The sequence below is a fragment of the Neltuma alba genome, unplaced genomic scaffold (assembly GCF_004799145.2).
Source record: "Neltuma alba isolate B1F8T4 unplaced genomic scaffold, ASM479914v2 tig00010248_pilon, whole genome shotgun sequence".
In the NCBI taxonomy this organism is placed as follows: Eukaryota; Viridiplantae; Streptophyta; class Magnoliopsida; order Fabales; family Fabaceae; genus Neltuma; species Neltuma alba.
In genome coordinates, this window is record NW_021635175.1 from 425980 (window position 1) to 484851 (window position 58872).

Consider the following 58872-nt stretch of genomic DNA (forward strand, 5'->3'; position numbering starts at 1 on the left):
GGATTGGTTCCTCAGCGGAAAGCAGGTTGAGGGGTCTAAAATCCTTTGACGGGTTAAAAATGCAAAGTCATCCGAATGAAATCATGAAATGCCTGAAAATGAAACATTTTTTTTTTTTGGTAAGAAATTTTGAGAGCTAGAGAAGTTATGGTGCAATAGACTTAAGTCCCCTTTACCTTTTTCTTTCATTTATTTTCTTGTTTTATGTTTCATTGTGATTGAACCTTCTTATTTTTACGAAAATATTTTCTTTTGGCTCAGAATAGGTATCTTTCAATTGGAGATAATCTTATTTGAGATATTGCCGCTTATAAAGACACTAAATATGAAAACATCTCTCAACAAGAATTCAAATCTTAGTTTACCATACTGCGACAAACTATCTCTTTTCATCAGATTCAAATCTCGGTTTCATGAAAATGTTCTATGGACAAATTGATGCCTTCAGTAAATATCTAATTTATCTGTATTGGGCCGGTCATCAGGCCCAATAGACCAACCCAGTCATTATCGTTGGATCGGCTTCGACTTTGAGCACAAGATGGGACGCTCTGCTTTGGAACGTCATAAAACGAACCACGATATCCACCACACCCCCCCCCCCCCCCAAAAAAAAAAAGGACACAATGACCTACAAGCACCAAACTGTAGCCCCAAAGAGGAAAAAAACCACAAGTACCAAACGAAATTTTGATTTACACTATAATTCGTCGTGTTCATTTCCTGTTATTCCTTATATCCATGCTTCCAAGACCAATGCCAGGTACGAAATCTCTAATGCGAAATAGCCTATGGACCCAAAATAATAACCAGGGAATGCAAAGAGTAATACTGTTATACAGAGTATTAACAAGCCAGGAGATAGGTGAAAAGTGACCATTGATCAAAATTTCAAAACAATTATAGTAATCAATACAGTAAGGCCAAGGAAACCAGATGGGCGCCCCTTTTGCAATTTTCATTCACACTTCCGAGTGCTCAGAAGTGTCAAGTATGCTGAACTCTTCGTGCCTTTCAAGAGGAAAACAGCCTAGAAAACAAGTAGACATGGCAGCCCTGCACAACATCTAACAGAGGAGCTGTCTGACATGCTTCCTCTGCCGCACGATTCAACCATTTTTCCAATATATTTTCAGCTATAGGTGCAATCTGGTGCTGCAACATCGCTGCCCCAAGAGGTCCCACCAGATTCAGCCTTGTTGCAGCAGAAATTACATCTCTCATTGTGATGAACAAGTAAGCTCTCTGGGAAACAGTAATATCAAATCCAAGTGCTCCACATACAAGTCCAAATATTGGAGCATGGTGAAAACATACAGACCCTGACCGAAGAGAAGTATCCCTCATGGTTTTAAGAGAGGGAGTCTCGGAGAACATGGCTGAAGCCACCCTCATCAGTGCAGATCCTTGCGAGATTGATGCCTTTCGACTGACTTCATTGGTTAAGGTAGCATCCAACATTCTGTCAAGCCTGTGCCAGGTTTCCAAATTCGGTGACAAGGCAGCTGAGTACACATAGGGAAGGAGTAAGCTTCCAGTATTCTCCAAAACATGGATAATAAAAGTCTTAAGTTCATCAGGACTAGACACCAGGTGGGACTGAACTGCTGCTTCAAGGCCAAAAGAATGAGCAAATCCACCAGTAGGGAGAAGTGAGTCAAGCAACTGCCACTGACTCCACTGTAGAGAAGAGTCTGCTAGGGGAGGTCTATTACTCTCTTCATTTGTTTGCATTTTAAATGGTAGTACTCCGGGGGTGGACTGAAAATTTTCAGATTAACGCCACTGCCTGAAGGATTAAACCAAGCCAATATATTCACTTGCTTAAAAAGCAACAAAGATTTCCATATTTGTAAGGAACATCTAATAGTGTTAAAGAATCACAATATAGCAGCTATCTTAAACTATACAGAGAAAATATCAAATTAAAACTATTATCTTTTCAGTGACCCGTAAGAGAGGAATGCTCCAAATCTGCTTATGAACAGTGACTCTAAAGAATCCTGACTAGAGTAGATGTTCACAGCCGAGTGCCTTCACAATCATGTAATATAAAGCACACATAAAGTAAGCCACAGTCACAAACTCTTTGTCCCCATTACTTCAGCATTAGCATGCAGGAACCTTCACTTCCATTACAATCAACCAGCCTAGAAGATCATGTCTATTATACTCTCCGATGAGAGACACAAATGGAATGACCATAGTTTTAAACAACAAAAAGAAACATAAAAATCAAAATTTTATAAGTGTCAAGTCCTTTAGTTTGTCTTTGAGTGGCAATCACAGACAAAAAGGGAAATAAGTAGCCATCTTGGCGGGTTGTCAATTGTTAAGATCTGCCTAGATGTTGAAAATTCATCATTATGCCATGGATGTTAGTCATTTAGATGAAAGATATGGACACTAACAACAGTAGCATGCCTGGGCCAAGCATGTACATCACAGAGTCTTACACCATCTTATTTGAGTGTTAGGAAAGCATAACAAGTGTACATCTCACAACAGATTAATGGCCGCAAAACTTACAGACTAGGACTTTGGGCTTTTCGTGTTAGCAACAACAAATTTAGTCCATTTATATGGCAGTTTTCTTAATTATATTATTTATTCAAATACCGAATACCAGCAAGCACGAAACAATCACATGGCTCTACAAAAGAAGTTTGAGGCAATAAATTAGTGGAGTTTCATAATAATTTACTGCACTGTAGCATTCTCTATAATCTAGAACTAATCAATAGCAAAATAATAAGAAAAAATATTGAACCTAAGACTTATTTTCTTCAGATTGAATTTCGTCCTTTTTCATGAAATGGAAGCCCATAATATATCTATATTCTCCAGTCCCAAGGCAGCGGGAGCAGTAATCAAGGCCACTTCCACCACAAGTCCTACACCATTTTGGCCATTCACCTTTTGGGAGCATTTCTGAATCAACATTGTTTGTCCTCCCTTTTCCATGGCACTGGTGACAATCAACCCTTCCACTCCCCTCACAGACTACACAAGGAGGATCTGGCTTCTTTCTTCTTTTCTTCCGAACATTTGACTCTGTCCTCACAACCCAAGATGGCTTCGTGAATGAGAGATGAGGCACTGAGTTGGAAGAGCGAGGAGGAGGTAGACCATTAAAATTTGCAGCCTCAGCTCGGATCATTGTTGGTAAACTCAGAGTTCTGAGTGCCATTTACGCCAGTAAAACTCCAGTGTCCACTTCAACTCCCCCAGCGAAATCTGAAACAAATGAGTCACCTACTTACTATGGTCTTCCAACAACCATTGCTAACATATTGATCAGCAATAAGCATAATTGTGGCTATGGGTACTTTTGGCCCATTCTTGCTTACATATAGGTCAGAACTTTCAATCAGTAAGCTACTGAAGATTTTTGGTGAGTTCACTGTTAGTTAGTACGGAATAACAATAAGGAAAAAAGGCACCTATCAGAAGCCTCATCGGTAATTAAACATGCCAAATCCAGAAGTCTTGCTAAAAGCACGATAAACATAAAAGTGAGGGAGACTGTTTCCCCACCCGTTTTTCCTTTCTGGTTCACTTCCATAATTTGGCTGAAAATGAGAACGGAGAAAAAAACAAAAACAAAAACAAAAACAAAAACAAAGAAAAGGAAAAGTACAATTCCTAAGGTGTCTGCATAAACTTTCTAATAAGAACTTAAGACAATCATGTTACTTAGTCGTCAAAAATATCCAATTGCTAGCATGCATACTAATCCGAAATTCATAATTACTTGCAGCAAAAAAAGTAAATCAATCAATTCATTATTAATTAATCAATGAAGGTTACAAGGAAAAACCAGAAAGCGAGATAAAGAATTACGCAAAGACATGAACCAAATCACATAAATCCGAAAGCTTTCCAACAGCAGTTTCGAGTTGATGGACTGAAATCACTCAACGAGCTAATAAAAGGTAGGCAAGTAAGAAAGATTAAGGATTGAAACTGTTTGACAGAAATGAAAGTAAATCTGAGGAAACCCAGAATTCGTATCAACCTTCGGCTCTGCACGTCGACGAGAGAGATGGAAGTGACCATAGGAACCAGCAGTGAGTTTTCTTCCTGCTAAATGCTCTGCCAGACTGCTCCAATCTCTCCGAGCCAAAGAAAAATCCGCACTGAAGCAAATACGCAAAAGCGTTCGCTTGTTTTTTTGTTTTTTTTGTGGGCCGAGATTGCAATAGCTTTACCGCATTTTGGGCTTCGAATTCGTTACAGCTTAAGGAAATGGGGGTTTTTTGTTTTTTTTGTTAACGAAAAAGGAAACCATTTCAACATGACCATGAATACTGTAATCCCACGTTGTACCCAAAAAAAAGTATAACTAAAGATTGGATATAACAGAAAGAGCTAGTCTTTAAACATAACAAATTAAAATTCGAATTCTCATTAAAAGATATACTCACATTTAATAACTAATAGTGTATTTTCTGTGGGTTATGGAGATAAACAAATTGATTAAGGAGATTATTTGTCATTATTATGTAGTACTCCTCCGGTCCTTAATATAGGACTCAATTGTTGAGTTAATTTTGATCCTAAATATAAGACTCATTTCTCATATTTATCGATTTTCTCTAAATTACCCTTATAGATACTCCCTCAATCATAATCAAGTAAAAGAATGAGAGGAGGTATTAAGAAAGATGATTATGGTGTTTTAGGAAAAATGTGTCACATTTCTCATAATTAACTAACTTACCTAACTTCTTTAATCTAATCAAATTAGTTAAATGGGTCTTATATTAAGAACCGGAGGAGTATTATATTTATAACCAAATTGCATATTCAACTAGCTGCACATCCAAAACAAGAAAGTATGTTCTACGGCCAGATGTTAATTGACAAAAAAGAAAGATGAACTTTAAATGTATCATTTTGTGTGGTTATTTTGTATGTCCTACACTTTTTCTTCTTTAAATATATGAATGAGGGTCAATGCGTCAAAGTAAAGAATATAAATTCAAATACATTAATAATATATAATACTACTCACAGTCTTTAATATAAGACTTTGTTTGACTTTTATTTTGGTTCTAAATATAAAATTTCAATCTATTTTGTCTCTCATATTCATATATTTTTTCCTCAGGTAGTCTTTTTAATAAGGGTAATTCTAGTCAATACATTTGATTATTAAGGATATTTTAAGAAAGACAACACCTATTTATTACAAATAACTAACTTAATTTATTTTTTTAATCTCTTCAAATTAGTCAACTAGCTTTTATAATTAGGACCGGAAGTAGTAATAGCTCGAGTGGTAGCAATATAGTAGAGTGTAAATAGAGATCTAAAAATGAAAATTTTCAGATTAAATTAACAAGCACTAATAATAGTTGTACGAAACATTTACAATAGGAAACATTGGCCAATGAAAAAAAAAACGAGAAGTAGTTTAGAACAAGAAATATTTGGCCTAAGAATTTTCACACAAAATCTAGACCAACAGCCCCAAAAACTGCACAACAAATTCATTTAAAACAACAACATCACAAGAAACAAAATAGACAGACTACTATCTAATCATCAATCATTTGGAAAAGCTTAAAAAGTATAAACACTAATCCCTCCCTAGAGAGAGAAAGAGAGAAGGGATTTTTTTTTTTTTTTGCCCGCGAACCAAATAACATCGAAGAGAATCCATGACCTACTATAAGACATTGTTCAGAGAAATCCATAACCTACAATATCCATATATATATATATATATAGATATATATCTACATCTTTGGCCCTGGTTGTGCTCCTTCTTCCATGACCATATCTGAAGAAGCAATCTTATTCTTCTCAAGCTCTTTGGCAGTGTCATAAGAAGCATGCAAGCCAAACAGGACGTAGTAAACCAAAAGAAATGCCGTCCATATCCCAAACCTTATGAACGATTTTTTGTCAATGGAGCCTAGCAGGAAGACGTTGATGGCAATTGATAAAGATGGAAGCCATGGCACCAGAGGCACCCCCCAGTGCTTCGGCTGCTTTGCCTGTGGAACAAACATGCACAGCCCCATCGTGCCCACCAGCCAGATCGGCACCGCCACCGCGTACCCGATCCAGCCGTCGCTACTCGCCCAGTAGCCGGAAATGGCGCCGGAGGATCCCAGAATTAGCACTAGGCACACTATGAGCTTTATCTGCAAAAAGCGTCCGCGTTTGTACATGTCAGAATTAACATGTATATGCAACAATAGATACAACTCAGATTCATGAACTTAGAACCTTTATAGAAATCATATATTCCCAAACAAAAAAATACTATAATGTATATATACCTTAACTCACTTTTTAACATATTTAACTTAACTATTACATATTGAGATTTTATGCCCCAAAAGAAACCTAGTTATAAACACGTTAAAGAGTTTTTAGAATTTTTTAAAAACTCACACTATTAAAGTGCTTGTTTGGCATCACTTAATTTATAAGCACATTTTATATTCCTTTAACAATAAGAGCAATGTGTAAGGTAAAACTTTGTATCTGAAAAAGATTTAAATAGATTTTATTATATTTTTAATATTTAAAGGTATATTTTATTCATTGATAGTTTTTTTAAAAAATTATTTTAATTACCAAAATTAAAAATAATTATATAGTTTTGGCAATCTAAATAAGATCTACATGATCTTCTTCTTCTTCTTTTTGGCCAGAACATGATCTTCTTCTTTGAAGATCCCATAACAATATGAAGGAAAATAAAAGTCCGTACTCAGTAGACTGTACACGAAAGGTGAGGAAAACACACATGCTAGTTGCTATACTGCTGTTATAAACATTGAAGGTAAAATTAAATCAAAATATTATAAAGATCCATATATATATATATATATATATATCTCTTAATTCACATCTAAAGAATTTTCGTAAAAGTAATGGCACATTACCTGGTTTGCTTTCGTCGTCACTCCAGTTGAGTAATATCGTCGAACAAGAAGGCCTATAGCGACGAGCATGAAGATGAACAGTGTAGAAATTGACAATAGATTCGACAGAATCTCCAGCTTCGTGAAGAAAGCAATCACCGCCGTCGCTACTATCATCGAGATCGTCGCATTCACCGGCGTTCCCAGCTTAGCGTCTACGTGAGCGAACCATGGCGGCATCATGTGGGTTCGAGCTATATGCGTCAAGTACCGAGCTTGGCCCACGGTGCCCACCAGCAGCACCGTCGTCATGCCCTTCAACGCCCCGGCGGCGACTATGTACTTCGCCCAGTCCATCCCCACCGCGCTGAAGGCAACGGAGAACGGTGCATCAGCATCAATTTCTTTGAACGGTTGCATGAGACAGAGGGTAATGGCTAGCAAACAGTAAGCTCCGGTGGTTATCACCATGGAGCCGACGAGTCCGATGGGGATATCTCTGGCGGGGTTCTTGGTCTCTTCCGCCATCGTGGAGACCGCGTCGAAGCCAACGTAGGCGAAGAAGAGGACGGCGGAGGCCACGAAGATACCACGTGGGCCGTAGGGGACGAAGGGGTGGTAGTTCTTAGTGTCAGCTTTCACGAGTCCGGCGACGATGATAAAGATGATAACGGCCATGTGGAAAACGGAGGCGATATAGTTGAAGCGAGAGGAGGCTTTGGTGCTGAAGACGGCGAGGATGCAGATGACGGCCAGAACAACGACGGCGATGGGATCGAGGTGGCCATAGTCCGAGCCCATGCTGTGAACAACAATCCGAAAGTCGTCGGAGCCTCTGTTGCATAGGGTGGCAAAGTAGGAGGTCCATGATCGGGCCACGGCAGCGCCGCCGATCACATACTCCAGAAGGATGTTCCCGGCGGCTATGAATGCCACAAAGTCGCCTAGCTCTACCCTTAAGTACGCAAACGATCCACCTGGGAGAGAAATATTATAAATATATATATTACTTTGAATTTAATCGAAAATTACCAGAACAAAGAATCTGGATCTGAACTATCAAACAATCCAACAAATAAAAAATACCAAGTTATTCAAACAAAATTGTAAAAATGGGACGAAAATTTAGTAGAAACCTAATAGAGTGAAGAATAAGTTAGAATATTAATATTATGTAGGCTAATTTAGACTATTTGAATTAACATTTTTTGGTAGTTACACTACTACGTAGAGGTTGTCCCAATAGAAGGGTTATTAATTTGACTAGATTAGTGTAAGTCAGCAACCTCATAAGTGGAATATTACTATAGTTAATTAGGGGATGCGAATTTTATAATTATAATATCACGTTTGAGAATTAAAAGAAAATTTAAAAAAATTCAGGAACATGACGAATAAAGACTTTGACGCATTGGTTTTGACATGGAACAGTGCGTTGATTTCAAAAACAAGAGGCGATGACGTGAATATAAAGAACAAGGACATCATTCTCATGTCACTCTCTTACAAAGTTGAATAAAAATTAATAAAGAATAATATAAATACGATCAAAAAGTCTACATCCACAGCATTTCGTTGAGGGAACGTTTGCTGTTATATTTAATATATTTAAATATATTTGTTATTAAAACATGTCATTCATTGAAAAACAGAACAGAAGAAGAAGAAGAGTCCTAGTTTTAAGTCAAGTGTGAACTTAAAGAACTAAATAAAATCGTAATTTCACCTCCATTTTGAAAAGGAGCAATATATATAATAAAGATAATTCACATCCCGTGAAGTCAGTAACTGGTCAAACATAGCAATCACTCAGCTCAGATATTTTCCCAAAACGTAGACATTTTGCATATATATTTTCCCAAAACAAAGACTTTTCAATTTTCATGTTCACACACATACTCGCATATAATATATATATATTTGGCCAAATAAAGACCCTTTTTTTTTGCCAGCCATATTCCTCCAAACTTAAATATAGATTTATATTTTAAGTTTGAATATAAAACTCTAGTCATTCATTTTATCAATCAGCTTGTATAAAAGAGTACCACTCTGATCCTAATTGTCACTTGTAGGAGGGAATTTCGCTCCTTTTTATTTACCACTTGTACTATTTTTAATGCATCATTTCCAATTCCGTTCCTATTAATTATTAATTAATGGAGACAAATATGAAGGTAAAGGCCGAAGAGAGGATGAACGAGAAAAAATATACTGACAATTTAATGAAGATAAAAATAAAAGATTTTATGTATTTAATGATCTTCTTCTTATGTGAGAAACTATTATAAATAATAATTAAAAAGGACTAGAGCGGTAGTTTACTATGTAAAAAATTAAGGAAAGTATTTTAAAAAAAATCAATACATGTTTCTTACCGATAACTTATTTAACTAATTTTATTAATATATGTAAATTAATTATCTAATAACAACAATGGTTGGAGGGAGTAAATAATAATAATAATAATAATGACGACGACGACGACGACTTCACGCCAGCACCAGCTGTAAAGCATCCATAAGTCAACACATCGGTTTCCGTTGACCAAAAAATAAATAAATAAAAAACCACATGCATAGACCCACAAGTTTTGCCGAGCTTGCTTCTAAAATTGTCTACAAAATCAACGTTTTAATTAGTGGAATAAATTGAATTTATCATTTTTGTGAAATTTCATTTTAATACTACACATACCATTTAAATACTGTAACAACCATATCATTTCGTCAATATAGAATCAACTTCTTTAAATAAAGGAAAAAAGGTCAAATTTTTAATCAACACAGCCACTTAATTAAATTGATTTTTTTGACAATCATTAATTTTAATGTGAAGCCACAATTAAAATAGTATCACAGTCTGTCCTGACCTAATAGTCCTTTACTCAAGTGTTATAAAATTTCAACATCTGCATAGTTAATTATTGGGGCATCTCTACAGTCTTATCCACTGTATTCGAATAATATATATACATATATTGCCATCAAAATAAAATAAAATATATATGTTCGTGTGTGTCTAAAATATTCTTTACTTACATCTCACTGGCAGATTGCACATGTTGTCTTGTAAGAATGATAATATTATTTCAGCAGAAAAATAAAATTTTTGCATCTATTTGGTGAATTGATAAAAGAAAACCATTAATTAAGAGTTTATAATGCATAACTCAAAAGCAATTAATAAGCACTACAAAGTTTGACAATTTTAATAGGGAAGCATGAACAATTCCAAGTACTAAGCATATTTCTCTGTGTAATAGTTCAGCACGTCAATCAATAATATATAATTTATAAGAAACTATTTTATTTATAAAGCATCAATAAAATAAACTCCATCCATTGCACAAGCAATAAAAATGTGAATTATATATGTAGGCACGCAACAAAAATTACTTTCTGCTGTTTCTACTCAATTAAAGATCTGAAAATTTTAAAGGGAAAATTATGTACGTACGATTAAAAAAAAATCCATACTTACTGAATTTTAATTCCCTTTTTTTTCTGGTAAAAAAATTCCTTTTTTGGTGTACGGCGGTAATAATTTCCAATTTTAAACGGAAGAGATTAAAATTAATTAATCAAAACTTTAATTTCTCATTGAAGATGTATTGAACGGATTATTACCTGCGACCGGAATTTCTACGGCGAATTCGGTGTAACAGAAGACGGAAAGCAGCGCCGAGACGCCGGAGACAACATAAGAGAGCACCACCGCCGGGCCGGCCTCCTCCTTGGCCTCAAGGCCCGTCAGCACGAATATTCCGGCGCCGATGACAGCTCCGACGCCGAACCACATAAGATCCCACCAAGTGAGAGTCTTCTTCATCTCGCCCTGGCTCTGAGACTTGACCTCAACGAGCTCCGTTTGGTCCATGGAACGGGTCATAACCCGATTCTTGAACCTAAACGGAGTATCCAAAAGCGCCCTCCCATAGTTGCCCCAGCTCCGAAACGACTCCTCAGGTAGGAAGTCGTTTTTGCGAAACGTACATCCCCTCCTCCGTAACCCGCCGTGGTCAACGACAAAGCTGTTGCCGTCCTTCACCATTGTGCCGCTGCACCTCACAGAAAACGACCGTCGTTCAGACTTCAGAGGAAACTATGGGATTTTGTTTTGTTGACCAAAAAACTATGGGATTTTGAAGTGATAGAAACGCGCTATTTATAGTAAGAATGAACCGCATAGCCGTGTCTACACTGTGACAGCGATTTTTTCTAACAAAATCAAAAAAAATATATTAAGAAGAATATTAATTACAATTATTCGCCGAAATTATTGATTTTTCAAATTATGTATAATTGCATCCGTGTCCCACTTCTGTTGCCCCTTCCCATTTCTATGGCTGTATTCCTATTTTATTTTTAATTTTTTTGACAACATATAGTGTACTATATACATGGATATAATTAAGGAAAACTAATTACACAATTTAAATGACTGTTTAATTCTTTTATTGTGATTAATATTGTAATCAATGTATTAAACTGCATTTTAGTATGTACTTTTATAAACTATAAACCTCAAAATTCATTCAGTCATTCAATATATGTATGAGTAAATGTACCTAGCCAGTATTTCTCACCTGCGAAATGTACTTAGCCAGTATTATAACAAGTATTAGAAATAGCAAAAGTAGCTATGTTATTGGAAACAACTTAATTAAAAATAGGAAAACGTGTTAACTTTATGAATTGAACAAATTTAAAGGATAGTTTATAATATGATTTTATTTTAAATTTAATATATAAAATGGGAAGAAACAATTAATTCTCCTTTTTTAAGAAAGGAATTAACTCTTTTTATATTTTTTTCCTGTGCCACCGACAATGACAAATTAGGCAGGAATGGGCATATTATTGAACAGAATCTGCTTGCACACTATTTGTTTATGGAATTACAAGAGTACTTTGTTATTCCTCCAATCTTAAATTTGTTCTGAATGAAAGACCATAATCTAACATGTCTATTAAATTTATAATTTATTCTCTTAATTATTTTTTTTACTAATCAGTTGTACTTAGTGAAGGGATTTTATTAGATGTAGTTTCTAATGGAAATTATTAAATGGACTATTTAAGAAATCAATACATATTTTTCTTGCAAATAATTAACTAAATTTGTTTTAATTTGTACAAACTAAGCTAGTTATATCTGTATTACCTCTTACATTTAATTTGTATGAGAAGAGTATCAGTTATATACTAACTTAATCAATTTTCTTAATCTACTCAAATTATTCAACTAATTTTTGTATCAAGGACTGAATGTGGTATATTGTATCTTTTCTTTATACATTGTAATTACCGGCCATTGGGTATTACTCCTCCGGTCCTTATTATAAGACCCAATTTGACTTTTTATTTGGTCCTAATTATAAGACCCAATCCATTTTGTTTCTTATATTTATGCATTTTTTTCCAAGATAATCCTTCTAATAATGATAGTTTTAACCAATATACTTAATTAGTAAGGATATTTTAAGAATGACAATACTTATTTATTATAAATAACCAACTTAACTTACTTCCTTAATCTCCTCAAATAAGTCAATTGGGTCTTATAATTAGGACCGGAGGAGTATATAAAGACGCTTAAAATGCATATAAGATTTATTACAAAAAGCATTGCTTATGGGCTATGGCCTTATTGCTATAAATAAATAACGTAGTTTAATTTATTACACATTCCATTCTCTGTATGGGTAATGCATCTCGTCAATATTATAATTAGAAGTACTCCTCCGATCTTTAATATAAGACCCAATTTTGAGTTAGTTTTGGTCCTAAATATAAGGCACATCTCTCATATTTATCAATTTTCTCTAAATTACCCCTATGGATACTCTCTCAATAATAATCAAGTAGATGAGGGAGAAGGGATATTAAGAAAGATGATTATGGTGTTTTAGAAAAAATGTGTCACTTTTTTTATAATTAACTAACTTACCTAACTTCCTTAATCTAATCAAATTAGTTAAATGGGTCTTATATTAAAGATTGGAGCAGTATTAAAAATGCCAAAAATGGTGCTGTTGGATGAAGCTTGTTTAAAATTATTTAACCACACGATTTTTACTGAAACAGTTTGGTGGATTTAGTTTTTATTCTGATTTTTGTCTGTTTGAAATTTAAATTATAACAAAAAAAAAAGAAACAACTAATTATACTTCTTCAGCGAAAAAGTAATTCTAAAAAAATGTTTATATTTTTCATGCAGCCATGAACAGGCGGAAAATAAAGTGGGGTCGTTGGCAAGGGTTCCGATAGTCGCCGAGCAGGTCTCCGACCACCGTCTGACAACAACAGCGGCAGCTCTCTGATGAGGGCATTTGTGGTAAACAGCAAATTTCCATTGCAATTAAATTGACTTTTACCACATCATTGTCTCAATTACCTCATTGAAACGGTTTTTTTATTTAAATTTCGTAAATTGCTTATTTTCTGGTTGTTTGCTTTGTATTGTTCTAGTACTGTTTCAGTTTAACTCTTAACGACTTGAACAAGTGGTGGTGTATTTCTTTCCGTTTTTTCGTGGATAAAATCTCGATCCTTTTGGTGAAAACAAATTACCTCATTAAAATATGGGCAAAATCAAACTTTTAATCTCTTCCTTCTCTTCCCGTTTACATTTTTTGTTATAATTAATAATTAGGAAAAATGGCAAAAAAGACCATTGAAATAGAAAAATTGCATACAGGGTTTGGTATGTAAAAATTGTTGTCAAAATCCATGTTAATGTTGTTATGGGTCCTTGTTTACAATTTTTCCATTTTAGTTTTTTTTTGGCTATTTTTCCTAATAATTAACGATTAATAATAGTTCCTGTCTTTGTTTTACCATTCAAGGAAAAAGATCAAGATAGTTGAAATTAATTAGAGGGAAGGAACGGATCTCTTCACTTTTCTTCCTTTCCATTTTCATGAACGTTTTATCTCAACCATTAAGATTAAAATTTGAATGGTCCAGATTTTATATTTTAAAAAAATTATGAATAAAATATTTATTATTATTGTTTTAAAATTATTATGACTAAAATTTATTAGTTTCAATTTTATGGTTGGGCCGGTTGGGATGAGAAGTAGACAAGAATGAAGGGAAATGGAAATGGAGAGGCCTGACCTCTTTTACGAGACGTAATCAGGATTTAATTATCAAGAAAGTTGAAAACTTGAAACTTGAAAAACATAGATAGTAATAGTAGAATAAAATTTGCATAAATTTGAAAAGGACGAAGACAAATATACTACTTAAGTATCTTTACCAAAAAAAAAATATTCATTCTGTTTTTAATATAGAATCTAGGGATAATTAATTCACAGCTCCTTATAGTTTTAACTAATTTTGAATCAGGTCCTTATAGTTTTTTTTCTTTTTATCAGGTTCTTATACTTTCACCTGTTTTTAATTAGGTCTTTGTATTTATTTTGCTTTTTATCAAGTCCTTATAAGTTCATCTTATTTTTAATTAAGTCCCTGAATTTTTTATTCTTTATTTTATGAATTCTAATAGTACTATTATATAAACATAAAATAGTATATATTATTTAATATTAGTTTATAAACAATAATATTCTAAAGATATTGAATTATTATAATGATTTTAATTTTTTCAGCAAAAAAAATTATTTGTTCTAAAAAATTTTCCTGAATTAATTAATTCTATTACTTTTTTTTACATAATTATTAATTTAATTTAATTATTAATATTTTATATTTCAGTATTAATCTATTTAATTAAGCTTATATTTAATTAATAAATAAAAATTAAAACTACATGGATCTATTAAAAATTTAGTGAAATGATAAGGACTTAATTAAAAGAAAAATAAATACAAGGACATAATTAAAAAAAGGTAAAAGTATAAGGACCTGATAAAAAGAAAAAAAACTATAGGGACCTGATTCAAAATTCGTTGAAACTATAAGGACTTGCGGATTAATTAACCCAAGAATCTAATCGTTAAGTTGATTTTAATTTTAAATATAAGATCTATTTATTATATTTATCAATTTTTTCTAAAGTACTTCTATTAATATTCCTTTAACTATAATCAAGTAGGAGAGGGAGCTAGGAAGGATATTAATAATGATTATAGTGTTTTAGGAAAAACATGTCATATTTTTTTATAATTAGCTAACTTACCTAATTTTTTAATTTAATTAAATTAATTACATAGGACATATTAAGCACAGGAGGAGTATTACTTAAGTATTTATACAATACTAAAAAAAGCTTTTGCAAGACCACTGCCAGCAGTCCCCTTCCAACCTACCAAAAAAGGAGTCAGCCTATGGTGTTCCATTTTCTATATGCCCCATGGTGGTGGGGCATGTATATATATATATATATATATATATATATATATATATCCCCATGTTCACTATATATAAATACTTTCTTATGCTAGAATTTTTTTAAAAATAGCTCCCGCATAATATATACGAGAGACAAGCCAATGTAACTTCACAATCTAATAAAATTCACAGATTACCCTAAAGAAAATATCAAAATAGTGTAATAGAAAAAAAGTGAAGCAAATGAAGAAAGAAAGTTTTTCAGAGGCGGTGAGAAGGGATAAATGATCACATGCACCTTGCGTAATGGGAGTGAAGCTTGGAGACTACGGAAAGTAAAAAAGAGAAGCACGGGAACAACAATAATGCCATCTTTCGTTTTTAATATAAGAGCTAATTGACTAATTTAAATAGATTAAGAAAATTTATGAAGTTATTTATTTGTAATAAATAAGTATTGTTTTTTTTAAATACACTTGCCAATAATATGCATTAGTTGAAACTGTCATTTAATAAAAATTTTAATATATGTAACTATTACAAGGACTATTTTAGAAAAAACGGATAAATATGAGAGTCAAAATGTGTTGGAGTCTTATATTTATAATCAAATTAAAAGTCAAATTAACTCTTATATTAGGGATCGAAGGTTTATATTCAGAGTTCCCGGCGCATTATTAACAATATTGCTTTATTAATTAGCAAGTGATGTTGACTAAATTTACATATCTGTGTGCTCCAGCACGTACCCCATGAACCCAAAATCTTACGGATATCGGAGCCACCTTCCGAACCCCTCCACCATCGGCAAGTGAGCTCAGAAGCCACCCCCACGCGGTGGTGAACGAACAGCGTGAGAGGAGGAAAGACGCTATTCGAATATAGAATTAAAGTCTAACACTTTTATATAAATCAACGAATTATTTATAAAAAAAAAAAAAACAAATTTTGTACCAAGTCACAGCAGCAGAGTTAGTAGAAGAAGAAGAAAAGCTCCAAGACTCCTCCTCAAACTAGAATTGCCAAAAAGAACCAAAAAAAGAAAAAGAATCCTAAAAAACTGCACTTACGTACACTTTAGCATGAAAAGAATGGCTTAGAATCACAGAAATTAACTCAATTCTAAGTACAAATTAAAAAAAAAAATCCAATCTACCTATCCATAGCTCATCATATATATATTTACACGTGCGGAGCTGGATGTGTTGGAGAAGCCACGCCTTCTTCCATGACGACATCATCATTGGTAGAAGTAGTGTTATTCTTCTCAAGCTCTTTGGCTGTGTCATAAGAAGCATGCAAGCCAAACAGGACGTAGTAGGCCAAAAGCAATGCCGTCCATATCCCGAACCTTATGAACGAGTCTTTGTCTATGGAGCCTAGCAGGAAGACGTTGATGGCGATTGATACAGATGGAAGCCATGGCACCAGTGGCACTCCCCAGTGCTTCGGCTGCTTCGCCTGTGGAACAAACAGCCACATCCCCACCGTGCCGACCACCCAGAATGGCACTGCTACCACGTAGCCTACCCACCCGTCGCTGGTCGCCCAGTACCCGGAAATGGCGCCTGAGGATCCCAGAATTAGGACCAGGCACCCTATGAGCTTCTTCTGTAAAAAGTAATATGGTAGTATAGATCAAATAAGAAGATGTTCACTTAGATTCATGAAGTTAAGTTCATTATATAGTCATATTACCCAAAAAAAAAAAAAAAACGTAATACTCCTTCGTTCCTTAATATATGATCTAATTGGTGAGTTAATTTTGGTCCTAAAATAAAAACTATTTCTTATATTTTTAATGTTTCCTAAATTACCATATGAATACTCCCTCAACCATAATAGAGGAAGGAAGAGGATACTAAGAAAGATGATTAGGAAAAATAAGTCATATTTCTTATAATTAACCAATTTATTTAATTTCCTTAATCTAATCAAATTAATTAAATAGATCTTAGATTAAGGACTGAAGGAGTATTATACAAAAAAATGACTTTTTAATTAAAATAAAATTTAAAAATAATTTAAGTACAAGAAACAAACATCAAATTAATTTTAAACAATGTAAAAATTCACATCAAATAATTTTACAAAAGTTATGACAACATTACCTGGTTTGCTTTCGTGGTCACTCCACTGGAGTAGTATCGTCGAACAAGAAGCCCTACAGCAACAAGCATGAAGATGAAAAGTGTAGAAATCGACAACAGATTCGACAGAATCTCCAGCTCCGTGAAGAAAGCTATCACGGCCGACACTGCGAGCATAGTTATCGTCGCATTCACCGGCGTCCCTAGCTTGGCGTCCACGTGAGCGAACCACGGTGGCATCATGTGAGTACGAGCTATATGCGTCAAGTACCGAGCTTGGCCCACGGCGCTCACCAGCATCACTGTCGTCATACCCTTCAACGCTCCGACAGCCACCACGTACTTCGCCCAGTCCATCCCCACGGCGCTGAAGGCGACGGAGAACGGTGCGTTTACATCAATTTCGGTGTAGGGTTGCATTAGACAGAGGGTCATGGCTAGTAAGCAGTAAGCTCCGGTGGTTATCACCATGGAGCCGACGAGTCCGATGGGGATGTCTCTGGCAGGGTCCTTGGTCTCTTCGGCCATGGTGGAGACGGCGTCGAAGCCGACGTAGGCGAAGAAGAGGACGGCGGAGGCCACGAAGATGCCGCGTGGACCGTAGGGGACGAAGGGGTGGTAGTTGCTAGGGTTGGCTTTGATGAGACCGGCGATAATGATGAAGACGATGATGGCTATGTGGATGACGGTGGCGACATAGTTGAAGCGAGAGGAGGCTTTGGTGCTGAAAACGGCGAGGACGCAGATGATGGCAAGAACGACGACGGCGATGGGATCAAGGTGGCCGTAGCTCGGGTTCATGCCGTGAACGATTATGCGAAAGTCGTCAGAGCCTCTGTTGCAGAGAGTGGCGAAATAGGAGGTCCATGATCGAGCCACGGCGGCGCTGCTGACTGTGTACTCGAGAAGGATGTTTCCGGCGGCTATGAAGGCCACAAAGTCGCCTAGCTCTACCCTTAGGTAGGCAAATGATCCACCTGGGAGGAAAAACCAATATATTGCTTTGAGCTTAATTAAAAATTAACAGGGTTCTGCGAACCGAAGAATATGAACAAATTAAAAAAAAACCTATATTTAAATAAATTAAATCAATATTTTAAAAAATAATGATATACTTTTAATATGAATGATATATTAATAGGAAAAATTTATTATAAAATAAAATCTTGTAAAAAATTTATATATCTAATTTGATTAGCAACAGCCAACAAGTGCCTTAAATATATAATACATTTATATGTTTCATTTTTTTTTTTTGCCAAAGTATATGCTTAATTTATAATTTATAATATTAGAATACACACATTTGTTTCTCATTTCTCCATTATTTTTCATTTCTCAATGCTGTTAGTTATAGATAAATATAAGTAAATCATAAATTTAAAACATTAACTAGTTTTAAAAAATTAACAAAAAAATGTTATGGAATACACAATAGTTTGACAACTTTTTTGTTTTTGTTTTTGTTTTTTGTAAGTATGGGCAATTACGAGGAGAGTTTCTTCATCTAAATCAACACATCAAAATAATATATAATTTATAAAAAATAACCTACTTATTGATATGAATAGGATAACCTCCATGCGTATGTGAGTTTATATGTGTGTAGACACACACACATTATACACACACATGTATATATATTATGTATATGTATATTGTATATTGTATTCAATACAAATTCACAGTACTGAAATGTTGAATATATGAGCTAATTGATGATTGAATTTGATTCTAAATATAACATTACAATCCATTTTATTTTTTATGTTTATCATTTTTTTTACTAAACTAATAATTTAGCTAGCATATAAAATAATATATAATTTTATATAGTATATCAATGAGATTATTTCATAATTTTTTATAATTAATTAATTTATCTAATTTTTCAAACTACACGAACTCTTAATTAATTAAGGATTGGAGGGAGTAATTTTTTGCTGCATGGGAGAACAAATAACATACAAATACAGATTAAAATCAATTATTTACGCGCTCTGGCCAAAAATCAATTTATACACATGTTCACTCAAACGTTGATTCCCAGTAGATCATTAGTTTTGCAATTTTAAATGAACAGATTAAATTAATTAATTACCTTTTTTTTGGACCAAACTACCTTTTTTTTTCAATTACTTCACCCGGCAGCCCCTATGTCACGGAAAACTCAATAGGCTTGGACTAATCCTGTTCGGCCGTCGTAGGACCCTAAGAGCGGCTAGCCTACCACCAAGTATTTAATACTACTGTATAATTAAGACTTGAACTCAAGACCCTTGGTTAAGCTAGGATGGCCCCTTACTAGTTGACCTAAACGCTTGGTGGTAAATTACCTAATTTAATAGTAAAAGATATCGAACGAATCAAAGAATCAGTTACCTGCGACGGGAATTTCGACGGCAAACTCGGTGTAACAGAAGACTGAGAGTAAGGCGGAGACGCCGGAGACAGCATAAGAGATTATCACCGCCGGACCGGCCTTCTCCCTAGCCTCAAGGCCAGTGAGCACGAATATTCCGGCCCCGATGACTGCTCCGACGCCGAACCACATTAAGTCCCACCAATTGAGCGTCTTCTTCATCTCGCCCTGGCTTCTAGACTTCATATCGACGAGCTCGGTTTTATCCATGGACCGGGTCATGAACCGATCCTTCAACCGAAACGGAGTGTCCAAGAGCGCCCTCCCGTAGTTTCCCAAGCTCCGGAACGACTCCTCCGGGAGGAAGTCGTTTTTACGAAATGTACATCCCCTCCTCCGTAGACCAACGTCGTCCACGGTGACATCATTGCCGTCGTTTACCATTTTGCTGCTGAAAGCAGAGAGAATAGATCGTAATATGAGAGTGTGGCGGGTGCAATTGGATAGATTAAGTATAGATCCGAATAACAGTATAGAATAAAATTTGCGGTATTCTCTAACTGATTTTTTTAAAGAATTTAAAGGAAAAATATGATTAAAAATGAAAATAAGTTCCTAGTATTACTTTTACAAGAAAATAAAATTATAAAAAATAAATTGTTTAAATTAAATATTTCAGTATACATATAGGCTATAGAGAAAGGAGAGAAAAAAATAGGAAAAATACACAAACCTTCTATTTCATAAACGTGATGTTAAATATTATTGTAATGCAGAAGTTGTGATGAAAAAAATTTGATTTTAAATTATCCTGATTTTTAAATTGGAGAGTGGAGACAAACAAGATGCCAAAAAAAATAGAAATATATATGCTGAAGTATATATTTAATCTTTTAATTTTGTATAAAATTTTAATTTAATACTTAATTTTAAAAAAATATATATTTAACCCTTTAACTGTAAAATTGTTAATTTTAGATAATATTTTTTATAATAACTATCATTATTTTAAAAATTAAACTTAATATTGTAGTAATTTAAATTTTTTCTTAACATGTTTTTTTAACGGTTTTAAGTTTAAATAATTAAAAATATACCCGTTTTAATTAAAGGACTAAACAAAAAGTTTGTATAAAATTGAATGATTAAAAATATATTTTTTTGAACATATAATAATATGATAAGAAAAAGTTACATAAAAAATGGAAGGGATTTGAAGATTAGAAATTAAAAATTTGAAAATTAAGATTACAATGGAAGTTATTATAACAGAAAGAAAGAAGTTGGGGAAATGAGAGAAATTTTTTGAAAACTTTTAATTAAAATATAAAATATATAATTTAAATTTTCATATGCGTGAAGTGGAAATCACATTTTTCATAAACTACTATATGAGAAGATACACTCGGATCGAATAGAGGCAGCCATTTGGTTTAACCAAATATAATCACATGGCTCCAACTAGACTATCATATACACTCTCAAATACGATGGAATCACCCTTTTTAAGAAAAGTATAGATTTAAATAATGATCTACAATATGATTGCAATAATGTTTAACTAATTTTTAAAAATATTAAGAAAAGGTCTAACATGAAATTAGTTATTTCTTCAATAACATTTCCAAGTCATCGCCACTATTATCATTGCGCTGATAAAAATATTCCTTTTTATAAAATAAAATGACTTAAAATAAATAATGCTATAGAGCATAAATAGTCAAGGTAGAAAAATATATATTACACAAATTTAAAAAATACTACCTCCGGTCCTAAATATAAAAGTTAATTAACTAATTTGAATGTATTAAGGAAATAAGTTAAGTTAGTTATTTGTGATAAATAAGTGTTGTCTTTCCTAACATATATTTGCTAATCAAGATTATTGACTATAACTATTATTATTAGAAGGACTATCATAGAAAAAAAAAAGATAAATATGAAAGACAAAACAGATTAGGGTTTTATATTTAAGACCAAAATAAAGTCAAACGAGATTTTACATTAAGGATTAAAGGAAATAGTTAGGTGGACTTAGGAACAATTTTGGCACATAAAAGGATTGCCAATCGATAATAGACCCGGTTAATCCCATCAAGATAGAAATAAGGAAATCTGGAGGTGCCAGCTATCTTGTTAGAATGGATTAAAATGGATTATTGTTAACATGTAGACATAGGAGTAGGGGTCGCAATAAAATAACACTATACTCCACCGGTCCTTAATATAAGACCATTTAACTAATTTGATTGATTAAGGAAGTTAGGTAAGTTAGTTAATTATAAGAAAGGTGACACATTTTTCCCAAAATACCATAACTATCTTTCTTAATACCCCATCTCCCTCTTCTACTTGATTATGGGTGAGAGAGAGTATCTATAGGGGTAATTTAGAGAAAATTGATAAATATGAGAAATGGGTCTTATATTTAGGACCAAAACCAATTCAAAAATTAGGTCCTATATTAAGGACCGAAGGAGTACAATAAGATTGTGTTATCCTCTAACTAAATTTTGAAAATAAAAAATAAAAAACATAATATTTAATTGTTTATTCAATTTCATTTACAAGTCAAATTTTTACTTTTACATTTCACGCTTCTTTTACATTTATATATATAGTTAGAATACGCAGATGATTAAAAAAAAATAATATTTACACTAAAATAGCATCACGAATACGAATGTTGTACTTGCATTGTTTTTTCTCGAATCGTAATTGGTTCTTACAATCCAAAAAGAGTGTGTGTGTGTGTGTGAGTGTGTGTGTGTGTATATTTTGTGTGGGGCTCAAATGAAAACTACCTCTAATGTTTCCCATAACTTTCCTCTTTTTATAGGTGGTTTTCTAATAATTCCCCACTTCTATTATGAATGTGGGTGCTTAGATATGTAAGAAAAAACTTAATTCAACTTAAAGCCTTTATTTAAATAAAATGATATATATTATTACAAATTTTATATATTAAATATATAAAATTCGTCCACCACCATTACATCTATATATTATAATAAAGTGTCTGTTTCAAAAATTATATATATCATAAATATATTAATTTTGATCCTCAAGTAGCTTTAATAGAATTTTATAATTCGGTTTAACTTAGGATATTAATTTTTTTCATATGACATCGCTCAAAGATCTTATATTTCAAAATAAATTTTCTAAAGATTTCAAATCCTAAATTATGTTATGAATATATAAATATGTTTATGGATGTCCATATATATTCCATTATCTCCTATATCTCCTATAATCTCTAATATCTTCCATTATCTCTATATCCCACAATTATTTTCCATTATTATGTAATCTGTAGATTCTATCAGACATAAAACCGTGCCTATAAATAGAGGGCATATATCATGTATTGAGCACTATTGAATAGAATGAGAAACACTCTCTCTTATTGATACTCTCTTCTTCTTTATTATTCTTCTCTATTTCTTTTTTATTTATAACAAATTATAGATAATATAATACTATTATTTCATCTTAAATCATACTTCAAAATAATAAGAAGAAAGTATCATTTCACCATAAACAATCTTATGGGATTATAATAGTGTGGATTCAAAATGTCCCTACTCTTCTTAGATTTAATTGTTTGGGTGAAAATCAAATTATAATTTTAAAAGTAATTTTAAGATATACGAAATAAATATGTAAAAAATTTTTTTACCTTGAGTGAAAACATTTTTATAAATATTTTCATGGGTTATCAAACCCCCCGCCCCCCAAAAAGCACGTGCATGCTCAGTTCTGATTTATTGACCCGGACATCTGGATTGCCCATGTCTTGTCACTTAATAGTTTTCATGTTTTCTCTTTCGTCTGAACTACATGCACAAGTCTCCATTGCATTCTCAGCTTTCCTTCATCGTGCCGTGAGATTCAGAATTGGATGACGCCCACTAAAACCCTAAGGTGGATTTGTAAAAACTTCATGCCAACTTATTAGGTATAGGCAACTAAGCTTTCCAGAGCTCTGCCATATCAACAAATGGTTCAGGGTTTTATCATCATCCACGAGCACATTTGGAGGAGCTCAAGTTTGATGTTGGACTCTTCATGTTTGCTACGTCTTGGTCATTAATAAATGTATGAAGAAAACACAGAGCATAAATGAAACCGAACCCAATTCTCTTCATCTTATAATTTCGGTAGCGAAAGAACCATTGCCATATCAACAAAATAAGGCAACAAATATGGCCATAAGGAAGCAGATGCCATAACATATAAAATCAGAAAACGCAATATCATCAATATTTGCCTCACGAATCTAAACTCAAATGCACAGTAACCAGAAACAGAACATCAATTTTTGTTCCATGTCAGCCCTACTGAAGAACATTCTTGCATGCGCCTAAGATGAGACCTTCCACATTATTTATACAACATAATCTAGTGACAACAAAATTTCAGTCGTTAAAGAACTAAATTGCATTGACATGTTTGCAAAATTACACACCACTTTGAGAGGCATAAAGAAATGGGAGGGAAGGACACGCATAAAATAAATATATTTCATAGTTTTGACGAACAAGAAATGCTAAGGTAAGTGTTTCAGTATCTATCTAACTAGGGCCACTGATTAATCCTTGTGTGCATCTCATTCCAAGGCAAGGGCATCATCAAGTTCTGAGCTCGTGTTATAGAAGGATTCCATCTTTTCTGTTCAGGTCTTCCAAGTTTATGCTTGCCTCCAGTCCCATGCTTAGTAAATCAACCATGGCAAGAATATCAGATTTCAAGGAGGCTGCTAATGCCTAGCAGTCCAACAGAAAAAAAGAAGCAGATAATCATGAATTAGTTTCTTTGAAGTGGCAGAACCCAAGAAATTCGGCAGTAAGAATTTGAGAGAATTATATATTAATATGGAAAATTTTTCATTAGGAATTCCTCAATGGCAATTCTCCCTTTTCTTCCACAATTCGATAGCATACCTTCCTGCCCTCTTCTTTTTGGTGCTTTATAACTTCCAAAGGCCACTCAGATACAAGCTTCTGAAGTTCATCCTTCATGCCTGACTTTTTAGCATCGGGCAGAGTCTGCCAAGCAAAAACTCCAATAGTGTCAAAAGAAAGACGTGAAATAAATAACAAGTTCTCTAACAATTGAATCAAACACAACCACCATCTTAGCAGAGTAAGCAAAACAAGCAAAACAAAACATCTGAAGGAACAAAATTTAAATCTGCAAATCCAGAACTCGGCTATAACACACATGATAGCTCACACCCACAAACTCAATTAACCGATCAGTCAAGAATAATGGTATCCCAAAATCCAAATTCCAAGTTAAAACAGAAAAAATATCTTCACTCCTGTTGTTGCCAGAATCAATTTAGCTTTTAGTGCCTTTGGGAAAAAATATACATTTGTGTTACAGCTTGACAGACATTTTCTCTTATTCTCGTTTGAAAATATATTTGTTACCTTTATTTTCTTTTGTTGAAATTATTTGTTTTTTCAACCAAAAAAAAAAACAGAAATTATTTGTTTCACTTCATCAGGTAAAACAACACATTGCATTAGAAAAATAGGCAACGCCATGCATACCTCATTTAGGGCCTGAATGACGGTTGCTGCCTCATTAGGTTTATGTTCCAACAGAAGACCCTGCACAATCATAAATATGAACTTAGTTCAAATTGTTACGTTGTTACGAAATCATACATGCTAAACAAATGTCAGCACTGAGCTTAAGTTCTTAGCAACTTATGTGAGGAAAAGGTGAATTTTTGCAAGACTAGCCAAATTAACCATAATTAAAATAATAAATTGCAAGATAAATAACATATCCCCCTCCTAAACATGTCCAACTACAAAACCCTCCCCTCTATTTTGAAAATTGACACTCCCATGCCCTGAAATCAAAAGATGTGCTACATTAATATTACCTGAATCAAAATACCTGCGCATCTATTATTTGTAAAACACAATTATTTAGTGATAAAGATTCACTGGGATCCAACACAATAAAGTTCCAGTATGATAAAATGCATAGTAGACACAGCATTTAAACTTAATAACCACATTTTACCAAAAACAACTAATAATTCAGACAATAGCGGAGAAAAATTTCTACCTTTGCACATGACAACCCACTTGCCAGGGTGTGCTGTTTCATTGACTCAGATCTCAGCCTCTCAATTTTCCACAATGATTCTGTGTCTCCTACAAATAAGTAAATCAAATAGTTCATAAACAATCAAAATCATTATTGGAAGCAACTGATTCAGCAAGCCCAAACAAACAGAATGGCGTAACTTTAAATCATGCAGTGCTCCCATGCATGCGCTTTCTCATAGAACAAGTATTCTTTGAAAAGAAGTAAAAGATATTTAATTATAAAAAATAAATAAAGAGCACATGAAAAAACAAGCAAAGACACATTTGACAGCAAGTAACAATTTTGTTGTTATATATTTATGATATAGCTTTCAGGGCTTTGCTTGTTTTCTTCAATGAAAGAAAAATCAACTTTGCCAATATGGGAGAAAGAGGCGGTTTAGAAAAACAGTGAAAGAAAAATAAAGGTCAGCAGATGAATCAACTTCAGCACGGCACTTGAACAGAGAATAATCATGGTAGTGCTCCTAGTCAAAAATAAAAGCGACGACATATTCACCTCTTCTTGCAGCAAATTCCATCCATGTGTCAAATGAGGTTTGTCGTAGTTTTACACCAGCCCCCACAAACCTCTTAGCATATTTATTAATCAACTCCCAATTATCGGTTTTGTAACAAATGCTGCAAATGGCCAAACCAGGTGCAGTATTAGGGCATATGCAAAAGTGGATCTTTCCAAGAGAAAACTTATACACTGCTAAAAAAACAGCATGAAACCATCAGAACCTCAATATACCTGAAAACTATATCTGCTGTGCCCGGTTGCAATGGTAAATCATTAGCCTTTATAAGTTTCATTACTTCAACCAACAGTTTACTATCATTGTGATTCTTAGCATAAGTCTGCAGTCAACTGACGGTAGTTTATTAATTGCAAATCTGAGACAGAATGAAAGCATTCAGAATTTCGGTGTCTAAACAATACCAGCAAATGGTGTGCGGATGCAACACTCGGAGTCAATCCATATACATTATGCTTCCACAAGGTCTTCTTTCCTGCATGTCCATTTAAGAAACTCGTTTTAGAATTTCATGCCATGATTCTGTAAGGTGAAGATAATAGTTCACATCCATAACTAAGCAGCATTATAACAGGAAAATTATTCAACAGATCACTAATTAAGCAATGTATAAAAGAAAGCATGATTGGCAGAACAAAAGACTCAGCACTAAACAATAGGAACAGATTCAGTATGCCCACCAAAGTCGAGAGCTCCTACTCTAGCACATGCTTTAGAAACTTCTCGACAAAGGTTGTCATTAAAATTTGTGTGAATGCGAAGATTTGAGAGCCTCTGCTTCCAAAACAGATTAAAACGATCACTATAACAAAGAGAAGAAACAACTGATTTAATTTAAGACAGACAATGCAGATGAGGAAATAATAGAAACTAACGAATCTGCGGAGGTTCTGCAAAATGTCAAACAGAAGTTCAATATCACCATGGTTTCCACATTTCTCAATCATTGACCATAACCAAGCATTTGGAGGCATTGATCGTTTAACATTTACAGATTCCAGCATTTTGTCGTACAGTTCCTTCACGGCCTCTGCATTTAACACTGCAAATCAGACATCTAAAACAGAAACTTCAACCAAAAAAACAAATCTGAAAAGGAATGATGTAAGGTAAAATCAAGAACCTGTCGAAGCCCCTTCATCAGTGTTTGTTATTGACGTAGAAAATGACTTTGACGTCAATAAGTGCACAGGCACTGATTCTGTCGTCAATGATTGAGCTGACCCTGTGTCAATGAATCATTCAATTAAGTGATTAGCCCAAAATGAAACTCAAATAAACAAAAACTGTAGAGTGAAACATCAAAATTTTATATGGAAATCAGAAGACATGGACGCCACCTAAGAACCAAGTGGCCTTTGAAGACAAGCTGCTCGTGTTCCGGCAGGGAGTAACCAAGTGAGGACCTCCGACGCTCTGAAGGTCATAAGAAAGGAAATGATAGGAGTTAAGCAATGCCCTAGAAAACCGGCGAGCATTCGAGAAAACTTGCATGGCTTTCAGGAACAAAGCTACAAACTGAGTCAATTAAGTGTCGTTCTAAGCCCAGCCGATGGGTTTGCGGAGGTGGCCTCGAGCTCTAGGGCGTCTGATCAGGGTTTAGTGGAAGAAGGAGCAGGATGAGATCGCCTGGTCACGCAGCCCGTGATCATTACGTGGACTCGCATTATTATTATTATTATTATTATTTTTTAATTTTCTTTTTTCGTGTGAAATGGATTCAGAGTCACGGGAATGCCAATGACATTGCTGCTTTCATATCAAGGTGATTAAATATTTTTGGCCAAAAAATATATCCAATTAAATATTATTCAAAATCAATTGAGTAATTAAAGCAATCCCATATAACAGTCCTTCATATCTTAAATATTTAGATTTATTTTGAGGACTCAATCTTGCTAATAAATACTCATCTAATTCTTAATGTAAGACCTATTTAATTAATTTTATTAGATTAAAGAAGTTAGGTAAATTAGTTAATTATAAGAAATATAACATGTTTTTCTAAAACACCATAATCATCTTTCTTAATATTTTTTCTCTCTCTTCTACTTGATTATGGTTGAAAGAGTATCTATAAGGATAATTTAGAAAAAATTAATAAATATAATAAATTAATCTTATATTTAAAATTAAAATTAACTTAATAATTATATTTTATATTGACCAGTGAAGAAGTATAATATTAGTAATACATGTCCTAAATGAATTTATCGCATAAATATATGATACTTCAAAGCCACAAGCTTAATAAAATTGGTGATAACTATATTTCAAACATGCGTATTCAGAGTGTCAAATTGACAAGACATCCAATTAAGTGCCTCTTTATATGATGATAATATCACAGTTTGAATGCCTTGGCCACAAAAATTTACATTACAATATGGGAAAATGGCAATTAGGTCCCACTTAAAGGAATTAAATCCAAAAAATCCCTTAAAATCATGAAATTATTTTAAAGTCCCAAATTTTTTTTTGCATTAAATTTTATTTATTTACTTATGAAATTACCCTTTTTTTTTTAAGTTTGCATTAACAACTGAAAGAGCAATGGTTAACAACTCAGGGTGCAAGGATTGACAACTATCGCGGCTGGTTTGATAACACATTTTCTCAGTAGTTAACTACTGTTCTTTCAATTGTCAATACAAATTTAAAAAAAAAAGAAGGGTAATTTGGTAATTAAACAATAAAATTTATTGCAAAAATGTCCCTTGGGATTTCAGAATAATTTTATGATTTTAAGGGACTTTTCTACATTTAATTCCTTTGAATGGGACCTAATTACAATTCTCCCTTATAATATTATTTACATGTTGCATCCTTTTTTTGTGTGGATATCTAACGGAAATAACCTTACATTATTCCAACCTGATCACTTTCAAGGGTGCGATTGCATCCTTTTTTTCCCCTCTGCTAGCTAACCATCTTTCTATATTTATTTCATGACAGATTTGTACATAACATTCTCATTTGATTATGTTATATTATCATTTAAACCATTATGGACAGTTTTATCCTTTTGGTTCTGTTTTTTTCTTTTTTTTAAATTATGACATACTAAAGTCCTACAAACAATTATGTCTCAGCTTTTTTTCTTTTTTAGTTTTTGTCTTTTCAATATGATAATCTTGATTACTTTTTTTATCTTTCCTTTCCCTTGAACTTATCATTCTTTAGTACTTCCGACATGTATTACTTCTGATCCTTAATATAAGACCTAATTGTTGAATTGATTTTAGTGTTAAATATAAGACATATTTCTCATATTTATCAATTTTTCCTAAATTACCTCTATGGATACTCTCTTAACCATAATCAAGTAAGTGAGGGAAGGAGGATATTAAGAAAGATGATTATGATGTTTTAGGAAAAATATGTCATATTTCTTATAATTAACTAACATACCTAACTTCCTTAATATAATAAAATTAGTTAAATAGTTTTTATATTAAGGATCGAAAGAATATTTTCTTTGGCAAAAGAAATATGTTTTATTTTCATTTATACAGATTGAAGTTTTCTCGAGTAGAATATGAGATTTAAAAATTCTTATCTAGGTCACTGATTGCATCAAACACATATTTTGTAATATTTTATGCATGTAATTGGATGTTAACTTTCATTTCAAATTTCTATATGTGAGGATTCAATTAAGATAATAATAATGTATACAATGTATTTTTCACTAGTTATATCTCCCTCAATTTGGAAAAAAAATTGCCAAATGACAATTAATTAATAGTGTAATATAAGCGTGTTAAATTCGATTATTTTGGTCCCTCTAATTTGCTCACTTATCAATTTCATCCTTGAAGTTTAATCACCATCAACAAGTTCTCATGGTTTTATAATGAAGGGAAAATAATATCATAAGGACTAATTGTGTATATTAATATAATTTTAAGGACTTGGGTGATAAATTTTAAGTTTTAGAAACCAAACTGATGGTTGAGGCAAATTTGATAAACCAAAAATTTTCTTATCCCTAATTTTTACTAGCCTTTGTGCTTAGCCATTAAAAATCATAGATATTGTGCAAACATGAATTGAAGAATTTATTTTAACTAGATAATGTATTTTACATACCCATATAATTTAATATTAAATAATAACATTAATTAATTAAATTTAAATAAAATATAATAAAAGCATTTTTTTTTTGGCCGAGCCAAAGAAAAAAAAAGCGCAGGGAAGATAGATGGATACGATCTGAAGCGTTTGGTACTTTTCTTCCCCAAGATTCGTCGGGGAGGGACTGACCTAGCTGTCCCAAAGGAGACTGCTTTGCTTCCTCTCGGACTCTGTCTATGGCCTGTGTTTGATCCTCAGCAAGTGATATTAGAGAAGCAGTTGCGTCTACTACTCCAGCTGCTTCTTTCTTCCTTCTTCTATTGATGGCTCTGTGAATTTCCAATCTTAATGCCCATTAACACGATGCTAATGCCCCTGAAAGATGTGACCAGATCAAGAACTCTGCTTTCCTCAATTCTCACACTCTATCACCCTCTAGTTGTTCCTATTACTACTTCTCTGTCTTGTACTTGCTCTTATTCTTCTTCTTCTTCCTCCTCCTCTGGTTCTGAGAGCCCATCCAGTTTCCGGCCATTCTACAATATCGTTGAGGATCGCCCAGTGGACATAGCGGCTTCCTTCAAGAATTGGTTTAAGAGTGGGAATAATGAGGTGCTGGCCAGAATCTACGAAATCCTGGATGGCTGGGGTGGAAATGGAGACGGCGAGGATTTGACCCTTCACGCCACCGACTTGGCTCTTAAACAGTTGGGTCTTCGGCTGTCGGAAAGCTTTGTCTTGGATGCTCTTGCCTATGGCAGGGACGTTTTGTCTTGCCTCAAGTTCTTCGATTGGGCTGGACGTCAACCCGGGTTCTTCCATACCCGGGCCACGTATACTGCCATTTTCAAGATTCTCTCGAAGGCTGAACTTATGTCAGTCATGTTCGATTTCCTTAAAATGCATGAGAAGGCAAGGTTCAATCAGAGAGTGAGATTTTATGATACTTTGATCATAGGTTATGCTGTTGCACGGAAACCAGAAAGAGCCCTTAATCTGTTTGGTAGAATGCGGTTCCTAGGACTGGACTTAGATGATTTTGGTTATCACGTCTTGTTGAACTCCTTAGCGGAGAATAATTCTTTGGGTGGGTTTGAAACTATTTTGGAGCAGATTCGACTGAGAGGTCATGAGAATCATGTTACACATTCCGTAGTAATGAAATACTACTGTATTCGGAAGCGGTTATGTGAGGCGGAAGAATATCTTAACTCGCTGGTGCATAGTGGGAAAGTTTTGCATGGGCCTGAAGTGAGCGTCCTTCTTCGTGCATTGTGCGAGAATAACATGTTTGAGCGTGCTGGAGAATTGATTGTGGAATTTGGGAACTCAGGGTTGGTTCCGCATGAAATTGCTCTTGTTGAGTGGATACGTTATCTTGTTCGGGCTGGAAGATCGGACGAGGCGCTGGCATATTTCCGGGATAAGCAATCTTCAGAAGGTTATATTCCTGGCTTGTTCCAGTACAACATTTTAATAGGCAGGCTCTTGAAGAAGAAGCAGCTTCATGAGGTGTATGATTTGCTGATGGAAATGAAAGACAATCACATTACTCCGGATATGGTTACCATGAACATTGTTATTTGCTTCTTTTGCAAAGCAGGAATGGTAGATGTTGCACTTGAATTATACAACTCAAGATCTCAGTTTGGACTCTCTCCAAGTCTTATGGCTTACAAAAGTTTGATTCATACTTTATGTCTGAATGGTAGTGCTGCTGAAGCATATGGTGTTTTCAAAAAATTAATTGATGAAGGTTATTTTCTTGATAGAGGAATCTTTTATGAAGTTGCCAATGCATTATTTAGAGAGAGCAAGGTTGATAAGATGGAGGAGTTGCTCATTCTTGCCTTGGAGAGGAATTTTTTGCCTCGTGCTGCGATATATGACAAATTGATAGAAGCTCTATGCCAGGCAGGACGTTTGCGAGATAGTTATCTAATTCATGGGGAACTGAACAACATAGCTTCTCAAAAGTCTTACATTAGATTGATTACTGGTTTCTCCAAGTCAAATAGGGGAGATATTGCTGCTCAGCTTCTTGTTGAAATGCGACAGAAAGGTTTTGTCCCAACAGATGCACTATATAGAGTTGTTATTCGTTCTTTGCTTAAAGGGGATAATCCAAAAGCTCATTTTCTTGGTTTATTAGAGACATTGGCCCGCTATGGAGCACTAAAAGAGATTAGTCGCCTTTTTGTTGATGAAGCTGCCGTGGCCAAGAAGCCTGAGCTGGTCAAGGGAGTATTTGAGATTAAGCAACGATGTGGCATTAACCTGACTTTGGCCTCTTATATTTATATTTTACGGAGTTATTTACGAAGTGAAAGAATTATGGATGCTTTAAATTTCTTTAATGACATGAGGCAACGTGGTATCAAGAATAGAAGATTATATAATAGCATTATTACTGGTCTCTGCCGGGTCAAGAGGACAGACTTGGCACTTAAGTTATTGTCAGAAATGATGAATGATAAATTAACTCCAAATATTGGTTGCTATGAAAATCTTGTTCAGAGTCTTTGCTTGGAGAAAAGATACCCTGAAGCTATAAATCTTGTTAATGACTATGAGAAAATGGGACGTTGCTTAACCTCTTTTATGGGTAATGCATTTCTGTTGCATTCTTTGCGAGCACCTGAAATCTATGATATTTGTGTTCGCTTGAGAGGAGTCAGAGAGGAGGAATTTTCTGGCAGCTCAATGCTTAGCCTGATAATTGGTGTATTTTCCGGTCGTCTTAGAGTAAACCTCCATTCTGAGAACTTGGAAGAACTGATAGAGAAGTGCTTTCCGCCTGACAAATACACCTACAATCTGTTGTTGCTAAGAGCTAGCTGGAGTGAGATTGACCAAGCCTGTGAGTTGTTTGATCGGATGTGTCGAAAGGGTTATTATCCTGATCGGTTCACTTATAACATCATGTTACGTGCTTTCTTAAAGCATGGGAGAAAAGAAGAGGCTAAGCTGTGCTTTGAAGAAATGCTCAGAAATGGATTTCATCCAGCAGTGGATGCTAGAAAACTTTATCGTGAGGAGTATCAATTAGAGTGATTGATTAGTTCTGCTGTTAAAGATGCAAAATAATCCACACAATTTTGGTAAGGATGTCATGTATTCTTTAAAGAAATTGATAACATTGAATGCAGCAGTTTTAATTTATGATTTGTTATTCTGGGTCATCTAGAATTATGTGATGCATATTTTAATTTGCCTTTTTTCCTTTGGAGGCATTTGTTAGGAATGAAATTTGACTGCCGCAGGGAGTGTATCATAAACTGTTTTCCCTGCAAAATCATCCCAATACAATTGCACAAGCCAATTTTCAGTTGCAACCATCACTATCGTTATAATCACACTTAGCTCAAGTTAGGTTGAATTGAACCAGAGTGGTAGCATTCCTTTTGCACACAGGCTGACTGCAATTAATTTTGCAAAATTCTTGCAAGCAAATGCTAACCTCGTTTTCAATTAACTTTTGAAATGGGAACTGTCTTCAGTTTTCTCTCTATATCAATGCCCTTGTGGGGAATCATTTCGCTTTAGTTTCTATTAAAGGGTTAAAAAATGTTTAGAAACAATTAAAGGCATTCTTTTGTGTCGGTTATTTCTTTATTTTCACAGAAATTTCTGCGAAGTCATTAAGAATATTACTTGTGATTCACTAATAAAAGTTGTGTCCAATCTGATTCTTAGATCAAATGCTCAAGGTATACAGATATTACTTCCTTTGCCTATGGAAGCTCAAAGGTAGGTCAGGTAACACTATCTTTTGGATGTGGCTCAACTTTGCCCTAGGTGTCCTTTTTTCCAAAAAAAAAAAAAAAGAAATTAATGGAGATGGATTTCCCATTTTTTTGACAAGATTTCAAACATCTGAAAAGAGTTGCAGACTGAAGTGAACTAGTTATCCGAGACATGTTGTGCAGTAGGTAAAATTTATTTTGTAATAAGGGCATGCCTGTGTAATTTGAGCAGATATCTTGCTATTTTTCATTTGAGACTGTATACTTCTTTTTCTCAATAGAAACTAGTGTGACTCTTGTGCACGGGGTTTAAAAAAAAAAAGCAGCACTGTTTATGATTAAATAGTACTTGTTGGTGTTTTTATATTGTAAAAACAAATCGTGTTCATATCTTTGTCTTTTGTCTTTCGTCCTTGTTTGACTCTTATTTACCAAGTGCATGTTGTTCAGGATTATTATGTGAAAGAATTTTAACTTTGTTTCATTTGATTCTAAGTAAAAGTTTCACTTCTGTAAATTGACCAACCTTCAACTATTTGATTCCACTTCTTTCCCATAGTACTGTTGGTAACTTGTTAACCTTTTTTTTTTTTTTTTTGGGTGAGTTATTTGTCAACTTAGATGTGTGTGACACGGTCATGTGGTATCAATTCTTCTTTAGGTCGTCTTATGATATTGACTTTCTTTACTCCATAAGCATGCTTCATTTATGTAATCCGTAATTTTATGCATTGGGCCGCACTCCATCTTTGCCCTTTTCTCTATTGTCTTTCTAGCACCGTATAATATATAAAGACTCTAATTTAAGTATTTGTTTGCGGTTTATTTATCTCTTATCTTTGATAGTTTGATGATTTATATACTTTTTGTTGATGTCAAACACTCTTAAGTTTCATTTTTTTAAAATTTATTGAAAGGTTATTTGTGTTTCAATTCAGATCCAAATTAGGTTTAGCAATCACACGAATCGCTTATTGGTTCTAAGTAAGTTTGTTTCAGATATTTCAATTCAGATAGGAGCTGTTTTTTTAACCATTGGGTACTGAGTTACGTGCTTGTATTGTGCATGTTTATGCTGATGGACCATAAATTATCTGGCGCTTTAAATGATATGAATAAATGCTGAGCATTTGGGTCATTTTCTTCATAAGATGGATTTCTAGACCTTGAATTAAATGACCTTATCGAGAGTCATTTTTGATCTTGAAGTCTTTATCATCTATGCTATTGCTATATGATGGTGAATGTTAAGCAATGAAGGGACAATGAGAGCAAAAAATAGGGGTGGAGATGAGAATGTTAGGATGGATGTATAGTAAGATAATTAAAAACTAGATCCAAAATGAATGTGTACAAGGAAGGGTAGGCATGACGCTTATTGAGGATAAAATGATAAAAATTGGTCAAATGTGGTTTGCACATGCGCAAAAAAATGTTAGATACTGGTGAGGAAAGTGGAGAGAATATATGGTCTTTAGCCCTATGATAAGATGTTAAGGGAGACCATAAAAAATACTGAATAAAATTATTGAGCATGATCTTATGGTGAATGATGTCTCTGATAAGTTTATTGTCAGTAGACTTCAACGGTATCGTGTGATTTGTGTAGCCAATCTCACTTATTAGGATAAGATTTTGAATTACATGACCTTATATTATTGTGTTTGGAGAAATTGGCCAAAATGCTGCTGCGCTAGTTGGTCAATTAAAGAAAGATATTTTTTGTTTATGGTTGCTTCATGAAATAATGAGAAAGTTTGAATTTTTATCTATCTGTGTGGTCAACAAAATATTACTCAAGAAAATAGAGGCTCTTTTTTTTTTTTTTTTTTGGGGGGGGGGGGAGGAGGGGGGTATCTGAAAGAAGAGGGTTTAGGTAAAGCAAACTTTTCTTGCCAAATTTTAGCGTCCTATTTCTGGTTCCTATTTTTCTAATGTATATCAGATGTTAGTTTGAAAATAGTTTCATTTTCTTTCCGTGAGTGATGCAGAACAAGTAGAAGGAAAGGGGCAAGACTGGAGGCCAGGGATAAAAGAGGGGGATGAGTTGAAAAATGAGAGGGCCACGGTTGGGGTAGAAAGAGAGTCCGAACTTCCATTTTTATCAATCGAAGCCCTGGAATAATTACTGAGAATTTAATATAGGGTCTGAGTGATCATTTTTGAATAATGTAACTGTAAAACAACAAAGAAGGACAGGTAAAAGCGTCACGATAAAAACAAAAACTATTAAAATGGATTAAGGAAGTTTCCTCTATATTTCGAATTCATGTGTTTATCCTTACTTGTTGGCTTAATCCTTAATTACAAAAAATCACCAACAGAACCCTTGATAATGAATCCAATTTATTTACGAAAAGTATGGATTTTTTTTTTTTGGGGGTGGGGGGTTCTAGCTTTAAGTTGTTAATTCAGGCGAATAAAACTGATTGGAGGTTAAATGGTCTTCCTTTGGATTGCACCCTTCCTTTTTTTTACTTTCTTTGGTAGTAATAGAACTTACAGAAGTGATATCAATTTGTAACATGCTGCACTATTAGCAAGTCATGAGTAGTGCGACTCCTTTTAGGTTTCTTGTAATGCATGGCAGAACATTTTAGTTTTATATGCTTGACTTGTACTTGGTGCAAGTACAGGATGGCCTTTGGCCCTTTTTGAAGAGGAAAGAATGTACTCTTTTTGTTTTAGTTTTACTTCCTCCTAAATTACCTTTGGTTGGTGGTATTTCTTTTGGGTTTCATGGTTTTTTGGTAACGGAAAAGAGGATAGGTACAACAAATACATCCCACTACCTAGACATGTCCCCAAAAGTTATTCGCCCTCTTCTAACTAACTCTATGGATTATACTCACCTTTTGGCCTTGCTAATTACAATAACTTGCTTCAAAATCTCTTGCCATATGTCAAATATTCCCCCCTAAAAAACATCTAGACAAGGATAGTAGAAGTTGGAGGAGCAGCAATATTAAAATGAGGAAATTGCTGCTGTATAGCCGGAAGGTCTTCCCAAGTAGCATCTTCAGGTTGAGAAAACTTCCAGTGATCTGAAACTTGGAACTTCCAGTGATCTGAAACTTGGGTAACAGGAAGGTTGTGGTGCTTAACAATCTTCCTTCCTAAAATCTCTTCAGGATCAAGTATAAACTTACCATAATCATTAACAGGTGGTGATGAAGGATTAACGAAAACAGAAGATTCAGCATATTTAAGAAGTGAAGCATGAAACACTGGTTGCCCGATTATCTGGCAAAAAATCCAATTCATAAGCTACATCATCAATCTGTTTCAGCGCCATAAAATGTCCAATATATCAAGAAGCAAGCTTGTGAAGCGAAGAATTATGAATCAAATTCTTCATAAAGGGATGGAGCTTGAGATACACGGTATCACCAACAGCAAAATGGTGTTCAGATCTGTGTTTGTTGGCTTAATCATCTGGTGTTGTGTTTTCGTCAAATGCTGCTTTAGAAGTTGGAGAGTAAGCTCATGAGACAAACAAGTGCAATTGACAATGTCATTTGGTGAATCCCTAGCTATGTAAGGTAAATGAACAGGTGGGGCACCCAATAAACAGCTTCAAATACCATAACTCAGCCAAGGGCAGTCATTTAACCCACCGTTTGGGAAAATCCCTCCTCATGCATATGTTGCTACAACTAGAATAATGGTAAGAGATTTCTAAGGGCTTTGTTGTAATTATCTTGGCTAGAAGGTGAGTATTATCCGTAGAGTTAGTTAGAAGAGAGAGATTTGTGTTTGGTAATGTGTCTAGGTAGTAGTATATACTCGTTTTACCTATCCTCTTTTCCATTTTGTCAAATGAATATCTTTTTTCTCTTCACTCATATCATACAGGTACAAAGCCCCTCTTTGGCCGTGTCACTGCCAAAGAAACAATCCTCCTCCGATCACATTGGTGATTGTAGCACTGTCTTGAGCTTCAAAATGCGATGCTTGAAACCACAAATACTTGTCTGGACTAACATGCTCAAGATATTGGTGAACTCTAGCAAGTTGCCTCACGCCTTGGTGGCTCTTCTTCCACCAATGGTCACGACATTCCTCAGTTTGGTACTTTCACTGAGTTTCAGAATACACCATCTTATTTTGTTCCTAGTAAGTAAAGCCGTGTTGAATTTCTCAAGTTTGATGCGCTGCCAATAATTTTTAGAAGTTGTTGGTATACATCTAGATCAACATATTTGTCCCTTGAGCATACACTTGGAGGGACATGCTCTGTGTTGGCTCCAAACTTTCATGAGGCATGGTTCATTTTCTGATATTTCCACGGTGAGTATTTCACTTAGAAGGAAACTAATTTTGCTGATGAGAAGGAAGAGAACCTTACAATTTATGTCAAAAAGCTTCAACAGGATGGTTATGCTAGTGATTACGAGAAAAAGTTCGATGAGCTTCTCTTTGAGGTCAGCATTCCAGAGGAAGTTACTAGGAATTGGAGGGCTTTGATATGATATTCAGAAGTTGGTGATTCATCTTGCTCCAACTCTAGCGTGTGCTAAGTCTATGGTTTGGAAGCAAGTAGCTACTGTTCTCGCTCTTCATGAGAACGCCCTAGCATCAACTTAGAGTATGCAAATTTCCCTCTTCGCCATTGACATTCTAACAACTCTAGGTTTTCTAAGTCTTCATCTATATTGGGCGCGAGATTAAGCCTTGAAACCCACCAGGCAAACTCACTAAGAAAGAGATGGATGAGTGTCGACCAAAGGGCTTTGGCTACTGATGTGCTGAGAAATATGCCAGCAATCACAAATGTAAATTCCAGGGTTGACGATTTGCGTTGAAAGGATTGAGGTATGAGGAGAAACCAGGCTCTGACACTTTATAATATAAGCAAAGAGGAAAAAGGGAAATTCACTTGACTAATGGGAAAGAGGATAGGTACATCAAATATATCCTCCTACCTAGACGCATACCCAAACATTATTCTCCTTACTAACTCACTCTATGGATTATACTCACCTTTTGGCCAGGCTAACTGATTTTTTTTTTTTTTTTAAGTGTTGCTGAATAAGGATCGTTTGGGCAAGGTCATAAATGCAGTTTTCTGATTATTTTGCTCTGTGAAGTTTCCTTGTGGAATGCTGAAGCTGGAGATTAAAGCTGTTGAGAAATGTTGATTACTGTTTACAAAATAAAATGTAATTTTGAGGGACTAGTGATCCGTTATCATCTGGGAATGTTGAAATTTATTGTTGTCTGACAGTCTTATAGTTATCATTTAGTGTTGTTTTTGCAAGTTTATCCTGTAGTTTAACTCAATTCTCATAATATTGTAAATGAAGGGATAGGGCTTAAGATGGGTGTGAGATGTTTTCTTAACCATACCTTTGTAACTGTTGTTTTAAGACCACTGCAGGTGAAGTCTAAGCACAGCATGTGCCATGTTGTACTGAATGGAGCCTATCAACAATGTGAATTGGTATCATCCTTGTCAGCTGTAATTTCAGATTCCTGTATGGAGTTCATCAAGCAGTTATCATCAAACCAAGTGCTGGTTGGTGCCGGTTGTGGCTTCTTGGGGTATTTGTGTCAGGTCATGTCAATTTTTCTTGGATCGTTGTTTATCATGGCTACAGTTCCCAGTTCAAGATTAGGATATCACTCCGCTGACGGAAGTGCGTTTGCGGGTTGTGGAAAATGGCTCCTTTGTTCTGTTTGGACAATTCAGTTGTGTGGCTCTTATTATGTGTTGCATGTTCTACTGTTGTGTGTGGTTGGTACTGTCTCGTGTTCATCTTGTTATACTAGTTTGTGTAATGAATTTTACCTTTTTACCTTCCTAAAAAAGGAAAAAGAGAGACACAAGTATTTTAGCTTCCCGGGAAAGATTAATGTCTAACTGACGCGTTCAGTTAGGAAAACACGCACGTATGGCTATATTTGTACCAGCCTTTCTGCTGGTTTCTTGACCAATGAGGCTGAGGAAGGGGTTAATTTATCATAAGATGTCAAATCAATGTTTCTTATAGTATTTTGAATAAAATTACTTCCAATAAAAAGATATTTATGAGTAATAAAAAAAATGATTCCTTAATACAACCTATCTCTCTTGGTCAGCTATATATATGAATTATATATATATATATATGTGTGTGTGTGTGTGTGTGTGTGTGTGAGCTTTTGATTTTGTGTGGCAGTGGAGATATATGGCTTTGAATCAGCTATATATATGAATTATACATATGTGTGTTTTTAGCTTTTGATTTTGTGTGGCAATGGAGATATATTGCTCTTGAATCTGGGAAATATGATGAAGCTAAGAGTTCCCCATGCAGGGGAAGAAAATTGATGGACTTTCGTTGAGTGTGTCAGGACAATATTAATGTAAAACATGAGAAGCAAGAAATTGCACTATTTATGAGTCAGAACAATATTTTTGGATTCTGATATTTTTTTTTACTGTTATATTTCCTGACCTCATTACTTGCATGGTTGATGCGGTTAAAGCTGAGTCAGCGAAGTCAAATAATTAGAAAGGAATCATTTATTGATTTTACTCAGACTGACCCATTGATTCTTCTGTCAGTATGCATTAGTTATTCATAAAACACATCAACAACCGAAATCTGCAGCCTCTATATTTTTCTGATCTTATACTCACTTGGCCGATGGGTTGTTGACAGAACACGATGGCATCGTGTGATTTATATAACCGATCCTACCTAGTGGGATAAGTTTGTTGTTGTTATATACTCACTTGGCCATAAACTAGGCATGTATAAAAACTACATCTTCGGTTCTCTTTACGTTGGTGCATATTTGGTCTCAGTTGTCTACATCAAATTTGATCATCTTCCCCCCCCCAAAGTAAGTTGAGAGCATTTAAATGTATCAATACTTAAAACTTTAAATTAAATATGTATTATGTTTCTATAGAGATATAAGAAACAGTTACTACAAAATTTCTATTTTATGTGTGTATACATACCATACATATGTGTGTGTATGTATAAACTAGTCTCTTTATAAGCATAGTGCACATGATGGCCCGAAAAGAAAGCACAAAAAGGAAAGTGAGAAAAAGGTAAAAGTGGAGATAAAGAGAAACTTGAACTTGATTGATAAGTGCACTCATATCTGAATATGGATGCCTCTCTAGTTTCCACTAATTACACTTCAAATATACATAAAAAATTAGATTTTTTTTTTAGTCTCGTACAGAATTTGAGAAATAAGCTATGTTATTAATGGTTTATGAATAGTATGGCTTGTTGTACTTCGAATTTTATTTATTAATAATTCTTTTGAACATAAATTTCCATCCAAATACCGTCTATATTTTAAGTTCGCAAAAGAAAAGTGGGAGAGAGAGAGAGAGGGTTGCTCCATTCTAAGGGATAATCCAACAAAAAGAGATGATGGGAACAACTTGAATGCTTTCAATTGATGGGATTCTTAATCAACTCAATTATCAGATCTAATTATTCATATTAATTTTGAAAATTCATATTTTATTTTATTTTTTTAAAATTTTTGACATAGAAAATTATTCTTTTCTTGGGAGTTGATGAAGGATTATGTTTAAAATGATCTAATTTCAAAGATCGGAATCAAGAAACAAACATAAACAAACATAACTAAACTTTGTACATGTGATTAACTTTATACTACTTAATCAACAACCTTGTGAGAAATAAATAAACTCCCTGTACATACTTTCTTAATAATTTCTCTAAGCAATTATTCTCATATATATATATATATTTTGCTTTTTTTTCTACATCAAAATTGCAAACCTCATACTATCGCTTACAATCATCTGATTCATATCAGAGAAATGTTCATAATCCCCAGATCCCCAGAAACCATCATTATAAACCCTACTCCCATTAGCTCCATAATCATTATTATAATCAGAAGAAGAAACACACAAGATTACAGACATAGGTGCAAGAAGAATACTATGTATCAGAGACCATCCTTGTGATCTTCTTCTTCTTCTTCCTCCTGCTGCTGCTTCTCCGTCACCTCCTCCTGCAAACATGTTCTCATCTGCAACCCTAGAGCTTTTCTTCATGTTCTCCAAGTTCCTTGCCATGGTTGCCACAAGACGCCACATGGATATCCTTTGACGACTATATATATGTATGTATCTTTTTATCTGATGATCTTTCTGCTTTGGAAGGAAGCCAAGCGAAGGAGCAGTTCAAAAGAAACTGGTTTAATTTGTGAGTTTGTGTTCTGATGAAGAGAAAGAAAGAGGTTGAAGGAGGTTTTAATAATGGTTTCTTCAATGGTGGGTGGTGGTGTTGCTGTACTTTTCTGCTGGTTAGTGCTTGTGTTTATCACAAAAGCTTAATGGCTGCTTTATAGTTTTTTAAGGGACAACAATAAAAAAATATTGAGAATATCACACAAGAGGGCCAAAACAAAGGAACATTTGCCTTGAAGGTCTCATGAATATTTTACTTTTTTATTTAAGATAAATATTTTAATTAATTACTCAAAAGTCCCTCAAGACCAAAACTTAAAGATATAGAAAAACAAAATCAAAAGGAAAATGACATGTTTGTCCTGATTAAGGAAATTATATCAATAAAATCTTACTAATTCATTATTATAGACTTCAAGTGTTATTTATCAGACATGTCAAATGACAAAATTGCCAAACTTTCAGTACCCTCTCTCTTCTTTCTTTAATCTTAATTGTCAATGTTTAGAGTTGAAAATACAGGCCAGCCAGTAAGTTATAAGTAAGACAAGATAGTTAAGAAAAACCACTTCAAGACAGACTGACACTTTGCCGACTTAGTTCATTAGAAGTTTAAAAAATTCTTGTTAGGATGTTAAAAATTCATTTTTTTTAACTAGTGCTTTTAAATAATTAAAATGGCAATAGGACTTCAAAATAAATATTCTATGATTTTGGTATTTTTAATTTGATATATATATATATATATATAGACAATATAGGTACTAACACGCGCGCGCACACAGATTGTAGCATCTTATTATTCTTTTTATTCTTTCAATAGATAGATATAGAGGGTATGGGGTCTATAATCATCCCAACTTGCCGACAAAGTGCTTTATCCATCCGTAGGAAAGGACTCAGCTTCATCTCCATTTTTGAAAAATTTTGAGTTCATTTTTGTCGTTTTATATATAAGACATTGGAACAAAAATGGGATAAAATTTGTAAATGTAGATTCTGATCTCAGAAAATTAAACAAAGATATAGGACAGACCGATATGACATGGATAAAAAAAATCGAATCTTAATTAACATAATTAATTTGCAAAGTGTCTTCTTCACGTAAAATTTCGGTAGTTTGCAGAATTTATCATACGTCTAATATAAGTCATAAACAATTGAGATGAAGTAATACTGAGTAGTTGAGTTTGATGTGTGGGCTTGGTTGGTACACAAAAAATGAAAATGAAAATAAAATAAAAAATGATTTTAAAAACGAAAATATCTTCAGAGAAATACATAGAAACACCTTTAGAATTTTAAAAAGATACTCTTATAATGATTTTGATGAGTTAGAATATGTCAAAATCACTTATTTATTATTTTAAATTTAATGGGTCATTTTTTGTCATTTTCTCAATATCTTTTGTGCCTTTTTTGGGGCCACCTTTTGGGTCCTTACTTTAAACAAAATAATTACATGAGACAACAGATGTTGAGTGATTATTATAACGGCATGGTATCTCAACTTTTCCTTCACTTTCATCCTTTTTCTCCGCATTGTTAATGTCAATTAAAGACTTTAAAAGCGAAATATAGTGCAATCAATATTAAAAAAATTAATTATGCTCTCTTATCTTAAATATAAAAAATAAGTAACTAATTTATACAGATTAAAATATTTGTTGAGTTAATTATTCGTAAAAAAAAAAAGTATCCTAATTTGCCAACAATACCTTTTATTTATTTACATCAAAATTTTCCCTTTAACAAAAACCTCTTTTAACATGCATACTCCTACATTTAGTACCAAAGAGAGCATATTATTTATGTTTCTTAAAATTACAACTTAGTGTTCTGTGAGAAATCTAAAGTAACAATCTTTATAAGATTAGGAAGATTAAAGTTTAGCCTTAAAGTAAACAAGTTGTAACTTTAAGAAGTACCGATGAGAACTTACTTTAATTAAAGCATTTAGTTACTATCGATATAAAAAAATTGCATAGTTCCTTAACTTTTCCCCCCTGAATTAGTTTTCTGAGTTGTCTGATTTGATCAAAAGCAAGTTGGAATTTTTTCGCAAGTGCCAACTTTACAGTTCATAAGGGTCCAGAGTTGAGGGTCCCAAACACAAGAAGAAGGTCAAGGCAAAAAAGCAAAGATTCAGATGTGATCAGACTATTATGAGTCACTCAAACCCTATTTGGGTGACTGATTGATCAATTTGATTAGTAATTTCATCACAGAATCATAATCTTGAGATCATCCATCCATCTTTATTCAGACATTGCATGTGGGTGTATGAAGAATTTGGTTTAGCTTGTATTGTCACAACATAAAAAAGATTATTATTTATAAAATCTGATCATTTTAATTGATTCAGACTATATAATTATTTTAGTTTGGTGGGAAGTGAGTTTTGATACTATAAATAGTAGAAAGGGAAAGTACTTGTGGATTTACCACAGAATGCAATTGATATGTAGCATATGGTGGCAAAAATTAGATTTGGTGTCAACCACAAATTGCTTTAGCGATAGCACCCACTATGCTTAAACAATATCTTAGGTTCCAATCTTACATTTGCATGTTTATGTGTATGTACGCTTAAATTGTATTAAAAAAAATAGACTCATCGGTTGGTCTAATCGTAAAACTAAATGAATCAGTTACTAGTTTGATTTAAATAAAAGGGGTAATCACCCAAAGAAGAAGGAGCCAAAGTGCTCGCCAATAGGTCAAAATTGATAAAATAGTGGTGGTTCAAATAAACAGGTCAGTTTTATTTCAAAATTTTGGTTTTTACTTAAATTTAAACCATGTTAATTTCTAATTAATTTTTAATTTATGCATATATTCACCTAAGAAGTATATTGGGTAAGGAAGATTAATGGACAAGAAATATGCATGTACGCATGTGTGTGTTATGTAGAGGAGAGATAATGTGATATATTATCTCATAATTATTTTATTTTTATTTTTAAAATTATAAAATGTTCATTAGATTTCCAATACTAATACTAAACTTCTTATCTTTGTTCATTTCAATTTTTTAAAAAAATTTTATTGTTATTTTTTATTTAAGATCAATTTAAACATGTTTTCGTTATGATGACCAATCCAAGACTTCTTACTTTATATATAGGGAATACTAACTAGCCAATAGATATCAGAGAATTTTGTTTTAGAGGGAATGAAATATTATTTTGAATAAAATTTGCTCTCATAATTAATTAAGACATATTAGATATGGTCTAAATATTTTTATTTTTAAAAAAAGTTTTGATGAAAAGTGGGCTTTGATACCTATTTAATATAGTGCTATAGTATCATGTAGGAAACACTATTTGGGGATCAACTAAGAAAAGTATTGCATAGTTCTATAAACCACAAACAGCTTTTTAATTATTAAGTTAAAGTTACATAAACTAATCTTTGTATATGCTTGAGAATTTTCTGGAGCAAATTGAAAATTTAAATTTAGCCTAATGAAATTGATTGGATTATCAAAATTAATTAATTATCTTCAGGTGAAAGAAAGAAAGAATCAATGTCCTTGTATATTTTATTATAAATTTAATTACAAAAAGTTAAAATAAAAGGTAAAAAAAAACAGATTCAAAGTTTTTTGTAGGTTGCCCAACAAATCTAGGCCGTAGCTAAGATTGAGTGGGAGAATCAATACTAGTTAGTATGGTACCAAAGTGTGATGGAGACCTATGTGGGTGGCATGACATTATTGCTATTTTCTCCACTAAAAGAATCCCTTCCAATTGTATTTATTACTTTCCTAGGTTTGTCTGCTTCTATAAAACAATAACACAAGAATATATTTTACAGCTAAAAAAGAAGAAGAAAATTCATAAGACATGCCAAAGGTTTTGCCAATATTAATGATTTCATCTTTACTTTTCTTTTCAATTCAATTTTCAGAATCATTTTTTTTCATGCTGCTAATTAAATGTAGGAAATTGTGGTTCAGTCTCTTTCATTTTAACTGTATCTTGGGTAATCTAAATTTATATGAAATTTTAGAGTAAATTATACTATTGATAACTTATTAATATTAATAAGAGTCGATGGAGAAAGCTTTTCTTTTCTTTTCTTTTCTTTTCTTTTTAAAACTTGTCCAAAAAGGTTCTAAAACCACTAATGAATATTGTGGCTTACTAAACATTTAATTTTATATGCTAACAAGAGTTGATCTAATTGATAAGGAATCAGCTCATAATACATAAAGTCATGAGTTTAAATTTTACTGCTAATTTAACGATCTTATTGGCGGGCCAAAAAAATTTAACTGTATGTACACATATATTAACTTTTTCAGTTCAATTTACTGCCTTAATTTTATAAGTTGTTTTTTTAATACTCTAATCTTGACGCTATTAACTTCATTGATTAAAATCATTAGTTGAGAGTATTAGGATTCAAAGACGGATGAAAAAAATATTTTGTACAATATATTAAATTAAAATTTTATATAAAGTTAGAAAGGCAGAAATATTACACTTTTGTCCAGCTAAACTGAGGGCTTATATTCACACGGAAATTGAGACGATTCATAATATTATTAATTTATAAATAATATGATTATGACATTTATAAAAATTGGACAGGAGCAATCAATTAACACACTTAAGAATTTAGATTGGATGTGCATCTTTAGGGATGTAAGCACGGTTTGCATCTCTCTTTTAAATTACCTATAAATTAGATTTAGATGGTTAATTATTTATTATTTTCTAATATACATATTGACCTCAATTTATATATATAAAATATAATCTCCTAACAATTGAAAGATTTATGAACAGACACAATGGTGGACAGCAATTAGAAAAGGAGTAAACATTAAACAACTTTAATTTCCACTCGACCTAAAAATATTTATTTAAAATAAACATTTTGGATTCTTTAGAAAAGCATGTTGAAAAGCTCAAATTTTCAAATCTGAATTGAAAACGAAAGACTTTATTAAATCTTATGCAATGACAAATATCTAGTCGTGGCTATTTCTTTCTATTTGAAAAGTGACAGTTCAACAGCCTACAAGAGCAATAATTACAGTTCAGAACCCTGAAATTTTAGATTGTCAAAAATTTTAACAGCACCACATAATACTTTTCGTTCCTCACCCTCCCGCTGACGCTGGAGTGAGTACATCACCATCACCATTAATCATTAATTCAAATCAGAACAATAATCGAAGTTTTCTTTTGTTTTTTCTAATCAATAACAATAATTAAGTCTTTCAATAAAATTAAAATTTAAGTAATTCAACTTGTATTTTGAAGTTACAAATATTTCCAACCTATATTCTAGCTTTTAGTAGTGCATCATAAACTCAATTCTAAACAATAATTGAGATCAAGGCTTAAGAAATTAAGTTCATTTCCAAGTGGCATATATGTTCTAAGTGGGTTGTGAAATATTTCCAACATAACCTTCAATCAGTAGTTATAAATTTAGAACAATATTTAACGTTTTTTCAACAGGTGAAAAAGATTTTTTTTAAAAAAAATGATTACTTTTTTTAATATTGGTGGTTGTTTTCAATCGGTGTAGAGGAAAGGAGGGAAGAAAGCTTAAGAAAAGAGGGAGAAAGGTGCCCTTTCATCTTGCCGATATTTTTTCTTAGTTCCTTCATTCTATAGTGTTTTGAAATCTCTCTCGCTACTTTGTCTGATCCCTAATATAAAAAGTACCCTGAAAAAAGGAAAAATTAGCAAAAAATTCGTGTTTGAAAATTTAATTAGCTAAAAGGACTTGAATTTAAGCACATACAAATATGATCCATGAGTGTAACATATTTTTTACTATATGCAACATATTTTTCGTTGTATGCAAATGACTTTCGTATTAATAATTAGTGTACATCATTGATGATATGTTGTACACAGCGGAAGACATGTTGCACTCACAGATTATAGTTGTACTTGCTCAAATTTAAGTCCTTTTAGCCAATTAAATTTTCAATCAGGGATTTTTTTACCAATTTTCCCCTGAAAAAATGTTGATCTAAAATTTAAGAGATTGAATTAATGTTAGTTTTTTTTTACTTTTACTCGTTTATAGAGAGTATTTTACAATCACATTTTTTTAATGAGAATAAAATAAGTAAATTTTATTAATTTAATTTACCGACTTAATTAACATTTCTTAGTTTCTGAAAAACTAAATTAATGTATTATAATATTGACTAGAAGCAGAAAAAAGTATCATTATGGTCCTTATTATTTGTCACTTATAAAGAGAAATTTTGATCTTTTTTATTTATCACTTGTACCTTTTTTAATGTTTTATTTTCAATAGTATCCCTATTTATAGTAAAGCTCGATCGAGAGGAAATGAGTGGGAGAAAATATACTGGTATTTAATGTTTTTTTTAATAAGAACAAAAATGAAAGATTTCATTCATTTAATGTTCTCTTTAGTATTTGAGAAACTCTTACAAGGAACAAATAAGAAGGACCAGAGTCGTATAATTATTGCTTTTATAATTAAGGTGCTAAAAGATTATTTTCTCTTTATTATTCTTCGTTAAGCATACACTAATGTCACCTCAACTTATAAATTAAATGCTAATCATTATCATGGTCATCACATCAACGCACTGGCTTTTATTTAAAAAAAAAAAAATGAAACATCACAGATCACGCTGCCATATTTAATTATTGTTGATTTGTTGTCTTCATTGAATGCTCCCAAAGTCTTGAAAAATCTTGAGAGACCAACCTCCTTTAACTTTATTCTCACTATCTTATATATTTTTCTTATTTTATTTACAAGATATTTTCAATATATTTTACTAATAAAAAATTAAATATCATCAATTCTACCTTAAAATTTAATAACTTTTTAAATTTTTTATATTTAATATACATACATTTAAAAAAATAATAGTACGCAGAAGTAACAGAAAAATAAAATTAGAGGTAAATTTAGATATTTATATAAAAAATATAGTAAGTCGACTTATGTTAAGAACTAGAAAATAAAATCAACTTTCTGCCTTATGAATAAACTGATGGGAATAAAAGCTTATAAAGAAAATTAACATGGGGGCATAAATTGGCTGACCAACTGAAATTTTGGCTTCTATTGTTCAACCAAAAAATATTTTTGAAAAGATAAGAGGAGTGGGACCCCTTTATTAAGCACAGTTAGAGATTTCTTAGGAAGCAGTGACAGATAAAATCTATAAAATAGTTGGACTAAACTAATAGAATTTAGTCTCTTAATTAAAAAGTACTGCTCATATATGCCCTATAATACTTAAATTAACAAGCAATTTGTGAGTATTTTTTTATGAGAGATTTTTTAGTTATACATGTATGATGAGGTTTTAAAATTCAACTTATCTAATAAAAAGCTTGTATAAAAAGATGGAACGAAAATTGATAGGTTGTTCATTAGTTCCTAAATATTTATATAATTGGTTCCATTTAATTGTTGCAGGCCTATAAATTAGATCTAATCATATCCACCTTAACTCTTTATGGCCAATTTTATCCGTTATGAGGGAAACACACAAGAGAAGCTAAGACAGTGAAGCGACTTCCGAATCCTCATTTAATTAACACTTTCATTATTATTTATATTATCTTCTTCTTTGATTGTGTACTTTACAGTAGAAGGCCACACACTAGAACATTCATAGTGCACTAATGACCACCCCACTACCATTGGCTTTAATTAACTAATTTTCCATTCTTCTGATTCAAAATATAATATATTTCTAACTAATTCACATGTATCAATAAAAATAATTAAAAGTATTAAATTTTTCATAAAATCTAAGAAAATTTTGATGTGATACCTTTATTAATTGCATTAAACCACAATTAATTCTACTCTTTCTCGGTAACCTTGTTAAATATAGTAATACTTCTAGTCCTATATATAAAATCTAATTATACCTTAAACTAAATTTTATATTTAAAACTTAAAGTAGTATGTATGAAGAAGTAGTATATATGAAAAAATATTTAATACATCTTAAAAGTTAAAGCTATTAAATAAAAATGATAATATATAAGATGAGAGAGAGTAATAATAAAATCAATATTCCTTCCCATTATCTTAGTTTATGAATGATTGAATGTTTTAGGAATAGTGGTACAAGCAGCAGTACTTGTCGACTAATTGGATTAGGAAAGTCACATGAAGTCAACTTTGGATGAGAATGATACATGGCAATAACTAATTTTGTTCTTGTATGTGTTATTAATAATAAACAAGGAAATATTATATTATACCAAATAAATATTGATTTTTTTTTTTTGGTGAAAGTTGAATAATGAGTCATGACTCTCAATTGAATATTATGTGACATTGATGGCATCAAATTAATTATTTCAACTAGGTTCGGTAAGAGAAAGAAATATTCCCTATGAACCTCATTAATTATAAGATTTTATAAATTACCCTTAATTATTATAAGATCGTCATTTATAATTTTTTTTGAGGTACTATAATTATCTTTTCCTCTAAATATTCTTAGTATTGATGTTTTCTAAAACATAAATTAAATCTTTACATTTAACAACTTCGTTGATGGTAGTTCTGAAAGTATTATGAAATTGTTTTACAAATTTTAAAAAAAAATCTTAACGAATACAATCAACGTCAGTTACACTACAGTCTGTACCATACAACCTATAGGATAATTTAAAAAATCTATGTTAAAAAAAGAGGGTGAAGCAATTGAGATAGAAGGCAGCAAGAAAGGATGAAGCAAAGCAAAGATATCTTAAAGGACTGCCTTAGACATAATTTGATTATGTCTAGTTGACTAAACTTTTTTGGGATACAAGGGATTCTTAAAAAATGGCTAGTTATCCTAGTAGCAACACCATCTGCTACAAATTTGAATGAGAATTCGGTTGGAGCATGTCGTTGAGATGTTTGTATGTGACTCTACTGATTAGGCCCAAAAAAAAAAAACTAAAGGTGTGAGAATATGAGATTATTTGTGAATCCAAAGTAGGAAGACACAAGGATACATAAATATCCATTGTCTTTCTTTTCCAGCAAACTAGTTGGGATGTAGAGCCTTCATGGGAAATAATAGTGTTAATTAGACAGATGATATTGCGAGCAAGGTAGATAAGACCATCTTCTAATGGAGTTGAAACAGAGTTCTCTATATATAACCAAACTTTAAAGTCCGATGAGAAGTTAGTTTATGGGAGCCTAATTAGAAAGCATCCAAATCAAAGAGCTTTAGAGCATGGATATGAAATAAAGAGATGTTCCAAGAACTCTTCCTGTGAACAACAAAATAAATAATAACTAGAGACACATCTAGATAGATGGTGAATATAATAAGGACGTTGAAAAGTAAGATTCACTTATGAGACCCGTAAGGATAGATATGAACTCTCTCTCTCTTTCTCTCTCTCTTCTCTTGATTTCATATAATTTTTTAATTATTTAATGCAATCTTAATTCTCCTAATTATCATTTATGCTTTCCTTATCACATACTTTAAAAGTACGCACTATCTTTTTTTTTTTTTAAACCTCAAATCTCCTACACATTTCTACTTTTATTTTGTATTTTTTTTAATATAATTATTAAATTTGGAAATTGTCGAAACTAATTAAGAGTAACTCTCCCAACATATCTACCATTCATAATAAATATAAGCAATTCAAACTCTTCAATAAAAATATTCAGATAATAAAAGAAGTAATAATTTTTTTAATTTAGAAGAGCAAATACTAACGGTTTAAAATTATAAGAAGGGATCAAACTCTCAACTTCTTACTTAAAAAGCTTTCACACTGGTAAACTATAAAACTATTGACAAAATTAGCAAAGCTTTTAGATTAAACTGCCCAGATATGAAGTGAATGATTTAAAACAAATGTTTGCTTTATACATATCTTAAGGGTCAAGTGTTGAAAACAAAAACAATATGATTCTTGTACTTGAAATTTAATTAGTTTAAACCTGAACTGGTCCGCTACTTGCCTATTAATAGCAACCTAATCGACATTAGTGGTATTACTTTCTTTCTGATCTGTTTGTATATATGATCTTTGTTCGGCTTAGTTGTGTAAAACCCCTTTTTGTGTTAATTATTTTTATTAATACATGTATCTTTCTATTAAAAGCTTGTTCGAAACACTTTTATATGCTAAATATGAATCTCTTTCTCGGTAGGGTGAGGTTAACTCTCGAATCTTGGGATTGTAACCAAACTCAAGTGAAAATGTAAGGATTTTACTTAAGATTGCTCGGTTAAAAAAAAAAAAAAATCTCTCGAATAATATTCTCAATGGGCTCTTTATCTCTTACTTTATTTTTTGTTTGGTTTTTTTAACCAACTGACAACTACTTCAGGTGGTAGCCAATTACTTTTGGCAACGTATTTTATTTACCAAGCAAGTTACGTATTCACAAAAACAGGTTTAGTAAGGTTCCAATTCCTCTCACGGGAAAAAAAACAGAGACTATACCAAATAAGAGACCGAGAGGGGAATACTTCTTGTTTTTTTTAGTATAACTCAAAGTATCTTCAAGTCTTTTTAGGTTTGACATTAATCTCTATCGGGCAAGGAGCGATAAGGTTAAAGTCCTCTTAACAAGTACAGTTTTAATTTTGAGATTTGAATTTGTGAATATTCCCCTCCTTATAGGGGCAAGACTACTTACCATTTTAACTAACAAGTTATTAATGAGAGGGCAATACAAATTCAATGCTCATTATCAAGAGATAATTTATATATTTCATGGCCTATTAACTATTGAGATTTTTTTAAGCTGGGTTTTGATTTTAAATTTTTAGTTTTGTTAATATCACATAAATATACTTCGTTTCAAAATAAAAAAAAATCAAAATTTGATCCCAGAAGAAAAGAATAATAAAAAATTCAAGGTTTAATATGGGTGGTTTCAAAATAATTAAGAAAGATTATTAAGGTTGGTGTTTAATTCCATTAATTTTCTCATGACCATCATTACTAATTTGACTTATCTTTACCAATTAATTTTGTGTCTCGCGCACTCACTTCTTATCTTGTTATATTATACGTTAAAAATCATGCATGAGATAATAATTAAACTGATAAGGGCACCCCATTTGATACCCTGTTAACGATAGAAAAGGATAAGTTTTGGATAAAATATAGGGTCACATTGCATTATTATTTTTTAATCTAATCTTTCGTTTTTGGCCAAAATTTTTTTAATCTAATCCATATAATACAAAACCCATAATTCTATGAAATTTATAACAAGTTGTGTTATGCTTAAACAAGGGGCAATACAAATTATTTTGCAGATTCTATAATTTATGAGACTCGCATCTACTGATATATATATATATATATATATTGAAATCTCATATTAATAATCCATAAAGCTTGTAATTTAGAAGCTTAAGAAAGTTTATCTAATAGATTTTTTGATAGAAGTTTATCTAATACTATTTCCAAGCTATATTCAATTCATTTCACAGGCCAAAACCAACGTTAAGAAAAATGAACCAACCTCTTTTGAGAAGTGTTTTGATTTGAGAAAATAAAATTAAGAATTTTAATCTCTACAGAATTTTAGAGGGTGTTTGGAACACTCCAAAAATATTTCTGAAAAGTACTTTTTCACAAATTGAAACAAATTCCTCTAGATATTTATTTCATATACCGTAAAATTATTTTTAAAACTATAGTTTGGTTTCCATCTAAAAACCCTCTTAATCATTTGGATACATCAAACAACGAACGTTCTATCACATGGGAGACTCAATTAAAAATAGTTACAGAAACTGTTGAGGCCATTTTATGTTTACATTCTGCAACTTTTATTCTAATTATCCATGGATATACTTAATCTACTAACATACTATTAATTAGACCACAATGATAGAGCAAAGGTGTCAGATTTCAAAGCTTCTAGACTTGTCCATCTATATGAAACTCAAGTTGCCACTGTAGTTCAAGCAACAATAGGATATTTGGATGTTGAATGCCTTCAAACATGTCAATTGAATTATAAGAGCAATGTTTATAGTTTTGAAATTGTGCTTGTAGAGCTATTCATTGGGAATAAATTTTTAAATTCAATATTTTGGCTAAGCATTGTGTCTTCAATTAGAGAAGAATGCTTGGGGGAGATTTTTGATAAGCAAGTGCTAGGCCATAAGAAGAATGCAAAACAAATGAACGAAGTAGCCTTGTTGGCAAAGAGATGCATTAGGGTCAATGGAGAGGAAAGGCTAACAATGAAGGAAGTATTAACGGAGTTATAAGGTCTAATGGAAATGGAAAAGCACCTTCAAGAGAAGGACAATGATATGATAATGGTAGAAGAAAGAGAATGCTTATTGTGCCATTGTCCTAATGATGGATATTGGAGTAGTGTTAGTAAAATCCCTCCCCTCCTCTCCATTTCCCCTGCCAACCAATCCTTAAACTTTCTAACTAATTAACTAAATTCTCCTAACTAATGACTTTTATTAAGAGTAATTTTGATATTTAAAAATAAATAAATAACTTTTACTCTTTTTATAACAAAAAGTTTAAGGCTAGGGTAAGCTTTTAGGCTAAGAGAGTATTTTTAGATGTACTTACAGATCGCCTATCAATAAAGTTCTTGTCACATTGGCGGCAGAATTCAAACTCATGACTTTGTGAGTTATAAACTAGCTCTTTACTAATTTAATTAACTTTTACTAGTAATTTTGTTAATTTACATGAATTCAAAGTTATTATACATTAACCAATAACCATTATTACGTGCTTTTAATATAAGGAGTGGCAGCTAATGGTGATATCCATATAACTCTGATTTTACAAGGTGAGATATGAGCTGTCTAATTAAACTGGAGTGTGACAGTCATATTCAATTTTTTTAATTGGTAGCTTTACTTTTTAAAGCTTACTTTTATTAAAGTAACAAGTAGCAACCTCATTATATAAAAAAAAAGCAACAATTATTAAAAACATACAAATTAAATTAAATCTAAACCAATTAGTTTTGATTTAAAAAATACAGATAACGCGGGAGTGCTCAATACTCATTAATTTATATGCCCCCGTTTGTGGGGAGAAGATGAACCCCCAAACTTCCATTCTACGGCTTAACATATACATTTGTCCAAATCATATTTGAATAATACAATTCCAATTTCCAGGCGCGCATGTACTTTTCATAAAGGTAACTAACTATGAATATCCAGTTCAAATTTTTCATTTACTAATCTTATGACAAAAGTTGTGATATTTGGAATGCAAGTTAATTTGCCTTGGTCATCCAATTCTCTTGTTTTTTTTTGGGGGGGGGGGGGGGGGGTTATGGTTAAGAGCATTTATTGGCCAATTCTGCCGGGGAATGAGCGAGAAGGAGACTTACTAGTCAATGTGTCTCTCACTTTTGTTGTACTTGTGAAACTTCATCTTCATCTTCAAGCTCTTGATGCTTAATGGCCTGTCATGCCCTGCCCTGTATACTTAATGGCCTTTTTTAATAATTGATCGAAAGATAATAGAGATATAAGCAGAATCAATTTGGGTGCTCAATCCAGACGTAAGCATATGTACAATAATAGAAATACTTCCTCCGTTCCTTTTTGTTATACAATAATAGAAATACTTCCTCCGTTCCTTTTTATTATACAATAATAGAAATACTTCCTCCGTTCCTTTTTATTAGAGACAATTGTGGACCAGAGCATGTTTTTCTTTATAAGGGACATTTGAAGGTTGTCTCAAATTTTATTTGTCAATTTCCTATTTTATCCTCATTTAATGACTCATATTACTCCTATAGTTGCATTTAATTCCCATATATTCTTTCTTCCACATAAATGAGGGTATTTTGCGTAAAAAGGTTGTTTTTTTTTTTTACATATTTACTATCTTTAACTAATTTCAACCAATATTTCAAGCAACATAATTTAAACAATTGTCTTTTATTAAAAAAACAACAGAGGGAATACTATTTAGTACTCCCTCTGGTATTTATTATAAGAGGTTACTAACATTCAAACGCACCAATAAAAACAATTAAAAGTATTAAATTTGTCATAAAACTTAAGTGATTTCTAATATTACCCTCACTAGCTACACTAAATTCTAAATTTAAATTGTTATAATTTAGTTTAGACGGTTCATTATTAGAAAACACCTTAAGGTGTTATTTTTGATACGTAGATTGAATAAATCTCTTTGAAGGAGCCATCGATTATACTACCCCTGCTCTTTATAAATATAAGAGTTAGATGATCAATTTACAAAAATTAAAAACATTAGTCAAGGTAATTATTTGTAATAAATAGATTTTGTCTTCCTTAAAATATCCCTATTAGTCATGTGCATTATAATCATTTTTTGATGAAAACTCCTTAACATAAGTGATCATTATAGGAATTACTTGGAGGCAAAATAAATAAATATTAAAGATAAAGTAGATTGAGTTCTTATATTTAGAACTAATCAAATCTTCAACTAGTTCTTATATTAAATACCGAAACTAATAAACACTAGTTAGTAGAACTTTACTTTTTTATACATATCAAATTTAAAAGGTTACTTTCGCTTGATGGTTGAACGTTCAAATCAAATCTCAATGAAGCACGCAGGACAAGCACAGGAAGAGAAGCCGGACACGTAGTAATTGGCCGTGGATGGTCACCCGATTTTTCATATTTAAAGAAAAAGAAAAAAGAAATCTGAACATTGTACATTGCCTAATTATTTTATATATTTGTGGAATGAACAAGGAGACTTGGTCACAGTCTCTCGCTGTGACAGTATCTGTGAAACTTTTAGTTTAGAAAAATGCAAATAAAGGAGGAGCACTCCGTAGTCATCTTTTTATGGAGGGAGGAGGAACTCCCAACTTGCATCCCCGGCTTAACATTTGCACGTCCAAATCATATTTGCATAATACAATTGCAATTTCCACATGCACTTTTCATATCTCGCCTTAGAGATAAGGTATGTAATTCTAATATTTTATCGGAATCAATAAAAAGCTTAAACTTTGTTAAATCCATCTTAAAATTTAGTAATTTTTACTCTAATCCTTTTTATAAGTTGGGGAAAAAAGAATTTTTAATACTCCCTCCGTTCCTCATTATAAGAAACAAACAACCAAATTACATTGATAAAAAAAAATAGTTAAAATTAGTTGAGGACAATTAATGTGTAAAAAATATAATATTTTTTCAACAATGCCCCCATTAATAAGGAGAAAGAGTATGAGAGAGAACAATTAAATTATTAAAAGAAAGAGAAGTTGGAGGGAGAGAGAGTATAAGTTGGAAACAAAATAAATAGGAGTAAAATAGAAAATCAATACAAAAAAATAGAGACAACTTTTAAGTGTCTCTTATATATGAGAACATGCTATAAGCATCAAATGTCTCTTATAATAAGGAACGAAGGGAGTATTACTTATAAGTTACATCATTAAATTTTTTACATAAATATTAAAATTAAAAAGTTATTAAATTTTAAGACAGAAGTAATAGGATTTAAGATTTTCCTGGTTTCTATAAAAGTATACCTTAATAGCTTGTTCCCATGAATAATAGATGAAGGAGGCAAGTGTGCATTCATGTGAAAAATTTAATAATGTGACTTATAAATAGGACAAAAAAAAAAATATTCTCTCTACCTTATAAATAGAATTGCAAGAGTGTAGTTAACTAACAATGAACATTCAATTCTTAATTTCCTAATCTTATGTTCATCTCTAGTTTTTCCAGTATACTAAAAACTGGATTGACTGATTGATAGGGGAGGTAAGCTTAGATTGAAATTTTATGTAGATGCATGAAGGATTAAAGTTTGAGTCTAAATTTTGTAGAAAACAACTGTAATGCCGCCATTGGAAAACAGATGCGCGGAAGTAAAATCTGACCAGTCACCAAAAACTGGAAAATATGATCTAAATCATACTACCTCCAATCCTTAATATAAGATCTAACTAATTAATTTGGAAAGATTCAAAAAGTTACTAAACTACTTAATATAGCATGTGTTACATAAATTTTGTAAAATACTTATGTGTGTTATTAGATTATATATTAATTTATAAGTGAGACCAATTAGTTATAAGAGAAAAATGATAAATATAAATACTTTAGAATAATTAGTTTAGTAACTTCATTAATTTTCTCAAATTAACCAACCAGATCTTCTATATAAGGACCGGAGGTAGTATTTTGTAGTTTCTTATTCTAGTCACTTATGAAAATCTTGTGGTAGCTAATTGGAATGCAAGTTAGTATTGGCCATCCCATTCTCCTGTTTGAAGAAAAACATGATTAAAACTTCAATTTGGGGAGCATTCATTGCCTAATTCTGGAGTGGAATTAATGAACGAGTATGACACCTATTGGTCAACGTGTCCCTCACTTCTGCCGTGCCTGTGAAACTTAAATGACTTGCCGTGTCATGCCATGCAACCAAGTCTTCGTCAATGTCTCCTAAGAAGTCGAAGATAGAGATATAGTCCCGAAGACTTTGACTTGTCCAGGTCTTCTTTTATACCTGGTCAAAAAAAGAAAGTCTTCTTTTATAATTGCAGATATGCTTTATCTTCAAGCTAGCTCTTGATGCTTAATGAGATGCCATGCCATGGG

At 32.6% G+C, this 58872-nt stretch overlaps 7 protein-coding genes across 9 annotated transcripts; 1 reads left to right on the forward strand and 6 right to left on the reverse strand.

Moving 5' to 3' along the window:
• Positions 1-794: 794 nt before the first annotated feature.
• On the reverse strand, positions 795-2527 carry LOC114755324 (urease accessory protein F-like). Its single transcript, XM_028944193.1, has one exon. The coding sequence runs from the start codon at positions 1732-1734 to the stop codon at positions 1015-1017; it is 720 nt and encodes a 239-aa protein (XP_028800026.1). The 5' UTR covers positions 1735-2527; the 3' UTR covers positions 795-1014.
• Positions 1712-4127, reverse strand: LOC114755325 (uncharacterized). 2 transcript variants are annotated; one of them, XM_028944195.1, is made up of 3 exons: positions 4019-4127; positions 2771-3237; positions 1712-1789 (listed from the first exon to the last, which is right to left on the reverse strand). In XM_028944195.1, exon 2 carries the CDS (start codon positions 3188-3190, stop codon positions 2771-2773), a length of 420 nt encoding a protein of 139 aa, XP_028800028.1. In that variant the 5' UTR covers positions 3191-3237; positions 4019-4127; the 3' UTR covers positions 1712-1789. The 2 variants fall into 2 exon arrangements, with proteins under 2 accessions (XP_028800028.1, XP_028800027.1); XM_028944194.1 differs by lacking the exon at positions 1712-1789 and having other exon boundaries at positions 2666-3237.
• Positions 4128-5372: 1245 nt separating this feature from the next.
• Positions 5373-10988, reverse strand: LOC114755323 (cationic amino acid transporter 1-like). Its single transcript, XM_028944192.1, has 3 exons — positions 10514-10988; positions 6906-7861; positions 5373-6155 (listed from the first exon to the last, which is right to left on the reverse strand). Exons 1-3 carry the CDS (start codon positions 10935-10937, stop codon positions 5745-5747), a joined length of 1791 nt encoding a protein of 596 aa, XP_028800025.1. The 5' UTR covers positions 10938-10988; the 3' UTR covers positions 5373-5744.
• Positions 10989-16366: 5378 nt separating this feature from the next.
• On the reverse strand, positions 16367-20056 carry LOC114755310 (cationic amino acid transporter 1-like). The gene is made up of 3 exons (XM_028944177.1): positions 19657-20056; positions 17296-18251; positions 16367-16795 (listed from the first exon to the last, which is right to left on the reverse strand). Exons 1-3 carry the CDS (start codon positions 19916-19918, stop codon positions 16367-16369), a joined length of 1647 nt encoding a protein of 548 aa, XP_028800010.1. The 5' UTR covers positions 19919-20056.
• Positions 20057-23875: 3819 nt separating this feature from the next.
• LOC114755315 (uncharacterized) lies at positions 23876-27861 on the reverse strand. 2 transcript variants are annotated; one of them, XM_028944181.1, is made up of 11 exons: positions 27632-27861; positions 27415-27516; positions 27167-27333; positions 26972-27065; positions 26696-26766; positions 26507-26613; positions 26270-26391; positions 25727-25815; positions 25198-25257; positions 24583-24687; positions 23876-24405 (listed from the first exon to the last, which is right to left on the reverse strand). In XM_028944181.1, the coding sequence occupies exons 1-11, from the start codon at positions 27783-27785 to the stop codon at positions 24289-24291; spliced, it is 1188 nt and encodes a 395-aa protein (XP_028800014.1). In that variant the 5' UTR covers positions 27786-27861; the 3' UTR covers positions 23876-24288. The 2 variants fall into 2 exon arrangements, with proteins under 2 accessions (XP_028800014.1, XP_028800015.1); XM_028944182.1 differs by having other exon boundaries at positions 27167-27321; positions 27632-27860.
• Positions 27862-30731: 2870 nt separating this feature from the next.
• Positions 30732-33422, forward strand: LOC114755311 (pentatricopeptide repeat-containing protein At1g71210, mitochondrial). The gene has a single exon (XM_028944178.1). The coding sequence runs from the start codon at positions 30732-30734 to the stop codon at positions 33420-33422; it is 2691 nt and encodes an 896-aa protein (XP_028800011.1).
• An 8369-nt stretch (positions 33423-41791) lies between these two features.
• LOC114755326 (uncharacterized) lies at positions 41792-42401 on the reverse strand. The gene has a single exon (XM_028944196.1). It carries the CDS (start codon positions 42195-42197, stop codon positions 41856-41858), a length of 342 nt encoding a protein of 113 aa, XP_028800029.1. The 5' UTR covers positions 42198-42401; the 3' UTR covers positions 41792-41855.
• Positions 42402-58872: the final 16471 nt, after the last annotated feature.

Excerpts from the sequence above, each read along its gene's own strand:
- LOC114755324 (XM_028944193.1), bottom strand. The coding sequence starts at position 1,734 with ATGCAAACAAATGAAGAGAGTAATAGACCTCCCCTAGCAGACTCTTCT.
- LOC114755325 (XM_028944195.1), bottom strand. The coding sequence starts at position 3,190 with ATGGCACTCAGAACTCTGAGTTTACCAACAATGATCCGAGCTGAGGCT.
- LOC114755323 (XM_028944192.1), bottom strand. The coding sequence starts at position 10,937 with ATGGTGAAGGACGGCAACAGCTTTGTCGTTGACCACGGCGGGTTACGG. Across the intron at positions 7,862-10,513 it reads CGTAGAAATTCCGGTCGCAG|GTGGATCGTTTGCGTACTTA; the intron begins GTAATAATCCGT and ends TTTCTCTCCCAG. Across the intron at positions 6,156-6,905 it reads TGACGACGAAAGCAAACCAG|ATAAAGCTCATAGTGTGCCT; the intron begins GTAATGTGCCAT and ends CGCTTTTTGCAG.
- LOC114755310 (XM_028944177.1), bottom strand. The coding sequence starts at position 19,918 with ATGACCCGGTCCATGGATAAAACCGAGCTCGTCGATATGAAGTCTAGA. Across the intron at positions 18,252-19,656 it reads CGTCGAAATTCCCGTCGCAG|GTGGATCATTTGCCTACCTA; the intron begins GTAACTGATTCT and ends TTTTCCTCCCAG. Across the intron at positions 16,796-17,295 it reads TGACCACGAAAGCAAACCAG|AAGAAGCTCATAGGGTGCCT; the intron begins GTAATGTTGTCA and ends TACTTTTTACAG.
- LOC114755315 (XM_028944181.1), bottom strand. The coding sequence starts at position 27,785 with ATGCAAGTTTTCTCGAATGCTCGCCGGTTTTCTAGGGCATTGCTTAAC. Across the intron at positions 27,517-27,631 it reads AAAGGCCACTTGGTTCTTAG|GGTCAGCTCAATCATTGACG; the intron begins GTGGCGTCCATG and ends TCATTGACACAG. Across the intron at positions 27,334-27,414 it reads TGATGAAGGGGCTTCGACAG|TGTTAAATGCAGAGGCCGTG; the intron begins GTTCTTGATTTT and ends TCTGATTTGCAG.
- LOC114755311 (XM_028944178.1), top strand. The coding sequence starts at position 30,732 with ATGCTAATGCCCCTGAAAGATGTGACCAGATCAAGAACTCTGCTTTCC.
- LOC114755326 (XM_028944196.1), bottom strand. The coding sequence starts at position 42,197 with ATGTGGCGTCTTGTGGCAACCATGGCAAGGAACTTGGAGAACATGAAG.